Source organism: Diadema antillarum, unplaced genomic scaffold (genome assembly GCF_040938485.1).
Source record: "Diadema antillarum isolate AM-2024a unplaced genomic scaffold, OU_Dant_1.0 seq00000581_RagTag, whole genome shotgun sequence".
In the NCBI taxonomy this organism is placed as follows: domain Eukaryota; kingdom Metazoa; phylum Echinodermata; class Echinoidea; order Diadematoida; family Diadematidae; genus Diadema; species Diadema antillarum.
In genome coordinates this window covers 455,964-516,911 of record NW_027271515.1, presented here as the reverse complement: position 1 = coordinate 516,911, position 60,948 = coordinate 455,964, and the positions used below count along the sequence as shown (strand labels likewise).

The window sequence follows — 60,948 nt, the reverse complement described above, 5'->3', positions numbered from 1 at the left end:
AGAAGACAAACTTCTTCTCTCAAGAAGGCTAGGATGGACATATCATAAACACTAACAACACCTACAGTTATCTGTAGAATAAGCATAAACACATCAAATGATTTTAAAAAAATAGTTCAAGGCAGTACTGTTGTATCCATACATCTTGGAACAGTCCATTTGAGCAAGTCATATCTGTTTTTTTTTTCCCCTGAAGTAGACACCAGCACATATACAAACACAAAAAATAAATACCATGCCATGATGTTTTTTAAGGTTGTCCCTAATTTTGCAATGTAGCCTACAGTCAACTCCATATAAGTTATTATTATCCATACAGAGGATTTTTAGAGCCCAAATACAAGTGTTATTTTGTCGACGCACCTCATAACCTCCGACCCACTTAGAAGGTTTGTTGTACTCGACCAATAATTTTGGCCGAGGCGACCAATATTTAAAATATTGGAGGGCAAGAGGGGATTCCCCAAAGTTTTTTATAAACTGCACCGTGATTGGTTGAGATATATACGAGATGACCTGAAATATGAAGTAAAAACGTCTGTGATTGGTCAATCATGAATTAACTAGAATATCGTTTCTTCTAAAATTCTCTGTTTATACAAACAAATTTCCTATATCAATTAGTTGAAATTGTTTTTCACACAATTTTTCAAAATATCACTTTCATAACAGGAAGTTAAATTTAGGTTTGATGAAAACAAGTTGCATTTTTTTTTTTTTTTTTTTTTTTTTTTTTTTTGTGCATGCAGGCGCAAGGCGACGATTGATCTGCAGCTCTGCATGCTCAGCGCTACTGCTAGATAGCCCGCGCGCGATATAATGTAGCCGGCCGCCGCCGCTGCGCTTGCATTTGCATGCGCGATATGCATATTACAGTTACTGTACATTTACGTACGTGTGTACAAGTACGTTATATACAGCACAGTAGGACTAGTTGTGGTAGTAGTAGCCTAATTCGATCTTTCACGATCTACGGTAGATGTGACGTGAATTGTTTCTCAGATCTCGGATACAAATACATCTAATTCTGGTCTAAATTAGCTAGATATCGGTCTAACAGTAACATGACGGCTACCTTGGATAATAGATCACTGTTTTATCAGAGACTGAAGTGGATTAACTTGCACTGAAGAGTGTACATGTACCATACCCCACGTCAGGATCACTACACAGTAGGAACAGCACTCGGAGTCGGAGACAGAAAGGGTAGGCCTAAGTGAAAACTTCCTTTGCTAAAATCCTCTGTAGGATAATAATGATGATATTGAATGTCCTATTTTCGATTAATACAGGGGAAACTCGGTATAACGAACACTGCTATAACGAGATATCGGTTATAACGAGGACATTTTCTCGGTCCCAAATTTCCTTCCACACAAGTCTATGTAAAATGCTACTCTTATAGCGAGATCGGCTATAACGAAATAACTGCTATAACGAGATAAATTTTGTGACTTCCAAACAAAGAAAAACATAGTAAATCAAACCTGCTATAGCGAGGTAAAGCAAAATGCCTTCGGTAAAGCTTTACTTCGCCTGTGCTATCATCTTCCGAGATTGTAAAGCTTGATGCGCCAAAAATTGTCTTGTACACACATAATCATTTTCTTCAGTGCTCTCCAGCTAGCTCTGCATGTTGTACGTGTGAAGTGTGTGTGTGCACGCACATTGATACATGCAGAAAATGTGGTGGGACGGCCATATGTATACATGACATCATCATGACGTTTAGTAGGTGTGAGGCAATCTGATGCTGTGATTGGCCTTCTACTTAGGGAATTCCCCGTCTTCACACACACGCAGTCATAATGTACATACAGAATGTGTCACATACACACACAGCATTGTGCAGACCATATTCAAGCTTGCAATCCACACAACACACACCCATACGATAACCACATACCAATCCACAGACGATCTTGATACAATCGCAAGCTATATAAATTTACAAATTCAAACATCTACAATTAATAAGAAACACATTCTTGATATTGGATTTCCTTGGCGAAAAACATCTTCTTACCCATAAAGGTTAGTAATTCCCTCACACACAATATCAAGTTATCAGTATTGATTGAAATATAATGGGTAGTCCCACATGTGCAAATTAATGTCTTTATTTTATGCCTTCTTTTATGCCTACTGATATAACGAGATATCGGCTATAACGAGGAAAATGACTCGGTCCCGACCATCTCGTTATATCGAGTTTCCACTGTACAAGGAAATATTGGACTCGCTAAGCAAAATATTGGACTCGTCTTCGACTCGTCCAATATTTGTGCATAGCTCGTCCAATATTTCCTTGTATCAATCTCAAGGCCATCCAATATCATATAAATATTGACAGGATTGAGGAAAATGCATCCACATAGAGGTAAAATTCGATTTTTGCATGTACAGTGCAGAGGTATACACATGTAAGGCTATAAATGTACACGTACTAGTAAATTGGGACTTTTTATTTTCAACTTCATCAATTATTTGTCATATGTGCTGCAGAGTTCACAGTACAATGCTGTAACTAATAATGTATTTTTCAGCTGAGCGCACGTATACTATGTTTCAAGAATGAGTGCATACATACCAAGATAATGGTAATTTTTGTCGAATCCATGAATTTTCTTTCATCCAGTAAGACCATTGCAGTTTCAGTAATTCAATATGACAATTACTATTGTCTGATGTAAGCTAGCATGCATTGTCGTCAATTATAGTGCATGTCTCTGGATAATGGGAATTTGTTTTATTTACAGAAAAATTGACCAACAATCAGGTTTCATGTGTTTTGATAATTATTTATGTTAGTCATAGTCATATATACATCATACAATGGAGTTAAATACGAGCAAATTTAGCACATATAACAGCACAGTAGTTCCTTTCACAAATACCAGCACTCTATGTGTTCAATGCATGTTAAATGAAATCCTATTTGTCTCTGCTATAAATAAAATGATTGCCACTTACTATCACTTTCCATATCTCATCTGACCCAAAAAACAAACAAATATAAAAGAATGATTACTTGGCACATACACAGTTGAGTAAATCAAAATGCCACAGCCAAAGAATGCATCTAATTATAATCTAGTTGAGAGAAGTGGGGCAAGTTTCTTAGAAATTGTCATCAACAGAAAGCAAATGCCAGTACATTTATGACTCTGTCAACTGGCTACATAGAGAAAAAAAAAATTGTGAACATTATGAAAGACAATGCATGCTAGAAGACATCAAACTGGCTAATGTCAAACAAATATCATTGGATAACAAGCCAAACAGGATAATCATATGAGGAAAGAGGAAAAGCTTTTTTTCTTTTCTTTTTCTTTTCCTTTTCCTTGTGGAATAAGATTACTTTAAACAGGTTTGAATATATGAACAAATTAAGTGTAATCTTGAAAGCAAATGTTGCAAGTACAACTTCAATACAAACTATATACACATTATATTACAAAATCCTTGTAGTAGAAAATCCCTGAGTTAGTTTTGCTTATTAAATTCAAAGAATGAATATATGTTTGTGCACTTCTGAAAACAGACAAAGAGATAAAAAATATGCAGCACAAGAATTCCTAAAAAGAGAGTAAATTGATAAATATTTAGCACTGGTTCATCGCAGAGATGAGTGTCTATGTCAGTGTAATGAGTGAAACAGTCAAATGAGAATCACATTCAATACTCCTTTACTGTACCATCAAAGCTACCCAAGATGTCTACAAGTCTTCTAAAATATATGCTTGTGACAGAAAATCATAAACTTAGCTCAATCTAATATACATCTTATACTTCTTTATCAGAGTAGAGTAGTCCACTCTTACAGCATAACTAATAGCTGAAGTACATTAAACATATAAAAGAACATGCGGTATATATAGGTACTTTCTTAACATTGGCACCTCTGCAGTCATAACAGAAGTACAAAAAATATTGTCACTGAGCAAAGTACCAATTCCATTATCATCACAGATAAATGATCATACATGTATAACCAAAAATGTACTACATCCAACGCTGAAATATTTACAGATGAGTTGATCTTGTTGTTCTCTTTTCTTTCTTAACAGAATTATCACATGTCTCTTTTTATAACACTGAAAAAGAAGGTACTGCCACTACATACTTAGCCAACATAAAAAAAAAATCATCAACCAGTAGGACAGACAACATGACAGTATTAGTGAAGCATCAATAAACGAATTTGAAAATGACAATTTCAAATTCAGACTGAAATAGTATCGAACTGAAAACAAACTTTTAGATAGGCAAGCATTATAACAAAAAAAAAGTCAGGTTGCAATATACCAAGGTAATACAAAAGTTGCATGATGAGAAATCAAGCAAGCTAACATACTACATGCTTACACAAATTTGTAGTGGTATCAAAATCTTAATTGCTGTAGGAAAAGAGATGTTGTACAGGCAGTTCCTCCTTTATTTTAAACCACCTTGTACTGTATTGAATATCAAAAACATCAAGCACAGTGGAACCTCATTATAGAGAGGTTGGATATAACAACCCTCTTATAACAAGGTGATTTTGTAAGTCACAACTCTTTATATCTCTTTATTCTTTACCCTGATATAGTGAGAAACCTGACATATTTGTGTAATAAGGTAATTGTTTCCCCCGGCATGTATGCTGGAGGATACTTTGGATTCAGTAGCGTTACGCCCCCACCATCTCCGCCGCCACCACTGCCGCATCACATTCTTGTGTGCACTCTAGCGGCCACAAACCTTGACGCATTTCTTTGAAATTTTGTATGGAGGTTCATATTGGTATATGTAATATGTCCACACCTATAACTTTGGGTGATGCTGCCCCCAGTGTTACGTCTTTTATCGGGTAAAATGCCATATTTTTGTGCATAGTTTGTGTGCGCTATAGAGGTCACAAAGAGGCAGCAAACCACTTGATTAGCCTATTTTGGAGTTCTCCCATGCAGGCCTGAGACACCTGAAATATGGTTGCTATTTGCTTTTGCACAATACTGTATATACAACATAAAAAAAATAATCGAAATGTTCACTTGTTTGTGCAATTGCCCAACTCTTAAGCATTTGTGCTGACAAGATCATGTGTTTTTTATGCCACACTTTATGTTGTACTCACAGATTTGTAATGTTTCTTGCAGATATCACTATGCGGAAGAAGACATTGGTTCCATTTGATATCTTAGTCAAGTGTTTAATCAATTGCTTGCCCAAAGGTTGACATTTTGGATGCTTGTGGATATAGGGTGGAGAATGGAGCTTGGGGGATATTGCAACATCCTTGAATATCAAAAATACAATTGACAACAGAAAATGGCTTTACAGTCAATGGCGTTGTGACAGGCAGGCATTGCGCACTACAGTGATAGCACGGAGGAAGTCCAGAAAGAAGTCAAATGCCAAATTGTATTGTGTCTGTCAGCCACATGATGGACAACCTTATGTACAATGTGACTCTTGCCATGGCTGGTTTCACTTCGACTGTGTGGGCTACAATGAACAAGATGGAGACTCTCCTTACGCCTGCCTGACTTGCCTTCCCGAGTCAAATAGAACCAGCAGAACACATCAGCCACAGCAAAGCAAGAAAAAGCTGGAGAAAACATCCAATAACAACTCGAGTGACGAACGTAACAACTCTTATACTTGTGAGGGTGCAGACTTGAACAACATAGATGCTGGTTTTGACTCTGAAGAAGTAAATGATGTTCATCCTGAAAAACAATGCAAGTTACCTGCAGATCTGCCTTCCCACTCAAATCATACAGATGTGTATCCAGAAAACGAGAATCTACCAGATATGTCTCCAAATGTTAACAACATGCATCATGGGAAATTGATAAGTGACTCTTCTTATGTTGAAGATCTGTCAGCTGTGTCTGATTGTCATGATGATATGTACAAAGATCAAGGGCCCAATAACAATGGATATCTTTTTTCTGGTATCGATCAAGAAAGCATTCCATGCAAAACTGATAGAAACAAGCATGCAAACAAACCCTCTGAATCAAAAAATTCAAAACAAGTGACTTCCGAGAATGAAAATGGATCATCAAAGAAGCAACCTAAAAGAAACTTTCAGGACTTGAGTGGAGACTCGTCTGATCATGAAACTGAAGATCCATCGACTGCTTTACATGGAGAATCTGTTCCTGAGATATTCTGGGTAGAGTTATCGCATGAAGAGTGGGCAAATATCAAACCAAGGGAGAATAAGAACAAGCCAACAAATGAGTGGACTGTTGTATGTGTTCACTAGTAACGTTATAATAGTTACGCCATCTAGTGTTTGAAAACAACACATGAGCATAGATGTTCGATCATACACCGTCAGAACGGAACACGGGCAACAGTATCGCAGAAATCGAAAACATCTCCGCAAAACGAGTGAAGTCTTCAATCACAAAGTAGAGCTGTTTCCTGATATACGCATCAATCGCGATGGTGTGCAGAGTAGCAGGAGTTCTGGGATGCAGCTTCCGAGTAGAGATGCAAGAAACGCTATTAATAGCAAAACAGACGCAAATCGCGAACTGAGAGTTTTGGGAAACGTGAATCGCGAAGCAACTGCAAATCGCGAAGCGAGAGGCACAGATAATTGTGCGAGAGCACCTCCACAACCAATTTGACGTAGTTCGCGGCTTTGACGACCGCCATCGTACATGAAAGATTTTCTTATGTACAAGTGAAGACTCTTATGATATGCTTTTAGATGTCAAGGGATATATTTGCTGGTTCATGGTGTTCTCCATGGATATAACAATTAAAAACTGGTGAAAGCAAATGTGGTTTGAATGGTGATATTTACAGAACATCGAATCGGAACAAACTGTCCGTACTACCACCAACAGTGGTTACTGACTTTTAATGGACCCTCTTGCGGTCCGTTCTCATTGCTTTCAATTCTTAAGACTGGAAGGTATACCTGACCAGGGCATGGAAGATTGTGTCAGGGCACATGTCACCCAGTCAGCTCTGAAAGGTAACAAAGAAGAAGATAGAAGAAGAAGGGTTACACTTACCAACACACATGTGCAGCACATATGTTGAAGGATGTTTCAAGGAAAGTCGCTGCCCTGACATCCGACAAGGGAGGAAAGCAGTTTTTTCTCCACTGCTTCAGCGTGCTGCAAACTGCATCTTCCTTTGAAGATGCCAAGATGATCTTTTGCCACATGTGCATTGTGCTTAACTCCCAGAAGGAAACTGAACATGTGTGCGCATCACTTAAGGCCCTAGAAAGCCTTATCAAGACGAGAAATGTGAAAGAAGAAGTACATAACGTCGAAGATCTTGGCAGCTACCAATGTCTTTCACAATCTGGAGAAGACGATCACACTTTTGATCATTCAAAGACAATCTGGGATTCATCACCGTGGCATTCAGCACTTGCCAAAATTTCTGTTGAAGTGGAGGAAGCTGTCAACAGTGAAGGAACGAAAGCGGAAGACACCGAAGAGGAATCCCTACTACATCCATGGAACATGCTCCTTCAAAACTTCATGCATGTTTATCCGCTTTGGAGTGCTCTTATGCTTAGTGATTTACATCGCTATAGCAAAGATGGCCAGCGTTAACAGACCCAAGTACAAACTTCAAACCGATTAACAAATGATCACGTAGAAAATTGGTTCAAAGTGTGCAAAAGCTCCTTCCTTCATGGCACCTACCGAAGGCAACGCTTGCAAGCTGGGGAATTTGTGAGGAAATCGTATGTCAATCTGAAAGGCAGCATCGCAGAAACCAAACTGAAGCCTCACAATCCCCTCAAGACTGAGACAAATGACAAATGGAAAAGTGGGAAGTACTTTTCTAACCCTACCCAGATGCCAAAGCCTAAAGCCAAGCGTATGATGACACAGACCAAAGCAGTTGAAGATGATCCCAATCCACAAGAAGTATGGAAAAACATACAGGCACCCCCAAACAACAGCAACCCAAAATTACCAACCAATGTGTGGATTTGAGCACAGAGCAGCAGAGGAACAGACGTCAAAGGACAGACAAACTACCCAGTCTCCCAAAGTGGGGTGGCACTGCTATGTACAAAGGGAAAAAAAATCACCCTCACAAACACCTGCCCCATTGACAATCTGCTCTTGGTCTTGACAAGGATGAGAGAGGAATACCCCAAAGTGCCAAAACTTCCTTCATCGGAGAGGCGAGAAAGTTGTCAATGGATTGATCATGTATTAGATCTCTTCTCACAAGGACATTGGATGGAAGGAAAGGTTGTCTGAATGGCTCCACAAGATCTGCCGGTTTGAATTGCAGGACTCACATACTCAAACATGGGATGTGTTTGGGTCAGAGTGCTACATGTTTTTGTCCAGCTGTCTCCCATTCAGGAAAATGAAGAGACAAGGAAGTACTAGTATTCCAATACCAGCTGTCCAAATTCAAATCAACTTATCATCCGCAGTATTGACATACAACTCTATCTTTGGGGTATGTGTTTTTTAAACAGTTATGATGAAATAGATTGTCACCACTGTAGTTTCTGCATTGACCAACCGCAATTCCATTGTACTTATTTTTATCTGCCTTTTATATTCTTGGCAAGATTGCTTCTGTGAATGTTGTGTCAGGTAAGGTGTCTTGCAAGTTAATTCATGCTTAACTACAGCCAGTTGCACGATCCAGCAGTATAGACACTACACAATCTGTTATAGATTATTTCACCAATAATATCTGTATCATTGTTGCCATTTTTTTTTTTGCCACTTGTGAAATTTTACATACAAGGTTTAGTAATTTGTTGATCAAACATCATGCAGGTGCTGGCACTAGCCCTGCAACCCACACACTTAGGATCTACATCACAAAAATGCTTAAAGGAAACTAAAGCCCAAATTGTCTAAAGTTTGCTAGTTCAGTCATATGTTTTCATGTGAGTAATTTTTCACACTCTACTAAGATGAATTTCATGTGTTTCTGATTTCGCGCAATTTCAATTTTACAAAGTGGTAGGCCCTATATACATTGTATAGCGAAGCAAAAATATTTGTTTGCTTTTATTTTTGTGCTAGTTTCTGGTTATGCAAAATATACAAAATAATCCACACCGTGAAAATTTTCATTTTTACAGTAGTTATTTTTTCTTAAGAGTCTGTAAAATATGGCCTTTGCTCTATACCATCCTCCTTCATCTACAACAATTTTGATTTGTATTGTCACAAAAGTCGTATTTATTGTACGTCAGTTGACAGTCTTTCCCTCATCGTAATGTTGTATTCATTTTGTGTAATATGTGTACGTAGACGTCTTTTTGCAATTGAATTTTTGTTTGTTGAAAGTGATATGAATAAATTGAAATGAAACTACATATAGATGTGGGAAGGGTTCACATTGTGCCATGAAACAATGCCTATAGGGAAAAATCACTATGCCTACATGTTCACAGCTCATGATGCAATTTCATTTTTAAACATAGGAATAGATTGCTCTGAAATTTTGTATATCATTTTAAAACTCTCTAGGTGTTCCCTTAATCCAATCAATTTGGACTGATTAGAAAAACTGCCTCTAAACAGATTTTTTTTTTCTTTTTTGTATCAAAACTAGTGTTGTCCCTGTTGACCCTGACTTTGGGGTCAACACGGATAATGCCATTTTATTTAAAAAAAAAATGATTATCCCCCTAATATTTACTTTTTTCACAATACCAAATTAAAGGTATTTTAGGTGGACATAAAATCCCAACATAAGATTGAGTCTTTGGGCTGCATGAAAAAAAAAAACAGTCATGAGAACATTAAAATTGTCCCTATTCACCCCGTTTTACGGTAATCTTTATATATAAACATTCACAACTTCACAACATTCACCTTTATGTTTGAAGGGGAGGGGATCTTTGTTCCTCACTCAAATGTGAAGATGAAGGAAAAGCTGTTACTAGTGCCTGGGGATACAATCGCAATGGACATTTCTAGTTGTCATAGTTTTGAGGTCCTTGCTATGACAAGGTTCACTTGTACCATAATCATCTCATTGTGGACAATACTGCCACATAGTATCCCATTCAAATAATTAGTACTTGACTAAGGATTAAGACAACATATCACTCTATAATACAGTCAAGCTTGCTTAAGTTGACCTTGCATAAGTCAAATAATTGCCTAGGTCAAAGGTCTTTTCAAGTCCTCTTCTCTTTATATTCTATTGTTTTTAATCCCTCATAAGTCAAATTTTCTCTATTAAAGTTGAAGCTATTTATTCAGTTCAAATAGATTTGACAAAGGAAAGGTTGGCTGTATTTATGCAATGGGATACAGAAGGCAGTATCAATGTAACAACATATCGCTCAAAGTGTAGGAAGAATGATTCAGCACCAGTTACCATGGCGATATTCTGACCCAACCTGTCTTCTTATCGATGTAATTCTATAGCATCAAGGAGAGGACCACTCATTAGGCTCTGGCAATTCCTGTGGATTCATCTACGGGAGGAGGTTGCGCCTCGCCTCCTCCGGCTTCAGAGATGTGGTTGTAGAAGGGGAACTCGCAGCAGAAGAGGCACTTGATGGCAGATGGTAGGCCTTTGTAGAGGCGTGGCCAAATCAGGAAGAGGGGACTCACGGATTGTTTGTATACCTGGTAGGAATCTAGCCTGGAGTTGGAAGAGAGGAGTTTACGACAGGTTGTAGGAAACTGCATTTTAGTGAATCCTGCCAATTTCGCTTTGCAGAGTACTTGTAAAATCAGAAACCTGCACGACATGAAACTATCACCAATTTGAGCTAATGGCCCCTTTCGTAGCATGAATGCTTTGCAAATTGCCCCTGACATTCGATGCATTGTGTTGACAAAACCTTGAATGCACATTTGAATTTCTCAAATCTTGGCTCCTTGCAAAATTTGTGAATGTTTCATGAATGCAAAAATTTCTTACTTTACTGTAGTTTAGGATCACTGTATTTGTAGAGAAACCAGAAAGTGAAGGAGCCCCTTGATTGCAGTACTAGTAAGAGATACCCAAAATCACGACATGCCCCTACCCACCTCCGATTGATATGGAAATACATATAATGTATTCATCTCTATAATAGATAACTTACAAATCCTATTAAATATTTTTGAAGTGTGACACTCATGCAGAAATTCCTAAACTCTACTTCAATAAAAATGATGAAGCTTGCAATTCCTGACCATAGAAACAATGGTATCATACATCCACATATAAACAAGGATGGAGACAATCTAAAATCAACACTGTCCTGTTTACTATTGGGAGCAGTGATTTCAAAAAATGTTCAAGATATCACATTTGATGCACATGTGCAGGTCTGTTGTATCACAAAACATCCTACCATATAAAATGTTCACAATTTTGAAAGCCTAAAACATAAGGAGATATCAGTATTTTTCTCATTAAACCGTAACTGTAAACGGTTTAGTCTGGAAACATTTCTATCATAACTATTGTTCACATTTTGTGCATTAAACAATCAATTATACGGATTCAAATTTTTACAGTGGTTGTTTCTATCCCTAACTCACATTTTAGAACTATTTTAAAGCACTAAGGCTGGGTTTTTGTTTCTCCTGCAAATGGTAAATTATGCCTTTAATAAGGCATAGAAATGTAAGCCATGGTGAGTGACATATTTTACTTGTGTGCACATAGTTACATTATATATGAATATAAATATTAATAAATGATATACATCGTGTATATACATAAAAATATAATATTTGCATTTGAAATATTGGTGGCCCAAAAAGAAATATAGCGACCCAAAATAAAAGGAAATATAAAGATTCATTTTGAGTTTTAGCTGCCCAATTGGTCCACCAAAAGATAGCCATTTTGGAAATTTGGTGGCCTGACATAGAAGTTTGGTGGCCCTGGGCCACTGGGCCACCTCTAATGTTGAACCCTGTTTTGTATACTCACTCTCCATATTTCTTGTCAGAACTCTCTTCCAAGAGGGGGATACCACTGAGAAAGAGGAGGATAGTGGTGATGAAGAGTGGACTGACCACTGCTGCCCACTCTGGACCGGTCAGCACACTGCAGCTCATGATGAACATTCCCCACCAGAGCATGATCTCACCGAAGTAGTTGGGATGCCTGGACCAACTCCATAGCCCTGGTAGAGGGCGACAAACAATCAAAGTCATAAGAAACAGACAATAACAACAGTGAATGGTGATTAGTGAGTCAGATGTGTGTAGATCACAATTACACTAGACTTCATTGAAACTCTGCAGACCTTGCTGGTTAGATATTGTCAGGTTTACAAACAAAAGTTAGTGGTACTGTATACAATTGCTAAAAATGAGGATGTATCTGGTGAAAACATTACAAATAAATCCTCGTATTTAAGTCACATATTCATATCTTTAGCTAAAATATATATGTTGTATTCAATGGGAACTGTACCTTTTTGGGCAGTGTTAGGTGGAAAATAAAAGATAATTTGTACTGATATTGCTACACACAGATGTTCTGGATTTTATACGCATGCTTGTTTGTTGGATTTTCATCTACAGAAATCAAAGTTGTTATGATGCTCCTGAATAACGTGTTTATCAAGAAGGAAAGTGATGCAGAGCCAAATTAAAGTAGCCCCTATGAAAACATTTCTTGCTCACAGCAATTTTCAGAAAAACTTTTCAATAGTGATTTCATAAAATGTGTGGGTCTGTTTCAATTGGTGAATGGTTATGATTTGGTTTGAATTACTGTTCTATTTAGGAACTGTTTTTTGAAACCCAAACAAAATCATACATGATAAAACATGACATATATTTGATACATTTTCTAATACAAGGCACAAAACACAATATAATACACTGAGTGTCACTACAGCTATGCATAGTGAGGTACTAATAATGTCAAATGTTTCTCTAATGTTGCAAGCCATAAGACTAACTGAGAACTAGAAATGTCGCTATGGCGACTGGTATGCCTCCGCCATAATGCATGGTTCCCCGAATAGGTCTATAGCACAATGTCTTAACAATGTAAGATGACAGTTTCACATAACTGGCAAAATATTAAAATGACAGGTTTGTCACAAATGCATTGATTGAAACTTTCCTTGAACTAGGTTTATTTGGACGAATGGCTATACTGTCTGATAAGAGTGCAGGTATTTGGGGGTTTGTACCAAACTTTTGACCCTTTCATAAGTTTAAAGAAGAAGTGAAATTTAGCACTTTCCCTTGACCTTTTGGCCTTTGACCTTTTGACAAGAAACTTCCAAGAGAATCTGTATTGGGAAATAGATGCATACACCAAGTTTCAAGAAAAAAAAAATCCTGCAGGCATTGCACAGATAAGAGGGAAATAATAGCCGGGTTCACACGTACAAATTAGCGGGATGACGATCGCGATGCTCATCCCGAGTTTTTTTGCGAGCGTCCACACGTACCAAATTAGTGGGATAGCGATCGCGATCGGTATCCCGCTAATTTGGCGAGCGTCCACACGTACCAAATTATCCCGCTAATTGCCGATAGAGATAACAGCAAAGCCTGCAAACTGGGTCACACAGCGCCCTTCTCTATCACTGCCTGCGCGCACTTACCTTTGTCCATTGTCTTTTACGCGTCAGTTGTGTGGTTCGCACGCTGTTGTTATTGTTCTCCAAAGGGGTGAAGGACCTCTTCGCAGAGGCCTCGCTGTTGTGATGTGCGAATTGCATGATGGGATATAAAAACTCGAGATTCTAATCCCGACCGTTCACACGTACCAGCGCGGGGCCAATTATCCCGCTAATTGACGAACCAGCGCAAGATTTCTTGGTTTTTTCTGTCCACACGTGCAAAAAACTCGTGATGACGATCACGATGCAAATCTCGAGATTTGTATCCCGCTAATTGGTGTACGTGTGAACCCGGCTTAATGTCATTTTGATGAGTTGAACTCTACCTTTGACCCCTGACCTTTGACTCATGACCCCTTAATTCCCTACATGATAACTGCCAGTCAGTACATGCATATATACTAAGTTCCATGAAGATACCTTGAAATATTTGTGAGATATGGAGAAAAAAGTGATATTTTAACATTTTCACTTGACCTTTGACCCTTGACCTTTGACCTCATGACCCAAAACTCCCTCTGGGGAATCTTTATTTGGTAGTTCATGTATACACCAAGTTTCAAGAAAATACCTCCAGGCATTGCAGAGATATAGGGGAAATAGTGAAATTTTGAGCATTTGACCTTGACCTTTGACCTTGAGCATGTGCACCTAAAAGCTGATAGGCACAACTTCGCACACTCATACATATACATGCCAAGTTTCATCAGGATACCTCTAACGGTTTTTTAGATACGCTGTCCACAAAATTGATTACGGACGGAAGGACGGACGGACGGACAGACGGACAATCCGAAAACATAATGCCTCCGGCGCCACTTCGTGGCGGAGGCATAAAAACAGGTCTGAATTAGCCAGCCTAGGCAAACCCAAGGACCAGATACAAGACCCCTCCATCCCCAGCTATTATAAACATTCAACAATAACCCCAATGTGGTTGGTATTTGGGAAGGAGCCCTCTTTTTGTGCACATCTGTACAGAGAAAGGTAATGGAGCAGAGAATCACACTACAATAAACAAAGCTGTTAAAGGGATGGAATAGTTTTGGTTGTGGTCTTAATAAAAGGTGGGTCCCACCTTTTATTAGGACCACTTCATTTTGGATATCTCGGCTATTTCTAAACCAATTTTCATCAAATAAAATTTGAATTCCTCTTGATATTGTACCCTCTTTCATATTGTATAAGTGGTTTTCAATATCTGTTTTTGAAACGGCTGAGATATCCAAAAACAAGCGGTACTAAGGTGGATCCCACCTTTTCTTATGACCACAACCAAAACTATACCATCCCTTTAAATGCTCCACAATAATCCTCTCATTTCAACTTGGTGAAGAAGGTACTATGTAACAACTTGTATCATAAGTGGGTTTATACCAGGTTTCCCTGACTACCTGTAATGTAGGTGTTAGCATTTCAGTGGGATATAGCCTAGCACCTTCCATTCAACTCCAGTCACAACTTACCTACTTGACACCATTTCCCTCTATTCTCTGGATTGTTGCGGAAGTTGAATTTCTGCTGGTCTGCAACTGCCTCAATCAGCAGGCCCAGGGCAAAGAGAACCGTGCCCACGTAGTCCAGGGCCTCAAACTGTAAGTCTTCATCATTCTTTGGAGCATTGATGAATATGACAGGTAAGCTGACTGTGAAGACCCACACAGCCTGCAATATCAGTACAAAATTTGAGAAAGTTTACAGTTGGTATCCATATGCTATCGACAATTTCAATAAAAACATAGTACAGTATTCATCGCATAATCGGGACAGGTTGGGAGTAGCAAACACGGCCCCTTTAAGCAAGGTGCCCGATTTCGCGATGAGTACTCACCATACACTAACGGCATACGACATGTACATGTAGTGCACACACACACACACACACACACACATGCATACTGACGTACTGTACATGTACATGAATACACAACACGCTACCCCTCGGCGCGACCCTCCAGCTCTCCCTGCATTCTCGCAATGATGTAGAGTAATAGCAACCGGGTTAAATTCTTCTGTCAAACACGTGTGTACACGTAATCAATGTCAGCTCATAGTCTAGATTCATAAAACGTTACATATTCGCACATACATTGAACCCTTCTCATCTTTCACGCTCTCCCTCCCACTCTCTCCCCCATCTCACTGAATACGTAACTGTTCATAGCCCTCATTTCAATCACGTAACTTTTGCCCAGTCACAACTGAGGAAGATTGTGACGTACACACAGATCACAGTGTACAGCTGTATTGAAAGTTGAAACCAAAGACAGTAGATAACAAGATACGAAGGCGCGCGATAACAATGGACTTTGCCCTCAGAGTGTATGACTGAGATTAAACAACGCACACAGCCTAGGCTGTATGAGCGAGGCATGTTTTTTATTGGATGTGAGTCGAGTAGGAATTGCAAGCGAGCACATGGCTTTGCTTATGTAGGGGAGAAGAATGTTCGCGAAGGCATGTGCTTTGCAATGGCATGGATACTTATACACGGCGCTTTCGTGGCTATGCATGTACATGTACTGGATGGACGGAGGTCAAAACACACCAATCCGAAGCTTGCTTTGTAAGTTTGTTGTAAACGACAACTGATACGGAATCTTTGAAATATTGTTGTGGTATTTTGGTAGATTTTTTGTGTAAAATATTAACAAAATCAAAGATCGCTTGAAGAAAAATTGTCCCGTTTATCAGAGGTCCCCGCCCGATTATCCAGTGAAAATAACGTGCGTTGGAAATGTTTCTGGGAAGCGTATATCATTTAAGCGAGGATCCCGATTATCAGATGCCCGATTATGCGATGAATACTGTACTGTCAATTATGACTGAAGGAAACTCTCTCATGCATGATTGAAGCATAGACACAGGTGAGAGTTTATAATAATAGAGTTAAGGGTCATGGGAGAGAAGATCTTTAATTTGCATAATATATCATCTTATTCTTCCAACACAGCATTAAACTCTTGCATTACGTACAAGTTTGTCCACAGCACAAATGATTTCTAAAAATATATGTGGCTTTAACAGACTAAAAACCAAAAGGTCAGCAGTATGTGTGGGGGTGTCTTTATCACTGAATTCTGAAATACAGTTTGATTAAAATCTATGATACACTTTTAAAATCATGGTTTCAAAGTGAAATGCACATAACAGACAAGCTTCACACAATGCCCCATGAACAAAAAATATGGAGAGGTTTCAAATGTTGGGTTTACAGAATTCTGCTTAATCTGGGTAAAAACAGTGAAGACAAAAACCACTCATAACCCGACAATTGTAATGTTTATACGTACCTGAAAAATCCAAAATATGGCAAACCTGAGGCAGTTTTCCCTCCTTTCATCAAATCTTTTGTCCTCGCCAATTTTGATAATCCTGTAGAGAAGGTAGCCAGACAAACGAATGCCCCACAAAACCACCAAGACAGTGGCCACAATTTGTCGCACTCCATATGTCTGCAGGAAAGAGGGTACAGTATGTCAAAATATTGATGAAAGATAAAGTGTTTTTATTGAGGGAAAAATGGACTTGATATAGCATTTGCCCTTTTATCTTAATGAGACAAACTTTCAAGGCTTTCATTGTCTAAAACCTGGAGAGGTGAAAACAAGAATCAAGAAAGAAGCAGCACTCTCAAGTTAAAAGTTACCAATTTCAAGTTGTACTTGATTGAATCAAATAGAAGAGGAACAGTAGAATGGAGATCCAAGTTGGTCTGACAATAAGATGGCCTACTTGATGTTTCAAATGTTTTCAGAAAACAATATAACATCAGTCACAGCCATCAAATGAGATATGAACCATATCTGCCCACAATTCAATTGGTTTTTAAATATTGAAATATAGACATCAACATTCATATTCAAAGTCAATGAATGATTTTGACAGAATGCAGTTTAAATTACATCTAAAATGTATATCTCACAACAATCCTTTCAAAAGTCTCAACACACATTTGGGAAATCATCTTAGCTAATATGCTCAGAACACCTCGTGCAAAATGAAATCATACATACCCTTGCCAAAAAGAATGTCAGGACAGCAAGAACAACAAAGTTGGTGCCCCCTGCAAAGTCTGTGACCTTGTCAAATTTGCATGTTGCCGCGATGACGAAGAAAGAGAGTTGCATACCGATGGTGACAAATCCACATAGTGCGAGATTGTAGTCATCGATGATCAAAGTGCTGTTCACAACCATGTTGCTGGTTCCACCTCCTGACGATTAGCTCTGCCAAGATGAAATATAAAATCTAAGTCACGACAATACGTAATAATTTGGTAAACTGATAACATCAGCACAAACATCTGTTACAAAGGTACTATGGTCCATTTAAATACAGCAGTCAACCTTGCCTAGGTCGAATCCATTTGGACTGAAGAAATAGCTTCGACTTATATGAAGGATTAATCAATAGAATATAAAGAGAATATTGCATGAATTGGCATATTTACTGTATTTATTCAAGAAACATAAATCTTAACAAAATATATTACATTCAACTTTTCCCCTCCTTGTTATTCATCATTACATCATCACATATACCATACTCCAAAGAATGCGCCCTTGTATTGGGAAGGGAAGACCTAATCCCATGCATGGCCATACTTTGATGGTTTTGGTCGTGCATTTTTAATTTAATATAAATCATGTTCTGGGCCCCACCCAAATTTTCAGTAAAAAAATATTGTATGATTGTTTTATATACTGGTTGGGGTTACATCATAGGCCTACATTCAGTGTAAGACTGGATCATTCCTGTAGTATCATCAGTAGTACATGTATCACTGGCCATCACATCATGCATGCACGTGGCAGGGTGAAAAAAAAAAAAAACAACCCGGCATATGATAAAACTTTGATTATTAGTAAACAAGCCACGGCTGACAAACTTTGGGGCAGTGCATGGCCCCATGGGGAAAAAACATGTGTGGTGTGGTAGGACAAGGCTCAGAGCAGCAGCAATCTCTTATCGGATAGAAGAACAAAAACAAAGAAGAAAACAGAACACTATCTTTACCATAGTCTACATAGATTGCATTTTAACTGTAGCCTGCATACTGAATCAGTCGAATGATCACAGCACAGACTTTACCTCACCCTGCACGATCCGCTGCTCGCAGCAGAGCGGTCTAGCACAGATGATAGCATTTATAACGTTCGTTAGCATCATCATCAAGAAAGAGTAAACTTAGCAGACAGACGATGATATCAATTACACTATTTAACCTCAGACATGACGAGAGCGAGAGTACTCACCATGCACCACTCAAGACTATAGCGAGCAAAAGATGAATGAACTGATGAACTGCAACCACTTCGGAAATGTCTGCAATGATCTCCTCTCAAGCTGGTCACGGGTGTGGTTCGGTTCGGCGTTACGTTCGGCTTGCAAATTTCTCTTTGAACAGCCACACGTGTACCTACACTACTCAACAGGCGCAGTCGACAGTCGGTACCTCCAACTGCATTATTAGGGAGCTTTAGATTTTAGACGCGCGGACGTTTGAGCCGACGCTTGCGCTGGACGTTCTCCTCTCCCTGCGTCGTGTCGAAAAGTAGCTTTAGATTACGCTGGGACGCAACGTATAAAAAATAAAATCGCGCCCCCATATGATCAGTGCATGAAGAAGCTCTCTACGTCGCAAACTGTGCGGACGTGAAAATAGCCCAGTACGCGTAGTAAACAACTCAGGCGACGCAAGCTAAAAATAGATTGACTTTACGCGCGCTACTGCGCAAGCTCAGAACATGTTTTTTTCTTTTGAACGTCCGCGCGTCGAAAATCTAAAGCTCCCTATTATTGTGTCTGTGTGTGCTGTGTTCCGGTTCTGTAAACAGAAGTTGCATAAGCGATAATTTTGCAGGGTCACTTGCGATACGATGAATATTCAGCAGACTGACGTCAAGTACAGGTCAGCGGGAACTCTGGGCGGTACGATACTAAGAAAATGACTACAGGCCGGGTCAGTGAGGTACTGCATAGTCCCAAAAAATGATGTCAAAAATCAGAAGAGGCTCAGGTGTGAGAGATACTTGTAGTAAGAGATCGCGTGGTAGCCCGGCCGTGTGAGCTGAGAACAAGGGATTGCGTAACACTACACTGTACGTCTGTTGTTTATGCGCGCGTGCGTAGGTCACACAATGTACCGTGTTCTGTACCGTGATCGTAAACAGTCGAAGCCCTTCCCCCCCCCCCCCCCCCCCCCCCACACACACACACACACACAGACACAGGTACCGATTTAACGTGTTTCCCGGCCCGCTGTTTCCCCAGCATACAGAATGATAATCGCTCGCCGCTTAGCTTCATTCTGGACTAGGGACACTTACTCCAAAGTGATTCCATCGTGGAACCGCAGAAAGGCGCTGTTATCCCGATCTTTAGTTAGTAAAATAACTAGCAGCAGGGTAGGTTTTAGGGCATATTCAGTTTCTTCGATGGAGTCACCTGCGAATGCCAACAACTCCGGCAGCGGAGCGGGAGGAGGAGGCGTTGAAGAGGGGAAATCTGACGATGACTTACGCAGTGTGCTCGTGAGCACGGTTCTTGATCTGGAGGAGCTGGACCCCTACTTGTTTAGGTATAAAATGGCGGCCTTATCATGTTAATCGTAGAATGCATTATGTTTGTAAACTTCGAGATATGTTGATCCTTGATTTTAGCTGAACTGTGTGACGTGACTGGGCCGGACGAATGACCCTGCTTCTGCCCACATTTATTGCGCGGATGGTCATACCATTGGCCTTGTTGGAACGCACACGCGAAACCCCTGGGCCAAGCTCAATGTCATTCAATGACAACGACCATACCCCAACTCATTAATACGGTCTGCGTCCGCATGTCTGATCGACACTGATGTTACTTAAGTTAGTGTAAACTAGAAACCATAAAGACGTTTTGCGTAGAATTTCATTAGATAAAGTAGTAGACGTCTATGCCATCAGTATTGCATCAGAAAAGCTCGGATTCTATAGACTATAATGTATGCATGACCCCTGACCTGTTGGGCCAGATACCAACATTATTAAATTATAAATGCTGTGAAAACAAAAGTAAAACTAAGAAAGATTAAGAAACAAAATTGTCATTCTGATGCTCTTCACTCTTATAAAGTTACCCCTTTATATAGACCCTCTTCATTCAAATCTTGCATCTGTAGGTCAGTTTGTAGCTCATGTTTGATTTGTATGAATGACCTTTTTTTTCAGGTGGTTAGGTATACTTGTTTTTAAAGTACCGTAACATAGTCTCATTCTAAAAAGTTTGTCTGACTCTGATATTCAACAATTTATTGCATTCATTTTACAAAGAAAGAACGAACTTGCACAGACCAGGTGACTAGAATCGTCCATCAAAAACATGTAGAGAAGCATCCATTTCATTGTCCTGCATCAATTGTTTTCTATCAATATTGCCAAATACTGGGCTTTATAATTAATGATTTGTTCCTGTCAGGTGGATGTGCAGGCAAGCATCATGTATAACTTAAGGATATAATTATATAATGATTACATCACCAGGGGCGGATACAATAATTCTGTGAAGAGCACAAAATTGGGGGGGGGGGGGGGGGACGCATGCACCCCACCCCCATTTTTTTCTCTTTATTTCTTTTGTTTTAACAATGAATAAAGGGGGACGCGCGCCCGGTGCACCCCTGCCTGGATCTGCCAATTAATCACAGATGCTTATCTCTGTGAATGAATAAAACAACAGACTTAGGACAAAAAAAAACTATAAAGAATTGATTTACATTCATTTTTATTTTTCAGCTGTAAAGTAGCCAACTGGAAGAAACTTCTCTGTGAAAATGAATTGTATCCTCCATGTATGAATTATTTTTGAGTGCTGTTCGTTCTGAGCAGGTACTAGGTAGGGCAGATACGACCCAACTCTCATCAGGAAGTACAACGTATTCAATGAAAACAGATGTGGTACATACGACCACATACGTGCTGTTTTGCCAAACAGCACTTCACAATCCTTCTGTTTATACAATACCTCATCAGTTGTCATTAGTCTGCCATTGTATCTTCTGAGCTCCGGTTGTGGACAGTATTTTCTGTCTAATTTAAGTGCTATTTTAAGACTCTATGCAACAATGCAAGTTTGCTCAACCAAATTTCAAAATGTTTGCATCTAAGAAGGGCCAGCTAATTTAGTACAGCTGCATCTTGGTGGTGTTATGATGCACATACACCAATTTAAATGCCTTCACTAGCCTCTTGCATTTTTCTTCCACATTTTTAGACATGTATGCTTAATACCTATCAATGGCTATACCTGTATCTATGTGTGAATATGATGTTTTGACAAATAGATTCAAAGATGTTTTTAAAAATTTGTTGACAAACCCTACCAAGTACTTCAGCACTCCCATTTTTTTCTTCATTTTCTTCTTTTCCTGCTTTTCCTGTTTTGTTACCTCAGAGCTTCTCATATGTGGCACTCATGGCCAGGGACAAGCCGTCTCTTTGGAGGTCAGATCATTGGTCAGGCAATGGTGGCAGCAGGAAAGACCGTAGCCAAAGACCTCACCATTCACTCTCTCCATTCCTATTTTGTGAGAGCAGGTAAAGACTAAAAAAAAAAAGCTTTTCAAACCTTACAAAAGCTCATGTTCTCAAACCATCTGTTTGACATCTGAAGTGTTTTTAATTGTTCAAACATTATGCTGCATATGTTCATATGACATTATAAGATTGGCTTTCGAATGTCTGCAATCTGATTGGTCACTTGTCATGCATCGATTTGTACTGATCCACACTGAGCCATGCGTCCGGTAAAATCCGAACGCATGGCTCAAGTCTTGTGTAGTGTTGTAGGTGTACTGGATGCATGATGGGGAAAATGGTTGTATTTCATGAATTACAGGCCCATTTTATAGCACAATGATGCACAGGCCTATTTCATGGATTGGTGAGAATTGGATGCTCTCGTTTAACTTTGGGACAGTCTAAAATCCATTCGCTGCCCTCGCGTTTAAACAGTTCCAACGTTAAACTCGGGCATCCAATTCTCACGGATCCACTCAGTCCTGTGCATCATTTGTATACTACTCAACCTCAAACACTTTGCTACATGTCAGTGAAATGCATTTTGTAAGTAGTCATTGTCCTATGTCATTTTTTAAATATTTTTTTTTTAGAATATGAACATTTCCAAGTTCCTCTAAATGATAGTTCTGTGGGAAAAGAACTGTGAGCTTTTCTTCCGTCTGAACAGTGCAAGGGATTGGAGCAGGATTTCTAATATTTTTGTTTCTTGAAAGATCGATACATTACAAGTAAACTGAGTGTTATGGAATATAATGTTTAGAGCAAACTTAATGCTATTATGCTACTAGATGATTCAGCATCGGCCACACAAAAAAAGAAGAAAGAAAAAAAAAGAGGACACTTCTCTGTCCATGATGCACATTTTTACCATAGACTTTGTATCAAGGGAGCCATTTTATGAAGGGTTTTGTCAGATATGCATAGGCCCTATATATATTTTTTTTTTTCTGACAAACTTATAAGCTACTGAAATCCTTGCATGTGATTGGCTGAGAGCAAATTCATCCAACAAATTTGTCACACAAAACACTTCATGAAACATGAAATGGCCCCAGATGTTGAAAAGTCTAGAATTTAACTGATTATTGATTTCTCCTGGTTGAGCATTGTCACCTGTTGATAAAGGAGAAATTGATTTTGTTGTGGTCTACCAGTCATAATGTGGGAGTTTCTGTGTTTACTACCAGGGGATTCCAGCCTACCGGTCCTCTACCGTGTCCACAACCAACGTGATGGAGGTAGCTTCAGCACACGCACTGTGGAGGCAACCCAAAAAGGGCGTACCATCCTTACCATGATGGCATCATACCAGCGCTATGAGGAATCCCCGTTCCAGCATCAGTACAGCATGCCGTCCGTCCCAGATCCTGATACCATGATGACAGACATAGAAGAGCTCAAGAAATATGTAAAGTAGGTGCCTCGGGGCACATTTCCCTTTGCAAAATCCTTTTCTATGTTGCTTTCCTTACATGTTTGTATGCACTTTCAAAAGCTCAAATGATGCCTCATTTGGAAAGACTTTTCTGTTGCCATATGAAAGACCTATTGTTCATGTTAATTGAATTGACGTTATGATTCAAAGAAATTCTAAATATCCCTTTCTGTTATTTCAGATGTATATTGCAGCGCTCTTTTCCATCTTATGTCACATAGTTGCCAAACTCTCTACATTTGAAATAATGAAACAATCCTATAGTTGCAGATGCTAACATAAAACATATGATTTTGAGCATTGGATTGCAATTCTTCCTAAATACAGGAATCAGGATCTAGGCGATAGGGAATGAGGATGGGACTGCCTTTTGTGAGTGATACACTTCAGTGAATTAGAATCTGATTTGAAAGTGTTTGAATACAGCTTTTAAACTGTCTTTAAGAAAATTCCTTGTCAGAATGTGGCCTTATGATGTAAATGGACCAATATTAATTGAATTTTCTGTCCTTTAGAAATCCTGATCTCCCAGAAAAAGCAAGAAAATGGGCGCAGAAGCAGATAGCTCAGGAAATCCCATTTGAATCCAAGAGGATTGGCAGAGAGGAACTTCTGGATCTCTCAAGATGTGAACCTGCTGACCCTGTCCTCCTTACCTGGGTGAAGGTCAAAGGTCATATTGGAGAAAACTCGGGTTAGTCTTAAACCACTGTTCATTTGAAACTATTGTGTTCCTTTAGTATGCTGGTTCTTGTAGTTACTCAGGCATGCCAAGGACTTTAGCAGTATTGTATTTTATTGCTGAAGCAATTTGTGTGATCTTTCTCAAATAGCATGATTTCAAGCACCTGTAGACAATTTTTTTTTTTTCTGCAGCAGTCTACTTTTGGCAGAATATACTGTAAAACTGCAAACTTTTGCATGAATACTATTTCATGAGCCAATTTCATTGAACTTTGCTTGTCTTAGGTCAGTTTGTGGATGAGGGTAGTTTTGTATATAATATGAAGTGTCATTCTTTTCAGGATAATTCAGTAAATGGTAAGTCCACATCGTATGTTTCATATGTACTGAAGTGATTATGTAACAATAAAGCAGAGGCATTTAGGCTGACTGTGTAGTAGTTACTCGTACTTACAATGAACCTACTCCTGCTTCATACGTGCTTGTGCAGGGAAACTTGCTATGATATTCCATTCATAATTCAGTACATCTGAACAATCAGCTGGATTCAGGATATACTGTGAATATGATATCAGGACAATTAGGTATATTTTTAAAACATATTTCGTGATGTAGTATCTTCTCGTAAAAATAATAATAAAAAAATGTTTTCTTCTTTCAGTTTACAGTGTAGTGTGAGATCAAATGAATGGCAGTTATTTCAGTGAGATCTGCCCAAAGCTGTACTATATCTTATATAAGTATAGACTAATCTCATGGGTATTTTCTTTCTTTGTATCTTTCTTTCTTATGATGAAACATCATAAAACACACACACACACACACACACACAATACACACAAAAAAAAACAACAACATATAAACTTCACACTCCAGGTGAGAATGGAATAAATATGCAGCACTGCTGTGTAGCCTACATTTCAGACCTCTTCCTCGCCAGAATTCCCACCATGCCCAACAGGGACAAGGCCCTGGGTATGATCTGCTCTCTGGACCATTCCATGTGGTTTCATGCACCTTTCCGCGTTGATGAATGGATGCTGTACGAGTGTGAGAGTCCACAGTCAGGTAATTAAGACACTCTACAGCATTAATGCAAATCATAATTTGACAAAAACAAACAAAACACAATGTAATATTGTATGCCAGATACAGAGACTCCAACCCAAAGCACCTTCTGATCGGGAGATTCTCCCGCCTGAATTCCCAAGCAAACGGGAGACTCTAATTTGATGTGCGCAAAGCGCGAAGTTCCTTGCGGCCGGGGTCCTGGAAGCTTTAGGGTTCTAGATGCTCTCTTGTGCAATCTAAGGCTTATTTTTCAACATACAGTGATATTAAGTAAGAAATAATTTCAAGCGGGAGACACAGAGCCAGGGCGGGAGAAATTAAATCTCAAGCGGGAGAACGGGAGATTTTGAAAAAAGGGATTTCGGTGGGAGATCTCCCGTCGAAAACGGGAGAGTTGGAGTCTCTGCAGATATGCCACTGATTTGGAGATACATGTATGTATTTGCCTAAATCCAATTACAATGTATAAGTATCTTGGACTAATGTACTTTGGTCATACAATGCACTCCTGTTATAACGAACCCGGTTACAACAAAATTCTGGTTCCAATGAAATAGAAATTTAGGCCGCATCATTAATGACTCTGGGTTTTTTTTTATGCCTCCGCCACGAAGTGGTGCCGGAGGCATTATGTTTTCGGGTTGTCCGTCCGTCCGTACGTCCGTCCGCATTCGTTTACGCGATAACTTGAGTAATATTGACTGGAATTTTACCAAACTTGGTCCAAGTATAAAGTATGAAGGGGCAATTAGTTGATTAGATTTTGGGTGAAATCGACCAGAGGTCAAAGGTCAAAGGTCAAGGTCAAATCATGAAATTGTATCTGTTTACGCGATAACTCAAGACTGGATCATGCAAATTTCACCAAACTTTGTCCGAGGGTAATGTATGCTGGGACAATTACTTGATTGATTTTTGAGTGAAATCGGACAGAGGTCAAAGGTCAAAGATCCAGGTCAAATCCTAAAATTTATCTGTTTATGTGATAACTCAAAACTGGATGGAGCAGCTTTCCCCAAACTTGGTCCAAGGATGATGTATGATGGGGCAATTAGTTGAGTAAATTTAATTGACATTGGCAAGAGGTCAAAGGTCAAAAGGTCAAGGTCAAATGCTAAAAATGTTGCGATTTCCCCCATATCAATGCCATGCCCAAAGGTATTTTCTTGAAACTTAGTGTAGACATGTACTACTGCATAAAGATTCTGCAAAGAGAGTTTCATGTCATAAGGTCAAAGGTCAAAAGGTCAAAGGTTAGGAGAAAATGTTACAATTTCACTTTTCTCGCAAATGGTTTAATGTATCTTCATGGAACTTGGTACATACGCATGTACTGACTGGCAGAGATTATCTAGGGAATATAGGGGTCATGGGTCAATAGTCAGGGGGTCAAAGGTCAAGGTCAACTCCTCAATATTTTACGATTTCCCTACCAGATTTCCTACCAGAAGGTCAAAGGTCAAAGGTTAAGGATCAAGCAAAGTTTTAATGCAAAAAAAAACTATTTTGCACTGTTAAATTACACTCTTTTTTCATACCTTTAAAATTACTCAATGCATAAACTTATAAAAGGGTCAGTCAGAAGTTAAGTAAAAATCCTCAATTCCCCAAATACATGTACCTGAACTCTTTCATAGACAATTATAGCAAACCTAGTTCAAGGAAAGTGAACATTCAAGATATTTCTGACAAACCTGTCATTTCAATATTTTGCCAGCCATGTGAAACTGTCATCGCACATTTTGAAGACATCGTCCTATACACCTATTGGGGGAATCATGCATAATGGCGGAGGCATCAGTCGCCATAGCGACATTTCTAGTTTTGTCTTTTTTTATTATGACAAAATTTCAATAAAACGAAAGAAAACTGCTGGTCCAAAAATTTTGGAAGCATATCTCACAAATATGTACATGTGTATGAGATAAATTTCACAAGTGAGTGAATTTGTGACTTTTGAGAACATCTGTGGACTCCTCATTTTCACAAATAGAGACTCGGTCACTATGAAATACATGGAAAATACATAAGATAGTAATGGTTAATTACTCTTATTAGTCAGATCTCATCTTGAAAGACATCCAAGTCGTCAAAATATGGCTGGTCACCATTGCTTTGCATATTCATGTCTCTTACATATTAATGATGACCCTGGTGTTGTACTTGTGTTCGTGCAGTCTATTTGAGTAATTCCTCAGTCTGCAGCATATTAATCATACATGTACTATGTTTATCTCTTTCTTTTCACAGGTCATGGTCGTGGAATGTCGTTTGGACGATTCTGGAGGCGAGATGGCACTCTGGCTGTGACTGTAGCCCAGGAGTCACTTTTACGACCAAAACTGTGAGAGGAATACATGTATTTACAGTGGATTCTGCTTGTATCCATTTTAGATGAATTGTCTTTTTCTTTCTTTACGCCGAATGTTTAAATGTAGTATTATTGCATAGTTCCTGCTGTGGACGTTGGCCACATTTTGACAGACATTGATAGTTATGTGAAGGCAATTTGTGATCTTGATCCCATAACAGCTCACAGAGGTGCTACAGTTGTACATGAGTTCTTTTAGTGTTGATCAGATCTAGGTAGGAGAGATTCTTCATTACATATATGCCAATATGATGTGCGATTGCATATTCCTATCTCAGCAAAATATGAAGTAAAGTCTGATGTTGTGAACACTAAAAGAAAAAAAGGAGGGATTCTTGCAGTTTTATGCCTGGAATGTGATGCTGAAATATAATGCAAAATCATTGTCAAACCAAAATATTTTCTGTCAACAACAGCAACAACTTAGTCTACTACACTAAAGTTGCTGTGCTCATTCTTAAGATGTAGATTTATCCTAAAGACTTTCAAACTCAACTTCATTGACCCACATTTTTCAGGCCTTGGTACCACATTAGCTACCATGGTGAATGTGCTTTTCAGGCATGTTTAAAGAAAAAAAAACGTTACATGTATATTTATATTTGGGCGCTTATATTATTTGCCTTAAAGATGCAGCAAATATAAAGGAATATTGTAATGACCAGGATATTTCAGATGGTACATGTATACAGTATTTCCTCTCACTCTCTGCTTCCATTTCAAGAGTGCTGGATCCATATCGTTCATATCTTGTCTCTCTAGCTGTCCAGCGTGGTTGCAACTGTTTGTCATTATTTGTGAGGATTGTCTTCACATGTATGTGAAACTTTGAACTGCAGTATGTTGTGATTGACCAATTCATTGATTACAGTTCTAAGTGCATAGCAATTGTTTATGTTGGATGAAATCAAGTGCGCAGTTTTGGAAAACCTGGTTATGAATTCACAGAATTATTTTTTGCTACAAGTCATTTTTGCTTGTAGGAGTCAGAGCATCAGATCAAAAATTTAAATAATTTTTATCGCCCAACATTACCTTTGAAATGTTGGCTCTGTACTGCAACTGTCAGACTCTATTTGCAAAAATACCCTTTAATATAAGCTTATACAAAACAACACTTATCTTAAAAATTGTAGATTACCTTAGTAATCCAAGTCAGGCTTCGATATTGCTGTCCAAAAATCCATTAAGATGTGTAAACGTGTAGAAATTGGAAGAAGTAAAGCAGCATTTTACGAAGACCTAAACTGTATCCTCATACGTTTATTGACATATACTGTAATTGATACACCTCATCTGGTAATACGTAGACAGTCTTGTACATACAACATACTTCAATATACAGAGTGCATCAGGATCATCCTCCAAAATTAATTCTGGTTGCCCCCGGCTAATAAAGGCACATTTTTAATCCATCAAACTTTTACGCACAACCTGAGAACAAAAGTTTTCCTTGATAACAATAAAGCTTGTTCAATTTGTATCTGGCCAAAACGAATGATTGCAACATACATGTATGTCACATGACGTATGTCATGCTGAAAGATCCATAAGGGCCACAGGGCAGGTGAAAGAATCACAAAGTATTCAAAAAGAACAAATAGTGACAAGATTTACAATCAATGCAAGTTATGATTACATCTCTTACTTGAGCAAGAATGTGAATGCTCACAGATAATCAGTTCTTACTTTGCTGGTGTAAAGGAAAAGATTATTGTTTTTCTGGGGTCGTGAATGTATCATGCAATATTAAAATATATGATAATGACTCCAAAGCAACCATTAAGTAGGTCTCAAAAATTTGTTTGGTGTAGAATTTTAAACCATCAACTCTTCTGTTCTGTAAATACACAAAAGCATAAACCATTCCAGTTTCTTGCAGTATATCTGGCAATGAAATGAATGTGTTACCCCGTGTCTATCAAGCGTGGTGTATTCTTCAGATTCACTACCATGAGTATTAAATTAATACAGCTGTATGCAGTTTCTTACAAACTTTGCATGTTGCCTCGTTACATCCGCTCAAATATGTAGATCTGAAGAATACACATTAAATGGTGTCTTGTTTCATTCAAAAATATTGAACATGTAGATAGGTAATACTTAAGCATGAAGTTAAAAAAAGATGGAAAATGTTATTTTGAGTGTTAGTCTTACCATTCTATTATCTCTTGTCATAATATTGTAACAACACTGAAATATATCTCTTTCTTGTCATGTACACTGTATATGTGTTTTGTACATTTTTGAAGATAGATGCATAACTATATGATACACTGTACACATGTACATTGTACTGTATAGTTTTATTCAAAAGGGTATTAGACTATGAAAAATACCAGTAGGTAATATGAGCATAATGACCATGCTCAGTATAACAATAATTGACGGTTGTTTTTCTGACATTCAACTCATTTTAAGTGAAGGTGAGACCTGTATTAACCTTCATGTACTGAAAGGTTTTAATATGTCTTTTATTTCTCTGTCTAAGCCCATTGCTCACAAGGCAGTAATTTGCCCTGCAAGTGTTCATATTTTTGTGGGACATACCAACAATAAGAGAATGACACGGTTTGTAAATGGCAGCTGGATGACTTTGAACTGCACTGTACAATGAGATAAAATGCTGTAATTATGTAAAATACCAAAGAATCTATTGCGGCAGCTGATGAGATCACTGTCAGCTTGAATTTATAAATTGCCAGCTGCTTGGATTAGATAAACATGCTGAGAGTCTATGTAGTGGTGTGGCTGTTTAATTGATGTTTGATCTTGTTGCATGTGTGAATAGTGACATATTTTATTGAATAAAACATTTATGATTTACCTCTGCCCAAAAGTATCTTCAGCACGTTCTTGTCTTTTTACTTTACGGGGTGACTTCATTGACCTGAGTTTTATTCATGTGTCTGTCTTTGTGTGTGTGTTTTGTTTGCTTGTTTGTTTGTTTTAAGGGAAATGACGATTGTGCCGACCAGTTATGAATCATTAGCATTTCCATGTAAGGTATACATGTTTCTTACCTTTTTGCATGAATTTGATAAAGTAGCTCCAATGTGCAGATGGCATGCTAGGGCCATTTTCACATTATGCTGTACATGTAGTATGAATTTTATACATCAAACAAAATCTTTCTACAACAAGAGGAACAGAATAGATTCATTTAATTAAAACATTAGAGCGCATGGCATCGTTACAATTGTAGTATCTAGGGCATAAAAACTGAATTACAGTTCATTGTGACTTGGTTTACTCAGGTAGTACAACAGAGTCTTTCTTTGAGAAAGAGCCACATTATTTATGACTTCAAAATCCTGAATTAAGATTCAACTTTGAATTAGCAGCACTTCCAGCTCATCGAGTCGGCTGGTTGTGGGTAGTTGGGCCACTTGGCCCTTGTTGGGTAGAGCTCACAGGGGCAGGGCGCGCAACAGGCGGGAGAGGGTAGAGGTCCGCTGGCGGAGGTAGGGCCATGCCCTCTCCAGGCGAGTGAGAGACAGCCACCGGAGGAAGCGGCTGTTGCGGGTGGTGGCCATGGAAACCGGGGTATGTAGCACCAGACTTTCCGCCGTATTGATGCATCCCTGATTCTTCCTGGAAGGTAGGTTGGACGGCAGATGTCACTTGGGATGGGCCAACGAATATGACAGTAGGATCTGCGCCGGGTTGGGGGGAATGTCCAGTCATATGGGTGCCCACGGTCAGGCCATGTTGTGTATCCGCCTCTGCCTGCCTCTGACTGGCACCCGTTTGCTGGGAAGCTGCACGCCGGTTGTGGGCTCTCACTATAGTAACGACCGAAATGATGCAGATCACCACGAATAGAACCGGAAGCATGTATAGGATGATGTCTCTTTTGAAGCCTGTGATTCAGGAGACAAATATTAAAAAGACCTTCAATTTATCAGGGTATAATATGACATATCAAAATAACCAAATTTGTTAACGAAGCTCAAACTCCAAAGGATGCTTTCGCAATTGTGAGGGCTGACAGAACAAGCCTACATCTCAAATCTGACTGGTTGAACCTTATTGTCACATTGATGGCAGATCGGAGGAGTTCTATATCTGCTAGTACGTGTCATGGAACGCACTCACTGGTGAAGATAAGTGCATCGCATCATTGTTTAAGTGGTATAGAGACTCACGGTTGGAATTTGGGTCTGGTTGTTCCGATTTAGCATAGCACGAGACGTAAGCTATCTCTCCGCTCTGACAGCCAATGTCACGGTTTCCTAATCCCGAGTGGCGACAGTCCACCAGTACTGTTTCCCAGCCATCACATTCTATGTCGTTGACCATGATTCCCCAAAGGCTTGCATCCAGATCTACATTTTCCTGTCAATCCAAATACATTTAATGAACGTAGACGTTTGAATTACATTCCAATTCTAATCAAATCTTATTTTCAACTTTGCATTTTTCTGGTACGATTACGGTGCACTCCCGTTACAGTTTATAACCAAATTCCAGTTACAACGAAGAAAAAAAAATCAGGCCATAATATTAGGTCTATCCGCTCATTTGTTGTTGTTGTTCATTTGCTTGCTTATAACAAATTTCAATATTACGAAAGAAAAGAGCCGGTCTCGAGAACTTCGTTATAACGGGAGTCCACTGTACAAAAAAAAAAAAAAGAAGAAGCAACAATGTGTTTCAAAAATTTATAAGTTATAATAAATTATATTCATTTCTGGTTAGTTTGTCTATTTTCGTTTGTTACATACTCAAAAAGCTGTATCACTTCGGTGATCCCTCGCATTTATCCCTAAGTTGAATTATCCTTCGGGTTTATGCCAGGTTCAAGTGTGTACGTGTGAGTCACACACAAACACATTGCTATAGCTTCTGACCATTCGAGCATTGACAATTTAGGGTTTCTGGGACGAACACTGAAATAGGGCTTTCTATAGCTCAGTCGGTAGAGCACCGGGCTAGCATCCGTTGGTCTCGGGTTCGAATCCCGATGGAGTCCCATTTTCTTTGCTCAATTTTCCACTAATAAATTATATTCATTTCTGGTCAGTTTTTCTACTTTCGTTTGCTAAAAATTTATAAACGTACAAGTATGAAACTATTTGTTCAGAGTCACTGTATTATTGTAAAGAGAGGCGCACTCAACAGACAGAACAATTCGTTTTGAAAGGCAGCTTATAAACATATCATTAAGTATGTATAAACAGATTCAGAACGTATGTTGTACGATCTTTGTAAATCAACCATTTTCCCAAAGGTTTTAAAGCCGCACGCTAGCTTCAGAGGTGCCTAGAGACGAGAAGAACTCGTGTGCTATCGCGTACCAAGCAATAGTTTGTGCACTGCGCCGCCAAAGATTTGAAGGGTCAATTATGATGTAGATCGATAGTTTGCAAGGATATTTAACTTTCGCTGAGACTTTGTGATTTATTGTCAAATTGCTACTAGCTAACCTGAACTACATGTACTTCGATGAGTGCAGAGCCATCTATATGTAGGTATGTATCCACTAGGCGGGTGTTGGTTGCGAGAAGCGCCCTCTCAACCCCGACCACGCGACAACTTTAATGTCCATTATTGTGAAGACATACAAGAATTTTGTTTTTGACGTATGATCACTGAGCATACCGCCATGAGTTGGCGTCTTCAGCTCCCCCCTCCCCCCCCCCCCCCCCCCCTAGTTGAGAGAAGGTTTTCGCACGTCCTTATGACCAGTTTCCCGAACATCAGAAGAACTCAAGAAATGACATTGATGAAGCGCTTGAAGCCGTTGTCAGTGATTTCCTTGCGTCCGGCCTATTCGACCAAATGGAAGAAGTATAAAAATGCAGAACTTGTATTTTTTTTTTTCATAATGAGATACGCATCTCATTTTATGAAATGAGGTAAGAACCTGCAGTGCTGTCATGTTGCAACGAGTAGGTCCTATTTATGTTTAAATGTTTGCCAATTACTAAGGATGTTCAAAAGTCTGTACGTAGTTTAACTCTGTCAGTACATAATGATCAAAGGCGTATTACATTTGATGCGTAATTGTTTATTCATAGGCATAGTCACTAAACTTTTACTAGTATTTCAACCCTAAGTTCTGCCCAATGCGGGCATTGCAATAGCCTCGAACTGAAAGAGCAGACTATTCCTTAAAGGCATAATTTACCATTTGAAGATGAAACAAAAACCCGGTATTAGTGCTTCAAAATGGTTCTAAAATGTGAGTTAGGAATAAAAACAACCAATGCAAAAATTTGAATCAGTGTAATCGATGTTAAATATTGTTAAATGTACAAAATGTGAACACAATAGTTATGATAAAAATGTGTCCAGACTAAACCGTCTATAGTTATGATTTATGAAGAAAAATAGTGACATCTCCTTATATTTTAGGCTTTGTTGCTAAATATATATATATATATATATATATATATATATATATTTATATATATGATAGGAAGTTTTGTGATACAACTGAACTACACGTCATATGCATCAAATGTGATAACTTGAACATTTTTTTCAAATTACTGCTCCCAAAAGTTAACAAGACCTTTAAAATTAAGAAAGAAACAAAAACACAACTCCCTCATCGTACCGCGTGATCGGCATTTGCGCCACCAAAGTCAAGCTGTCTGCAGGCAACATCGGCGTTTGCCATGGACCATCTATCAGCGCACACCGCTCCCCAAATCTCGGCATATTGCATCAAGATAACGCCATCCTGAGGCTGATCGTACAGAGAACTTCGCCAAAAATACTCCGGCGTTTCCAATCGGATTTCTCCGTCGCCTTCCCGAAGATCTGAGAGTGAAGGTAAGGAAACAAAACAGGAATCGACAACTAATCAGAAAATCAAAAGCAGGTCAATTTTGCTGAATATGTGATGGTTGTGCTAAACATGCTACATTTCACAAAATACGATGGCAGATCTATCATATTCTAATAGGTATTTAAATTATGGTACATATTTGAAATCATTTCAACTCACGAGTGGAACATATCAAAGCGAAAGGCTATCATGAAACATGAAGCAATATTATTCGCCTACCCTCGGTACGTCCCCTGATGAGTTCGTCATGACATGCTACTGTGGCCAACTCGTTGCTGTGGCAGGTGATATCATTTCCGTCTGGAGACCACGTGTGCTGGCATTCTAGGAGTCTGGGCTCCCATCCTTCGCACTGGACATCGCTGACAGTGATCGTCCACATGCTAGCGTCGGATTCGATATCGTCCTGGCAGTGTCGCGAAGAAAAAATAATCACCTACGTTAACTTGGATTAACACGTCAGAATCCAGCTTCAAATAGCATCTAATAAAAGGTACAAAATTACGTTCACCACGGTCAACATGTGGTACAGTACATTGGTTAACTCGTTAAACTAAGATGAAGACCAGATTACACGAAACTATTACTAACTGGACCCAGAAGGGTTTCCCCCCAGTAAAAACATCTACTAAGGAGAAAAAAACGTCTCTTGGAATCAACTTTGGCTAATGGTATTTATAGGGTGAATATTATGAGGGTAGTTGTCTAAAACGCAGGGTAGTTTGTTGTCGTGCATTGTTGACATACGGGAATGAACCCAGAATCAGAGGCGCCATGGAATCCCAGCTCCCTGCAGACGACATCTGAATTCTCCTGCGACCAGGTATCAGAGCAAACCCCGCCCCAAGACGGACCCAAGAATGCAAAGACAGCTCCGGCGTATGGACGCACCCACTCATATTGCCGGACGGAAGGTAGCAACAATATGTAGCCAATATCTATATTGCTGTTGGTGACAGTACCTGTTGTGGCTTGAGGGTAAAAAAGAAAGAAAAAGAAACACATGTTTAGGCGTAAGGGACACGCAATAATACTGATTTATTATCTAGATGGTTATAACCGTATGTCAATAATATCTGTGCATTAAGGTTGACTGTATCTCGAAACATACTTTGAAGAGATTTCTACTTCACCCTAACTGCGAGAGATGTTCTGCAGCAAAAAGGGAGAAAAAAAGATACACACGTCACTTATAGCAACATATATAAGCAATCATGTTAAGAATAAATAGATGTCGTCTTTGGCGTTTCCATGAGTCTGTACACTGTTGAACTTGAGGTATAAATCGATGGCTTTGGTTGACATACCTTCTCGTAAACACACGACCCCAGCATCCTCGGTGTGCGAGCAGTCATGGACGAATATTCCGTTGTGGTGGCAATCAAATATGTCTTCATTCGCCTCCACGCAGTATACGTTATCCAAAAGAATCTGGCCCGAGCCGGAACCGAATCGTGCCCAACCCGGTGCTTCCTCCGCACCGGGAAATCCCAGCATGCGGCACACCACGCCGGCATCGACGAGGTCCCATCCGTCATCGCAGATCGTGTTCCACGTGCCGTCATAGTAGAGTTCGACCGTGCCCTGATAATCTGAAGAATCACCGCTCAGCCGAACTAAATATAAATGAAAAGATAATATACCTCTTTCATTGTCGTGTTTGTTTTTTTGTTTTTTTAATGAATGGAAAGATGTCAATCTAGAGGTGCTTTCATTTATCAAACCCACGCTAATTGAAAATTATTTTTCCAGCGAATATAGCATGCTACATATAGGAATAAGAGGAGAATGCTAACTAGCTAATTACGTTTCGATGACAACGTAAGCTTTGGTTTGGAATTTAAAGGACAAGTTCACCTTCATAGACATGTGGGTTGAGTGAATGCAGCAATATTAGTAGAACACATCAGTGAGAGTTTGGGGAAAATCGGACAATCCGTTCAAAAGTTATGAATTTTTGAAGTTTCTGCTCACTCAAGGCTGGATGAGAAGACTACTATAGCTTGTGATGTCACATGAGTACAACGATATAATAAAGAAAGAATAAAGAAAATTCAACATATTTTCACTTTTCTCGCATAACAAAAGAACCCTTGACTTCTCTCTTTCAGAAGGCAGGGGAAATAGTATTACCCTTAACATATGTCAGTAACAAGTTGAAGAAATATGCACTTTATTCAAAAAATAAAGTTTTGTGAAATTCTCTTTTTATTTTCTTTATATGGTTGTACGCATATGATATCATACACTGTAGTAGTCTTCTCATCCAGCAGTGACTACGCAGATACTTTAAAAATGCATAACTTTTGAACGGATTGTCCAATTTTCCCCAAACTTTCACTGATGTGTTCTACTAATATTGCTGCATTCACGCAATCCACATGTCTGTGAAGGTGGACTTGTCGTTTAAGATTGCTTTGATTAGAAAAGATGCCGATCAAACTTGACGTGTCTTATTACCTAGCAATACTTACGAAATAATGAACAAGACTGAACTAGTACTGGTCTGGTATCTGTCGACAGTGAAGAAAACTGTCATCGCGGCAGCGCCCCCCCCCCCCCTTTCATTTGGTAAGGATATCTTGACAAGATATAATGTATTGTATTCTAGGAGAGCAAAAGTATAGACTGACTTTGTTGCACAGTTACACCCAGTAACTCTCAGGGTTGAGCGAAAGTGTTCTAGAGCTACCAAACCACCAGTCATTAACTTCAATCGTTCTCATTTTGAAACCAGCGAGGTACCAGTAAGAGAGTATATAGAACTTACCTTTCCTCTCACACACGACTGACGCGTCCTCTGAGTGCTGACAGTCATGTTGGTAAAGTCCTGCATGCCAACAGGACAAAAGGGTCGCTTCGGTACCGTAACAATTGATGTCATCAAGTAATATGTTTCCGGATCCGGGTCCAAAGTGTGCGCCTGAGAGCGCCATCTCTGCCCCAGGAAAGCCCAACATCCGGCATACAACGTCGGCGTCGATGTCGTCCCAGCTATCGTCACACACAGTGCTCCACGTGCCGTTGTAGAGGATCTCGACTCGACCTTCGCGGTCACTGCCTCCAGCTGCAAGCCGTACCTCTGGTTCGAGTGCAGGTGGCGTTGTTCCTGGTAAGGTTATTTAGCATAGAAGACTAGAAGAGACTGGTCATTATCAACAGTGTTGCAACATACTAGGGTTTCAGGTTTATTGGCATTTATCAAATTTGGCTGGAAAAAGACAAATGAAAAAGTGGCGTATTGTAATGATCTATGATCGGAAAGATTGAGACAAGGTTCATTACGAGGATACTTTTTTTTTCACATAGAAGTTTTATTCACTTTCCAAGATTCAAGTACAAATAAATGTCACATCGTATGATACATAAAACAGTTACAGTCTAGATAATATGAATACGATTTCAGTTGATATTGAATACAAAACCCTTAGTTTTTTCAGACATATATTCAGCTAATTTCTTCACTTGCTTTAAAAATTGACAAAAATTGGCAAAAAAAAATGATTTCTTTTCATTTCTGGTAGAAAATATAGAATACTTTGCATACAAATAAACAAGATTGTAACACTTTGGCCCGTATTCACGAAGGTGGTACAAATGAAACCATGGTTTAAACCGTGGACAAAAACCATGGAGCGCCAAGTGTCGGATGGAATATATCGTTACGAAATCAGTCATTTCGTCGATGAAATGATTATTTTGTAACGAAATGACAACATCTTGTAATTAAATGAACATTTTGTCCACAAAATGATAATTTCGTTGACGAAACGGTCATTTTGTCGACGAAATGACCAATTTCGTAACGAAATATTCCGTGCGACGCTTGGCGCTCCATGGTTTTTGTCCATGAAACCATGGTTTCATTTGTACCACCTTCGTGAATTCGGGCCATTAGGTTTTCTGTAGAAGCAGGTATAAAAGTACTTCTGGAAATTTGAGTTTAATTCTGATTACGAGGATACCTGACAATGTACACACGACACCAGCATCTTCGCTGTGTACACAGTTATGGCTGTAAAACCCGCTATGGTAGCAGTCAAAGATATCCTCATCGTCCGGTTGACAGTCCACGTTATCGAGGAGAATCTGACCCGAGCCGTGACCAAATCGTGCCAGTCCCGGTGCTTCATCGGCACCGGAAAATCCCAGCATGCGACACACCACGCCGGCATCGACGAGGTCCCAGGAGTCATCGCAGATTGAATTCCACGTGCCGTTGTAGTAGACTTCGACCGTACCCTGATAGTATGAACCACCACCACTCAGCCGCACTAAGAAGCAGATACAAGAGACAAAACAACACGTGCAACTTAAATGGTTTATGGAAATTATGAAGCTATAGTGTACGAAATTCTTAGCATTTTACAAGATTCGCAGGGCTCTGGAAAGCAAGGGTACAAGTACAATTGTAGTAAGAGAATTTGATAGCTTGTGAAATTTCATAACAAATTCAGAAAGCACTCTAGCCCGGTTTATTGGAAAAATCAACAGCATGAGCAAATTTGACCATGATTCAACCAGTACCTGAGACATTTGAATCGTGACCGTTTTGCAGCAACTTCTACACTCTTTCACTTCAGTGCACTACCGTTACAACGAACGCAGTTTGAACGAAATTTTGTTATAACAAAGTAAAAATTCAGGTCCCGAAATCATCATCATTAAAGTTCATGGCGCAAACTTTGCTGATTATACAATGAACACGATTACAGCAAATTTCTCCTTTTAACGAAGTCAATTCTAATCGGCATTGATAAAAGGAAAAACGATAAGAAATGTGATCCGTCATAATGAATTGCGGATCACTTAAGAAATCACTTAGACAATCACTTACAGAACCTCTCTTCATGAGCGAACGATTTTCAATTTCAGATTGTTTGAATAGAAATCGCCATTTTCGAACAATTATTGGTTCATATGAAGTATGGGTGGCGAGCGATAAGGAAATACTAGGAATCCAAGGGTGGTGTTCGTTATTCCGATAGTTCGATAATCCGAAAATGAAATAGGGTTCGTTTTTCCGAAGGCTCGTTCTTCCGAAACACAGAAATTTTGTGATAGATGTCCATTAATCTTAAAATGAAATAGGTTCGTTATTAGAAACATCTGTGGTGTTATTCCAAAGGTTCGTTAATCGCATATTGAAATAAGATTCAATATTCAGGGGACCATTTCATAAAAGATGTTAGGATAGCAACTCTTGCTGGAATGGCAACTTCCCATAGCAACAGCCAATCAGGAAGCTGCATTCTTGTCGTTACTATGACAATTGCCATTCCAGCAAGAGTTGTTATCATATCAACTTTGTATAGTGAGATGGAAAGATGATATAAAGCTCTGTATGTGAGAAATACTATCTATGCTGGTTTCCGTAATTAGGTATGCATTTACGGGACGTTGTGCAAATAGGATAATGCAGTGTGGAAATAATTGTGCATCTTGGCTGATAAATTATAAAGGCTCTTTTGAGAGTAGATAACATTTTTGGAATCGGTTTAATTTGTTGATGGCACGCAGGCTAGGGTCATCTGTCGAGCCGTCTACCTCAGTCTCGCACCCATGGAACTGACCGCACTCCGAATACCAACGACGTGTAGGAGCACGGCAAAGAGCCTTCGTGGTCGCGAGGAACGCGAGGAACAATCTCCAATGCGATGATGAATTGCCACTGATGTGCCGCTTTGAACCATGTTGACATTTGAAAGCACAGGATATAAAGCTGAGGATGCTGTAGAGCCTCGTTGAATGGAAATGTTAGAGTGAATGTGTGCAATGAACAAGTAGATATATTGCAATGGAAGATGCTCGGAGTAGAGAAGTCGAATGTTAGGTGGCAAGCCACGACTCATTATGGTACAGAGCAGTGGTGTCTGTAGACTAAGGGAAGGTCAGCGACACAGTTGTCAGGGTAAGCGGCAGAACGAGCCGATCCTTGGGTTGTTGGTCACGTCAGGACCAAAACCTATGATATGGCGTGGTATGCCAGGCTGTTGGGATGAACATGGACCTCCATGGGATGAAGGAAGAATAACGCTATACGCTACACAGACTTAGCGTCTTTGTATATTGTTTCAATTCATTTCCTGGGATCATCATATAAGTTGTGTGGAATTGATAACGATTGTATATTTACAGTTACAAGTAGTGACTGATAGTTTCGGTAAATGAAACTTTTATGTTGATAAATGGCATTGGTATTATTGCAGTATTATTGAAGTAGACCCGTGTGACAGAATACAAAAAACATGCACAGGACTGAGTGGATCGGTGAGAATTTGATGCGCGAGTTTAACTTTGGAACTGTTTAAACCCACGAGCGCAGCGAGTTGGTTTTAGACTGTTCCAAATTAAACGAGACTTAAAGGAACTTTTGTAAAAACAGAGTACAAAAGTCGCGTTTATAGGGCATGTAAAAACAAATTTCTAGGGAATTAACATATTGAAAAAAAAATCAGTTGAAAGGACTATGATCATATTAAACATACGTTGGTACATTATGTGACGGTGTGAGGGTGTGGGGTACCCCCCTCCCACGGCAGGGACTCTTTGTAAAAACAGAGTATACAAGTTGCGTTTATAAAGCATTTAAAAGTAAATTCCTGGGGAATTAAACATAGGGAAAAAATTCAGTGCGAAGGACTATGATTATTTTTTTTTCTTTTTTTTTTCATTATACTTTTTTCTAATTCAGTATTTAAATGTATTAGCAAAAAATAAATGACATTTACAGCAAAGAATAAAAAGTCAAGTAAATTGCAGAATCACATAATAAAGGAAACTAGATATATCGCGACGGCTACTGATATGCCTCCGCCATAATGCATGGTTCTCCTAATAGGTCTATAGTACAATGTCTTGACAATGTGTGATGACAGTTTCACACAATTGGCAAAATATTAAAATGACAGGTTTGACACAAATGTGCTGAATGTTCACTTTCCTAGAACTAGGTTCAATTGGATGAATGATTAAAATGTCAGAAAGCAGGTATTTGGGGAACTGATGATTTTTACTTGACTTTTGACCCTTTTATAAGTTTATGCATTGAGTAATTTTCAAGGTATTGAGAAAAAGTATAATTTCAGTATCAAATGGGAAAATAGCATTATCTAAACCTGGCCTTTGACCTTTGACCTCACAGTTCCAAAGAGAATCACTGTTAGGTTGAACATGCATAAATATGTAAGTTTCATGATGATACCTTGAGTTACTTTCGAGATATGGAGGAAAAAGTGCAATTTAGCACTTTCGCTTGACCTTTTACCTTTTGACCTTTGACCTTTTGGCAAGAAACTTCCCCAAAAATATATATTGGGTAATACATGCCATACATCAAGTTTAAAAAAAAAAAACCCTTCAGGCATATTGCATTTTAAGGAAAGTAGTGATATTTTGAGGAGTTGACCTTGACCTTTGACCCCTCTGACCTTTGACCCATGACCCCCAACTTCCCTAGATAATCACTGCCCATCGATACAAGCATATATACTAAGTTCCATGAAGATACCTTGAACCATTTGCGAGATATGGAGAAAAAGATGAAATTTCAATTTTTTTCACAAAATAACCTGTGACCTTTGACCTTTGACCCTGTGACCCTAAAATCCACACAAAGTATTATCCCCCAAGGATATACCCTCATACCAAGTTTGATGTAAAACCACCACACGGTTCTTGAGATATCGACAAAAACAAAACGGGACGGACGGACGGACGGACGGACGGACGGACGGACGGACGGACGAACGACCCGAAAACATAATGCCTCCGGCCACTTCGTTGCGGAGGCATAAAAATGCAGCATAACAAAATGGATACATAAAACATTACATATCAAATTTGACAAGAATACCTTGTAGGAAAAGTACAAACATATGGGCGTACATTATGTGACGGTGCGAGATCCTTTATTAGCAGCGAGGGAGTGAAGCGACCGAGCAGGGGAGGGTGTGGGACGAAACCCTCCTCCCACGGCAGGGACTTTTTGTAAAAACAGAGTATACAAGTCGCGCGTTTATAGAGCATTTTAAATTAAATGTCTAGTGAATCTAACATAGGCCTAGTAAAAAATCACTGCGAAGGACTAAATGATCATAACTTATGAAAACTATTCATTTTACTATAATCTAAGTACGGGCAGAGCGAGCGAACCACTTTCACTTTGCCATTCGTCTGAAATGTATTCATTAAAAGCTTAAACGTGATCGCATTGTTCGAGCAATAAGAAATATTCTTATACTGCTAGAAAGCAGAGAAGAAAAGGAAAAATGTAAAGTTTACTTAAGGTATGTTTCAGCGGGCACACTCGAGGACGCGAGGCTACCATGTATACATTAAATAAATTCACTCTGTAGTTGCCGTAATATTAGTGTAGGCCTATAGATATGATAATGTATATTGTTAGTGTATTATAATTTTCAGATATGAAATTGAAAACTTTTAGACAAGAAAAATGCCTTTATTGTTCATTTTGGTCTTTAAATAATTGATCAATTATTTGTTACAGGTAGCACTGGGGGGGGGGGGGGGGCAAAAACTCGTTTTGCCCCCCCCCCCCCCCAACAGTTTGATTTTTATCGGGGGGGGGGGGGGGGGGGCAAGTGCCCAAGTTGATTTGAACCAAATCGGTCATCGGAAGATGTCGACTTTCATGTCGTCACTCAAAACAAAATCACTCTAAGCTTCGCGGGCGATCGCGACGTACACTGTATTATTAACATTGTTAGTACATAGTAGATATTTAATTTCTACACGCTCCCTGCACAATCCGAAACTGAAGTTAGCCGTCTAATTAAACTGAGTAATATTATGCGAACGGACTTTACCAGGGAGTTAAATATATCAACGTGCAATGGTTGTGGCAAGTTGGAGAAGTCGGTTATTGAGAAAATACATGAGTATGTGTGTGTGTGTGTCTGTCTGTCTGTCTGTCGCTGTCTGTTTGTCTGTCAATGTAAATTGCATAAATGAATACACTTAAATAGATTATTCATCCGACCTCATTCAACTTGCCGTATCATTTTGTAAATTGATTTTCTTTCTTGATCCCGGCTACCAGTACTCGAAAGAGTACTACTACAGTACTTTAGATGGTAGATCTGTGGTTTAGTAGTCGCATAAAAACAATATGACCTTGTTTAACAAGCTGTGCTTTCTCAAGGTCCCCCACGCAACATTCCATGCAAATATCAACCTTGTTCAATTTTTTGTAATTATACTAAGCAATGTACTTGTCCCCACAAGGGGTTTGTGACACATGAGAATGGTGTGTGAAATAAATTGAATTGAATTGAATTGAATATTACTAGACGACTAACTTCAGTTTCAGATTCATGCAGACAGCGCTACGCCGCGATCGCTCGCCAAGAGCGAGTTGCGGGTAGACCTCTACAGTAGAATCAGTAAGGATCTGTAGATCTAACGAGAGTATTACACTTATAATGTTACTAACATTGTTAGTGTCTCTATGTCCCAGAATATAGATAGGCCCTAACGGTTCCATAGCAGTCTACTCAATCGGCATAGACTATGCCATGGCCTACACCTCTATAAACTCGTTATGCCTATGGCTTTGGACGGAAAAGTGCACTAACGTTTGCGCTTCCATTATTAATATCAATAGATTATTAATAACTATTATATCAGATTTTATTGTCTACTACTCACCAGTTGTCGACTTTGACAACTTACAGGCGACGAGGAGGAGAAGCAAACGCCAAGGGAAGCAAAGGATAGTATTACCCATGTTTGTTAACTACGTTTTGAGAAGGTGGGAAAACAGTTAACTTCAGTACACTTGTAGATTGTAGCCGGCCTATATTAGGCCCCTTACTGCACTGTAAAGAGTCTAAGTACTGATCCAAAGAGTATAAAGTTAGAATCAGAAGCTTCTACACTCTTTGGTCTGATCTTGTGTGGCTGATCGATGACGTACTGGACGTAGGCCTACGCTACGTGGTACGCACGTGCACTAGCGCTAGCTGTGTAAAAATGTACGCATCGGGTACGGCGCGCGCGGCGCGGAGGGCGGGTCAACCACATAAGTTCAACGTATGACGACCCACGGTGCTCGTTTGCACGTACATGCCCGTACGTAGCCGTGTATGCAATATTTTGTGCTGGTGTGCGTGCCACACCATACGATCTTTGGTGCCATCCACAGAAATATACAATTTATAGTTCTGTGGTGCCATCTCATCACCTGCATATTTTATACAAAATGATACATTACCCCAAGTTCAATTTTTGTGTAATTATTGTATGTAGGCCTATGGTTACAAAATGTGATACAGGAATTGGATCTTCTGTTTTTGTTGTTGTTGTTGTTGTGTCCATTAATGTTAGTTGTCAAACCCTACTGTGGGGGTACCAAGTGTATAGTTATGTTCAAAGTATTTAATTCCCAGAAATGCCGACGTGATAAATGATATTAGATGAATGCAAGCACACTTTCATGAGTTGCTTCAATCACGATAACTCTTCATTTGGCCAACATAAAATTGATATTAAAGATTACTGTATGAAAATTGCTGTACCCACGTGATGCTTCGCGTCATCCTGTAACAAACAGCATCACAATGTGTATGCTGGCTAATCCTTTCAGTTTAACTTATGATGCATTGTTTAGAAATAAAGTAGCTATAAATGAAATCTGCCCTCAGCCATTAACAAATGTGCCAAAGATGGAAATTAACGCAAGTTTCATGGCTTCATAATCGCAGAAGGTAACCAAGCAGCTACTATTTGGGTTTTCGTGTCCACATCACGTAGGTAGGATCCTACACAGAAATTACACTGAATTCCACAAAACTGACCGACTATTGACCGATTCGGGTTCGTTGAGGGCAGCAGACATTTTACGGCACAAGGCGCAGCCATAGTGGGTGTATCAGCGACCCCCCCCCCCCCTGCTCTCCCCCACCCCGGGGCAACATGTTTATCACGCACTTGTGACAAAGGTTCGCGCACTAAGCAAGCATTCGCGCACTCAGTACGAGACGCCTATTGGCGAAAGCAGTTTTTCACTCTGCGCGCGTGCTAATGTAGGGAGAGGGGTGGGGGAGTGCGGAGGGGGGGGGGGGGGGGGTCGGCTGATACACCCACTATGGCTGCGCCTATGCTAAAAATACACATAGCGCGTCACAGAATCGGTCAATAGCAGGGCTGCCAACACTGGAAACTAGTTGAGAGTGAGACTCCCATAGGCCAATGCTATAATTTAGGAGTCAAAATGAGTGAGATCAATAGAAATGCATGCAAATTGAATAAAGTTTTAGAGTGAGAAAGGACCAAAATGAGTGAGTCTCACGCTCAATGCGTGAGAGTTGGCAGCCCTGCAATAGCTACCCCTCAAATTTAGATATCGTGGATATGAGGTTGATTTTATGACTAACGTTAAGGTAGATTCCATGAATGCGTTATTTGGGACGAGGCAAACTTGGAAAGTTTCGTGTCCGCTTCACATAGATATTCTGTCAATACATAGGCCTATAGGCCTATTGCCTGCACCAGTTGCCTAATTTCATCTTCAATTTTAGAATATTAATTTGTTCTTAACGTTTGGTAGTAGGAAAGACTGATTTGATACAAAATTCTGCTCATAATTTTTTTTCTCTCTCAATTTGAATACCTATGGGATGCGGACAGCGTGTCCTTGATTTCTGCATCACATACGGTAGGTACATTCTATTTCTTTACATACCTGCAGGTGCATCTTAAGTTGCATACAAAAAAAAAAGTATGGAAAAATTACAGAATCTGAGTAGGGTCTAATTATTTTTTAGTCATTTCGTAAAGATTGAAAGTATCAAAGAATGTTATTTTGTTAGAATGTTAGAATGTTATTTGAAGTATATGCAAGAATTGAAACAACAGTTTTGAGAACCCAGAATTAGGAACGAGTATAGAACGGGTTTATAAACTGAATGAATAAGACCATTAATATAATAAATGTTTCTCCATATCTCAAATGTCGAGACACTGCAAGAAGGATGGAGCTGCCTGCTGATACTGGTATAGTATTAAATTCAAAAGCAGTACAAGGGAAATGTCAACAGTTACTGAGCATAAGCAATGCTTCGGTCCATGAGGTGAAAGAGACAACAGTTGCCTCAAATTTATTTCAAAGCAAACATTGATTATCACATAAAATAGAACATATTTCCTTCATTCACAAATTAATTACTGTACTTCATTGGTAGAAACATAGCTTTTCTCACCTGTATTCAATGTGGTATTTGATCCTTTTTGATGAAGAGGAGAAATCCAGTTTGTATTACATTTTCTAGGTCTTCTCATCGGTTTTTTTTTTTTTTTTTTTTTTTTTATGTCACACACATAGATGTGAGTACTCAGTATACGAACGTGACCAGCTTTTAGAATGATGGTCCAAAAGAAGGCATCTATCAAGTTGTGCGTCATGCACGGAATCAGTGTAATGATATGATGGCAGGATAAATGGCACTTTAGTGTTATTGCTCTCTCTCTCTCTCTCTTTTCTACTTGCTTAGTTCCAGTTTCGGATGTGTATATATTCTTTGTTCATTAGTTTCACGGGTTTCAAAAGTTGCATTGATATCGTATTTCATGACTTTTGCGGGGGTTGGGGAAGAGGTATCATGGCACTCGTTCATGGTTGTTGTCCACGACGCGTTATATAAATACATGAATTACGAAACCATGAATATTTGATATGTATATATGCCAATGCAATCCAAACACAAATGCTTTTAATATACTTTACAGGGGCGGCGCTATATTTTTCAAGGTGAGGAGCCGACTTTATTGGAGCAGGGACTTCGATTCGTTTTTGATGATGGGGAGGGGGGCATTTTGCTGCCACTTGCCTACCAAAATGGGCTGACAAGCAAAAAAAAAAAGGGGGGGGGGGCTCAACATTTTTTGGTGCCATTTCCGGGGTACATCGACTGACAAGCAAGAAAGAAAGAATAAAAGGTCGTTACACTTTTGGGTGACACTTCTTTACTGACATCGCCTGACAAACAGCAAAGCAAAGGGGGGAGGGGGGGGGGGGAGCAAAAAAAAAAAGTGGTATATCTTCTTCAGAAAAAAACAAATGGGGGTGCCCCATCCCCGGTTTTGCCAGCCATGCTCTACTTTAAACTACAACATCCCGACACTTCTAATCTTAGATGTTTACATAGTCATAGATTTATAACAGAAATATGTAAAAACTAGAAATTGGCGACTAGCATGCCTCCGCCATGATGCATGGTTCTCCTGATAGGTCTATAGTACAATGTCTTGACAATGTGTGATGACAGTTTCACATAAGTGGCAAAAGGTTTGTCACAAATGTGTTGAATGTTCACTTTCCTTGAACTAGGTTTGCTATATTGTCTAAGAGTGCAGGTACATGTATTTGGGGATTTGAGGATTTTTACTTGACTTTTGACCCTTTCATAAGTTTATGCATTGAGTAATTTTCAAGGTATGAAGAAAAAGTGTAATGTCAGTATTAAATAGAAAACAATTTTGCATTTTAGCCTGGCCTTTGACCCTTGACCTTTGACCAGATGACCCTAAAATTCCCAAGAGAATCACTGTCAGGTAGAACATGCATGAATATGTACTTGTACTAAGTTTCATGATACCTTGAGTCACTTTCAAGACATGGAGGAAAAAGTGAAATATAGCACTTTCATTTGAGCTTTGACCTTTGACCTTTTGTCAGGAAATTTCCAAGGGAATCTCCATTAGGTAATACATGTATACATTAAGTTTCGAGAAAAATCCAGCAAGCATTGCATAAATATGAGGGAAATAGTGACATTTTGAGGAGTTGACCTTGACGCCTAAATTCTCTATAAGATCCCTGCCAGTCAGTACATGCATATGTACGAAGTTCCATGAAGATATCATGAACCATTTGCGAGATATGGAGAAAAAAGTAACATTTTAACATTTTCACCTGACCTTTGACCTCAAGACCTGAAACTTTCTCTGCAGAATACAATTTTATTATTTGACCTTGACCTTTGACCTCTGGCCGATTTCAAACAAAATATAATCAAGTAGTTGCCCCATCATACTTTATACTTGGCCCAAGTATGGTAAAGTTAATTCCACTCAATATTACTCAAGTTATCGCGTAAACAAATGGAGACGGACGGACGTATGGAGTATGGACGTACGGACGGACGGACGGACAACCCGAAAACATAATGCCTCCGGCACCCTTCGGGCGGAGGCATAAAAAAGTTAACACATGTACATCATTGTATATACACCAAATGTTGTGCAAAGCTTGATGAAATATTCCCCAGAGCAGTTTACTGCAGTGAACAATGATAGCAAGTTTAAAACCGTAGCAGCGGCATTAAACATTATAACCAGTCAGACTTAAACCTACACCGTAGTTAGTATAATTACTGTCACTCAAAACTCGCAAATATCGTTCCTACACAAGTCTGAGTAAACGATTTTTTCTCCCTTGACTCGTTTCATTCGTTGACTATTGATTGTAATAGAAGCCACGGGGCCAGACTACCATTGTGTAGTAATAATGAACGTAATCCTTGCACCTTAATTTTTATTTTATTTTTTTTACAAGGTGTAACGCTTTTTGAAACGTATGATAATCTTATGTATTTAGTGTGCAAGTGACTGTCATATAGTCTTGATTAATATCAATACCACTGAATAAAAACTCCAGACAAATTTATACACAAGTAAATGTAAAGACTGACATCATGAGTGCTCAGCCGTAAATTCTGACAGTGCAATTATGCCATGACGTACTGATGGCAACTCAAATTGTGGCATCATATATTTCGAATTCAATAGTCATGAATATGACACATATCATCTGAAATCTTCAATCGGGAACATATACCACAGTTCCAGGGAACAATTTTCCACCTCGAAATTAAATAGCAATTATTGTTGATGGACATACATTTTCAACAAAATGGTACACATGTCTATGTAATAAAACTGCTATGCAAATGACATTTTGTATAGCAGTCATAACAAAATGCATAGCAAATTGCTATGCAATACCAGGAAAATTATTCCCTGCAGTTCAGATTGCAGTGGTTGGAAGCTTCAACAGCAATTGCGTCGTAACTTCATAACTTTTCTCCTTTTTCGGGGAAAAAATGTCTCAGAGTTCCAAAAATGGTTCATGATTCGACCGTCGTCGTTTGCTCTGAGTTTGCGTCATTGCGATCTCATGTGGTAGCTAGAACTGCCCCCGGTAGACCTGTTCCTGGTTGTGTGTCCACCCATCCCAAGCTTGGGGAAGCCACAGGATCGGATACCTCGACAGATGTTGGAGGGCCGGTACAGATCTACTGGAGGATGGTGGGCTACGTTCGTTTTAGCCGAGAAACAGGTACCGGAGGACCGGAGGACTGCTGCGAATGGTCACCGCAAAAACCGTAACCACGGAATACTGGACACAAAGTTTAAATTTACCCGGTAGCTCCAGATTGTTCACTAGTGTAAGACCGTACTTCTAGTGCTTCTTCGGACACGAGTGACAAGGATGACGGAAGTTGACGTGGAGCTACAGTTATGACTTTGGGTTCTGGCGTAGGCTGGTGTGAATGTTGAGATATTGACGAGCTGACAGTGAGATCGTGTTGCATGTCCGGGCCATGTTCTCGACTGCTGGTACCTGTTTGCTGGGAAGCCGCGTAACGACCGTGGACTCTCACAATTTTATAGACTGACAAAATGAAGATCCCCACGAATATGACTGGGAGTGTGTAGAGGAGGATGTCTTTGTACAAGCCTGGAATTTAGGTAATCAACACAAAACAGGATATGCTTGTGATTGAAGGATTATCTAGGGATTATAGTATACGTGGTATATGCTGTTTTAGCCTTCAGTGTTGTACTCGGTTTGATTAACATAACAATACTGTTTAGATTGGAAGCTCAAACTTCACATTTATCAGCACTGGTTCAAGATGGCACAGCAAAACTTCACCATCTCTGAGTAGGGCCCTATTTCTAATTGACAATGTAATCTGAGGGATTTTTATCGAGAGAATAACGTACACTTAGCTGCTGATAATCATGACTGAATCGTATCATTGCTTAAATTATGACAAAAATACTCACGATTTAGATCCTTTTGGCCTGGGACGTAACACGAGACGACAGCTATCTCTTCGCTCTGACAGTGATTGTCGGGGTTTCCCAGCCCGGAGTGGCGGCAGTCGACCAGTGTCGTTTCCCAACCATCGCATTCGATATTGTTTAGCATGATCCTCCGTGAACCAATGTCTAAATCTATATTACCCTGCCAATCCAAATACATTAGATGAAAGTTGAGTTTCAAGAGTAAATGTAAAGCTTTCATAACTACTGAATACAACGGCACAAAATGACAAAAAAAAAATGTAGCTGAAATCTGATGAAGCTGGAGAATTCTTGCTCTAAACCGATCTTTGTCATGTTTGTTGCTTATTGGGAACCCTACCGTATATCTCATCTTATCTATTGTAATCTAGGCTATTTTCTTTTTTATTTGAAGTGATTTGTTTTTGTGTGTTTAATCTGTACTTTACCTACTTCCATGCTTCTATATTTGTTGTAATCAACTTAGTCAGTTAGTGCTTGAAACGTGTTTGTAGTAAGGGCCATATAAATTTCATATTATGTGAATACCTTTTGCTATCATTGCATCACATTAAGAGCGCATAAAATCAATGGAAAACAGATTCACCCAAACACTTTTTCTTCATCTATTTATGTGCAGATGAATGTCACTACTCAAGACTCTACATGATTTCTAAACAGGTAGATGTTGCACTTTGATTCTGAATGATAGTCAGAAGAGAAAAGGAGATCATGTAAACATAACTTCACATTTTTTTTTTTTCCAACAATGGAAAGACATCCGAGATACGAGAAAAAGTCAAAACGTTTGAAGTTAAATCCGTTGGTGATGTATTCGTTTGTTTATTCGCAAGGGTGATGTATTAACCTCACGCTTCCTGTGTAGATTACTATAAATACAACACAATTCTATCGTACCGCAGGATATGCGTTTGCCCCACCGAAGTCCAGCTGTCTGCAGGCGACGTCGGCGTTTGCCTTGGACCAGCTATCAGCGCACACCGCTCCCCAACTCTCGGCATATTGCACCAAGAGCGCGCCTTCGTAAGATGCACCATCCGACAAGCAGTTTGGAATTTCCATTTGCATTTCCCCGTCGCCTTCCCAGTGCTCTGAGGATTAGGAGGGAAATGCAGGTGAAACACTTATTTTACCAGTGGGCAAATGATAGTTTCAGAATGACTTAAAACTATAAGTGCAAAACACGTCTAATATCTCGACAAGATGATGATGTGTATGTTCATTATATACGTACATGTAAACGTATCGTTGCTCATACTTAAAGGACAAGTTCACCTTCATAAACATAAGGATTGAGAAAATGTAGCAATATTAGTAGAACACATCATTGAAAGTTTGAGGAAATTGGACAATCCGTTCAAAAGTTATGAATTTTTGAAGTTTTTGTTCAGTAACCGCTGGATGAGAAGACTACTGCAGTGTGTGAATAACTTAGATGTCACATGCGTACAACAATATAACGAAAATATAAAGAGAATTTCACAAAATTTCATCTTTTGCAAAAAGTACACATTCCCTCGACTCGTTACCGACAAATGTTATGGGTAATATTATTCCCCCTGCCTTTAGAAAGAGTCAAGTCAAGTGCTCTTTTATTATGCGAAAAAAGTGAAAATATGTTGAATTTTCTTTACATTTTCTTTATACTGTTGTACGCATATGACTCACAAGCTGTAGTAGTCTCCTCATCCAGCGGTTCCAACACAAAAATTTTAAAAATTCATAACTTTTGCATCGATTGTCCAATTTTCCTCAAACTTTCACTGATGTGTTCTACTAATATTGTTGCATTCTCTCAATCCTTATGTTTATGAAGGTGAACTTGTCCTTTAAGGAGGAAAAAGGAGACACGCAAGAGAAACTTACGTTGTATCTCAAATATCAGCTTATCACATAGCGGATGTCAAACCTAAAATTATAGTTTCATTATTTTATGATGCTAGTTTTTCTAAACAATCAGTACAAAATTGTTAAGACTTCAAGTCGGTATGCCAGATCGAATGTGACAAGCAAATATTGCAGCCGTATGGACAGATTCCATCTATAAACATTTGAAAGGCTGTCATATAAATGCAAGATTTTCAATTACATGTGTATTTTGCGAAATCATGTGTGCGCATTATCTTGTTTCAAATTATTGTGTTTAATATAAATTATGACAAAATTGTTGTAAGTTTGATAGGCATAGTATCAAGTAGTCGAAAAAACTAGGAAAGAAATCAGTGATTATGACATTTTGTCGGAACGCAATAACGAGAGATCACTAACCTTCGGGAAGTCCCCTGATGAGTTCGTCATGACATGCTATCTTGGCCAACTCGTTGCTGTGGCACGTGATATTGTTTCCGTCTTGAGACCACGTGTGTCGGCACTCTCTGAGACTGGATTCCCAGCCTCCGCACTGGACATCGCTAATATAGCTCGTCCACAGGCTAGCATCGGAATCGATGTCGTCCTGATATGTCAGAAAATAACACTCGACTAAACAATCGGAGGTAAATAATTTGCATTGAGACAAAACGTTGAACACCATTTTAAGTTCAAGCTATATCGATTACAATTGAATTTCCATGTTACCAGTTGGGGTTTCCGGTACACAATAGCCAGTCGCCGCAAGTGATTCGGTTGTTTTTATTTATGTTAACCCTACAAAGCCCAAGGGGGGGGGGGGGGCACATTGTGCCCCCTACCAGATTTTCATTTGCCACTCCTTTGCCCTTCATCCAATTTCAAGCAAATTTTGTGACTTTTCCTAAGATCTTATTGCAAACATTTTGATATATAATTTAGCTTTATTTGATATTGCTGGTTGCCATGGCAACCATAAACTAACAACCATGTCAGTCAGATTTTGCGTCTTTTCTTTCTGTTCCAGTTTCAATAACAGTAGTAACAATATTACAATGACTGTATGAAATGGGCGTTTCTTGGCTGAAATTTGCTGAAGAAGCAAAATGTGAAGTAATTATGGTCTTGAAATGTTTTTCTTATTATTTCCTGTTTTTATGTGACAAAGGCATAAGACAATAGATGTAATATGGATAACTGAAAACAACAGTATTTTCCAAAGATTACCCTTCTATTTTGTGTCATTTTGATTCCTTCACCCAGGTTATCCCTGTAATATCATTAGTTTATCATATTATCAATCTGCAAACTCAAAATTCCAATATTATGCAAATATGAAATGTAATAACAAAACATGTACCTATCCAAAAACATTTCATCACAGGTCTCATAATGTATTTCTTTATGTTGTGAATAGCGCCCCCATGTGGTGACCTTGAGAAATTTCAACCATAGCAAATAATAAGATTACACCTGCTTATCATTTGTGGCAAATATGAAAATGATTGGTCTATAATAAGACATATTTACTGAGGATAAAGAAATTTACAGAAAAATCATGTTTTTAGGATATTTCCTATGTATTTCTCTATATTTTTGTGAATAGCACCCTCCATGGGTGACCTTGAGAAAATTCAAATGTACGGTCATGTAGAGTATGAGCTGCTCTACCCATGTGTCAAATATGACGATGATACATGCAATAATAGAAAAGTTACATGGGCGGCACGTGCCCCCCTTGGGCCTTGGGTCAAACTAGATTGGGCTTAATAGGGTTATCCAAGGTAATCACTGTAACGCACAAGATTTGAAACCTACTCATGTTACGGGCTCTGTACATAGATTAGATATACATCAATAACATGTGGCATCAAAATCGATGAAGCTTGGCAACATACAGGTGAGGTCCCTTCGGAGGCGCCGTGGAATCCAAGCTGCTTGCAGGCGACATCTGAATTCTCCTGCGACCAGGTATCGGCGCAGAACCTGCCCCACGACGACGATGAACCCGAGAATACAAGGACCACGCCTGCGTATGGCCGCGTCCACTGGGACTGGCGGAGGGAGGGAAGCAATTGTAGATCGCCGTCTACGAAATGATCTATGGTGGTTTGAGTGAAGATCAAGAAATTATGAAGCATTAATTCGAACGCAGAGGATTGACTCAAGCGATTCCAGACCGAAGCCGCGGTAGTAATCACTTCTATAATGTCAAAAAGGTGAAATCGACCGCACAGCACATCTGACGGTTTGAATAACTTATGCATGACGTTAGTTTCGTTGTCATGACATTTTCTGACACTTCATAAAGAAAGCACATAATTTTGTATGCGCCAGGATGAATACTGGGAAAGTGATTGTAGGAGAAATTATTCTTGTCAATCTTCTAGCTGAAGGAGTCTTTACAGCTTTTAAATTTAGCAGGTAAAATAGAATTATTTTCTTAGTAGTGACATTTACGTCGGCTTCTCGCGAATTCTCGGAGGAAGACTGGTATCTATAAAGCTGGAAGGTTATTTTTTCACCAAGGATCGTATCATGGAAACCTTATATTATTTCGCCAGAAGACAGCGATGTTACTTTTTTTTTTTTTTTGTCGGCAAAACTCGTACGTCTAACAATTGTACCGGCTTTTTGATTTAGGAAGCACATGTAACTCTACCGGTCCGTATAACGGACTGACTATACCGGTATGTAAATTATATAGTTTTGACAGGCATACCTTCTTGTGAACAAACCACACCAGCATCCTCGCTGTGCGTGCAGTCATGGATAAACATTCCATTGTGGACGCACTCAAAGATGTCTTCATTCCCCTCCACACATTGAACCTCATCTAAAAGAATCTGGCCCGAACCGTTACCAAATTGTGCCAAGTCCGGTGCTTCCTCTACACCAGGAAATCCCAGCATGCGACACACCACGCCGGCATCGACGAGGTCCCATCCGTCATCGCATACTGAATTCCACTCGCCGTCGTAGTAGAGTTCGACCGTACCCTGATAATCCGAAGTACTTCCAACCAGCCGCACTGAATAGAAATAAAACAATGTTTCCTCGTGTTTTGAGTGTGTGAGTGAAATGAAGAATGTCGAACTAAATGTATTTTCATTAATATAAACTCACATCAAGTGAAAAGGAGGCCTAATGTTCCAAATTAATGTTCTATACGGATTGCCATGACATAAACTATCAGCGATTCTGTGACAACCTATATCATAAAATAAGCTTTGGAATCTCTGCAACCTGATTGGTCAATTTTTATGCACTGATTTTTACTGATCCACACTGAGCCATGCGTCCGGTAAAATCCGAAAGCAAGGCTCAAGTCTTGTATAGTGTAGTGGGTGTACCGGACGCATGATGGGGAAAATTGTTGTACCATTTCATGAATTTACGGGCCCACTTTATTCTTGCGGTCGGCTACACGTCACTTCCGGTTGACTGGAGTGAAAACAAACAGCTTGCAAGCGCTAAGCCTGCATAATGCGCGCATACTGACTGCATGCTGTGCATGTGCGACGTGTATAATTTATGTGCAACTCTACGCAGCTCGATCAGACATGGGGACTGTTTTTCATTATTCATTTTGTCATTTGTGCCATCATTCATGAGATACATGCATCATGTCTTGCCAGCAATATTCTAAAAATCTGGATCCTGTCGATCGATCGGTCCCGGTATTTTGCCAAGTTTAAGGCGGCCGGACTGGACCTGTGCCCGTATGAAATCGCGGCAGGACTCTGGATCAACGACCCGACAAAATGGCCAGATGTGCAGTAGAACCTCTTTGAGTAGGCCCTACCCCGATATCTACGCTTACTTAGTGCCTCATAGAAACTTCAGGTAGGTCTAACGTTAGTACTGTAGTACTTAGGGTAGGGCCTAATTTAGAGTAGGCCTAGGGCCTAATCCTGCCACCCGCACAGCTACAGTACCAGCTTGCGCTAGCGCTATGCTCGCGGGGCGCCCCGGCAGAAAACACGTACAGCGTTCACTCCAGGCTCACGCGAGTGGTTTGTTTTCACTCCAACGCTATCCATGACCCCGTGACACGCAAAATACCCGGATGTCCGACCATGAGAATAGCACAAATGATGCACAGGCCTATTTCGTGGATCAGTGAGAAATGGATGTTCTCGTTTAACTTTGGAACAGTCTATAAAACCCACTCGCTGCGCTCGTTGGTTTAAAACAGTTCCAAAGTTTAACTCGCGCATCCAATTCTCACCGATCCACTCTGTCCTGTGCATCATTTGTATACTACCAGTCCATTTACTCTGATGATCACGTATTCCATTTTTTCCTTTAAATGGTGTCTTTGAAAATCATGATTGCGACAAAGGGGAAAATTCCCTAACTGTGACTTCGGCAGCTAGAATGTAGTACTCAAAATGATTAAGTATCAACATTCTTGGAGCCAAACGTTACGTAAATTAATGTAGCAATGAGGATGTGTTGAGCTTACCCCTCCTCGCACAGATGACTGACGCGTCCTCTGAATGGTCACAATCGTTTTGGTAGAGTCCTGAATTCCAGCAGATTAGCAGGTTAGCCTCGTCACCGTAACAACTAACATCATCAAGTAGGATGGTACCGGATCCGGGACCAAAGTGTGCGCCCGAGAGAGCCATCGCTGCGTCCGGGAATCCCAACATCCGACATACAACGCTAGCGGCCCTGTAATCCCAGCCGTCGTCACACACCGTGCTCCACGTGCCGTTGTAGTTGATCTCCACTCGACCTTCCCGGTCACTGCTTCCGTCGGCTAGTCGTACGTCTAGCTCGATCTCAGCTATACCAATTCCTGTTAGATTAATTATACATGCAATGTGCCAGCAGATAGTGTGTCATTCATTTTTGCAGTACGTTAAGCATGTGGACATTCGACAAACATCGCAATGGTTCGAGGTAGTCTACATGCCAGGATTTCTAAACTGGTCTAAATGAGAAGATGCTGAAAAGTACATGAAGGTTTAGAGAAGGAAGAACAGTACTTTCATGGGCGATCTGATTGCATGACTGGGGAGGAGAAGATCTCTTTCAGTAGAATAAGGAGGCTAAATTCCATCTGGAAACAAGAATACTACAGACTTGGATGATTTGTTACTTGCTTTCTTTCACCAAAGAAAAGCAGTGAGAGCTATAGCCCCCCTCATCGAGGTCAATCTCATCTTGAAGTACATGTCTCACTATGAGTTTGAAAAGGTTTCATATGAGGTGCGTATGTTGTAAGACAGAGAAGAAGCCACTACATCGTCGTCATGGTATAACAATTCGTATTGTACATAAAGAGACAGAGTAAAACTGCATGTTTAATTCTAGGCTATGATGTCTACATGGACTTTAGCAATAGTACGTGTACTACGGTCAAACTGATAAGTTGCAACATGGGTTCCATGACATTTGCCCCTGCGACAAATGCTCCCACGAAGTACCTGCACGTTAAGCCAAACATAAAACCTACCCACAAATATAACTCTTACCATAATCCTAATCCTAACATCAAACTAAATCTACAACCCTATCACAACCTTAACCCCTAACCCTAAATCCTTGGAGAAAATAAGACAGGAGCAATTGTCGCAGGAGCGAATGTCGTGTCACCTGCAACATGATCTATAAAATTCAAACACGGTTAATACTTGATGAATGCATCCGGGATATGTCTCTAACTTCCTGCGAGCACACAACACCAGCAATCTTGCGGCGCGCACAGTTATGGCCGAACAACCCGCTATGGGAGCAGTCAAGGATGTCCTCGTCCTCTGGGTCACATTGTATGTGGTCGAGGAGAATCCTGCCTAAGGTGCCCTCCAATCGCTCTAGGCTGATTGCTTCCTCCGCGCCGAGAAAGCCCAACATGCGACACACCACGCCGGCATCGATGATGTCCCAGTCGTCATCGCAGATCGAATTCCACGTGCCGTCGAAGTAGATTTCGACCACTCCCTGGTAGTAAGAATTAACCCTGCTCAGCCGCACTAGGATGGGAGAAAAGGGAGGAAGTGGTCAAAACGAAAGTAGAGGGACCAGAGTATCTACAGGTAGCACAAGTGCTTGTGTTCTCTCAAAGCAGATTCACGAAAATATCACTCTTTTCAAGCAATAAATGTCTGCTACTTTATGCACGGGGAAAGAGATTCAGCTCTTGATTGGACGGAGGCGAGCAAATGAATGGTTCCCTCTTCAATAAGAAACTAAGTGGACGATATCGAATTCCCTCAAATAATGGGAGAGAAAGAGGGTTAGAGACAGAGATCTTGATCTCAAATAATTAACACATTGCTTCGTACAATGTAGTGTGTATTCAGATACGACGATATCAAAGTCGTCTGAGAGGGTTGACTCATTCTTGCATCTAAACTATGAAGGATTGTACTGTAGCATCATTGTGATAATTTAGTCGTCTAATTTTTTTGTTCTGTTATTTCATCAAGGTGACCTACATGTTCAAGTAATGTCTAGAAAGGTACGTTATACCTTTCCTCGCACAGACAACTGATGCGTCCTCGGAATGATCACAGTCATGTTGGTAGGTTCCCCGATGCCAACAGGACAGCAGGTTAGCCTCACCACCGTAACAACTGACGTCATCAAGTAGGATGGTCCCGAATCCGGGACCAAAGTGTGCGCCCGAGAGAGCCATCGCTGCGTCCGGGAATCCCAACATCCGACATACAACGCGAGCGTCTCTGTAGTCCCAGCCGTCGTCACACACCGTGCACCATGTGCCGTTGTAGTTGACCTCGACCCGACCTTCGCGACCACTTCTTCCGTCTGCAAGTCGTACCTCTACCTCAATCTCAGCTACATCAGTTCCTGTTGGATTTGTGTGATCACAGCGAAGATACATGTCATGTTAAACTTCCAAGAATCCCAGCACTAATGGGAAGGTACATTTATTTCCCTCCTCTGGACAAGACATCAGTTTGATTTATATTCCCTAGACTGCACATCATACAATCACTAATATCCACCTTTGAAAGGGAAGCTAACTGAGCTTTACTTGTCATTATTGTTATCATGATTCCAAAAATTGTGAAAGAAATCAAATAAAATTCACTATCGCAACATACTGTTCAGACAGAGACAGAGTACTTTACTGAAAACGAAGACTTACCCGAACACGTCACACCGGCGTCTTCATTGTGATAACAGTCATGTGTCAAAAAGCCGTTGTGTAAGCAGTCTTCGAGACTTTCCTCGTTGCCCAAACAGTACACATTGTCCATGATGATGGGACCCTCTCCCTCACCAAACTCGGCCCGATCATGGGCCTCCTCTGCCCCTGAATACCCCAACATCCGACACGCAACCTCAGCCTCGGCTAGGCTCCACCTATCGTCACAGACTGTTCCCCATGTTCCGTTGTAGTAAAGTTCGACACGTCCTTCTCTGACATTGGACCCTCCAACAAGCCGGATTCGGAAAACACTAGGCTGCCTTGTGGACGGAACATCTATAAAGGGTATTTGATTTTGAGTTATTAGTTCTAATGGAAATTCATTACTAGTGTGGTAATTCAACAGGGATGTTAACCTCCTAAACAGCATTGCAGTATTTTCAGGGTCGAAAGAATGCGGCATATTTTCGAGGAAAAGCAGTATGTGAGCTCTCCTTGAATAGGCATGTGTAGTAATATAATATGGTGGAAATAGTATTTTTCATGAAATCTGCAGCATGTTTGGCAAACACACATACACACAAACAGTTCAATTACTGCAACAACAAAAAAAAAAAGAAAAAGAAATAATAATTATCTGTGAGTATGGTTGGCATCTCTGTGTTAACCATTAAACTTCAGTGCTTTCCGCTCTACCCACGACAAAGGGACATTGCATGACGCATTAGAGCTCGAAATGCAGGCAGCATTTTATAAGATACTTATAGTAGTGGCTCTATAGTAATCATCCTCCGAAGATAATAATTATTTGTGCTACGAATTCCATCGAAATGGAATATATTCCAATAGGATTCCAAACAGCTGCCATTATAACTGAGGTGATATCAACACGGCATAACGTCTTCACTTGTTCTGTCGAGATTGTCGATGAGATTCTAATATTTCAGTTGCGAAGATATTTGGAGTTGTGTTTCTAAAATTGTCAGAGAATATCGGGTATCAGATGCTAAGTAAGTTGGTCCTATAGTATAATGAACAAAGAACTTCAACGAAAAACACTATCACCGGGTGATGTTTGTTGCGTTTTTTGTAGTTCTGGTGGCTCAGATGATGTCCTATTGGCTATATTGAAACATAATAATGCTGTACGTAGATGCCCTTTGATGTGCTGCATATTAGGCGAATCCAATTATAATTAGTCCTCGGGACAGGCATATTTTTTTTTTTCGCTACATCGAAATTTTGTTATAGCCCAACGTATAAAGTGTACACATGCAGTAATGATGTTTAATTGACTATAAACTTTGGAACTTAAACTTTGACTTCCTTGTATTAAAACGAAATATGTAACAAAAATATATAAAACGAAAAATATGAAACGAACAGCT

At 39.6% G+C, this 60,948-nt stretch overlaps 3 protein-coding genes across 3 annotated transcripts in view; 1 reads left to right on the top strand and 2 right to left on the bottom strand.

Moving 5' to 3' along the window:
* Window positions 1–10,409: 10,409 nt before the first annotated feature.
* Window positions 10,410–17,930, bottom strand: LOC139735470 (uncharacterized). The gene is made up of 5 exons (XM_071646225.1): window positions 17,569–17,930; window positions 16,846–17,007; window positions 15,019–15,217; window positions 11,896–12,091; window positions 10,410–10,608 (listed from the first exon to the last, which is right to left on the bottom strand). Exons 1-5 carry the CDS (start codon window positions 17,749–17,751, stop codon window positions 10,410–10,412), a joined length of 939 nt encoding a protein of 312 aa, XP_071502326.1. The 5' UTR covers window positions 17,752–17,930.
* Window positions 17,931–19,992: 2,062 nt separating this feature from the next.
* On the top strand, window positions 19,993–28,241 carry LOC139735468 (acyl-coenzyme A thioesterase 8-like). The gene is made up of 6 exons (XM_071646224.1): window positions 19,993–20,135; window positions 21,986–22,128; window positions 23,301–23,526; window positions 24,064–24,242; window positions 25,109–25,300; window positions 27,554–28,241. Exons 1-6 carry the CDS (start codon window positions 19,993–19,995, stop codon window positions 27,649–27,651), a joined length of 981 nt encoding a protein of 326 aa, XP_071502325.1. The 3' UTR covers window positions 27,652–28,241.
* A 21,669-nt stretch (window positions 28,242–49,910) lies between these two features.
* LOC139735467 (scavenger receptor cysteine-rich domain-containing protein DMBT1-like) overlaps window positions 49,911–60,948 on the bottom strand; it is a 12,285-nt gene continuing 1,247 nt past the window's right edge. The window contains exons 2-11 of the mRNA XM_071646223.1: window positions 59,558–59,896; window positions 58,918–59,256; window positions 58,080–58,418; window positions 56,903–57,241; window positions 55,157–55,465; window positions 54,333–54,535; window positions 52,855–53,041; window positions 51,484–51,677; window positions 50,566–50,746; window positions 49,911–50,233 (exon numbers count right to left, since the gene is read on the bottom strand). Of these exons, the coding sequence (XP_071502324.1) occupies window positions 49,911–50,233; window positions 50,566–50,746; window positions 51,484–51,677; window positions 52,855–53,041; window positions 54,333–54,535; window positions 55,157–55,465; window positions 56,903–57,241; window positions 58,080–58,418; window positions 58,918–59,256; window positions 59,558–59,896 (2,753 nt within the window). The remainder of the gene's footprint in view (window positions 50,234–50,565; window positions 50,747–51,483; window positions 51,678–52,854; window positions 53,042–54,332; window positions 54,536–55,156; window positions 55,466–56,902; window positions 57,242–58,079; window positions 58,419–58,917; window positions 59,257–59,557; window positions 59,897–60,948) is intronic.

Coding starts and splice junctions, on each gene's coding strand:
- LOC139735470 (XM_071646225.1), bottom strand. CDS start 17,751: ATGGTTGTGAACAGCACTTTGATCATCGATGACTACAATCTCGCACTA. Junction 15,218..16,845: donor CCATATTTTGGATTTTTCAG/GTACGTATAAAC, acceptor CTGATATTGCAG/GCTGTGTGGGTCTTCACAGT. Junction 10,609..11,895: donor TCTGACAAGAAATATGGAGA/GTGAGTATACAA, acceptor TTCCAACTCCAG/GCTAGATTCCTACCAGGTAT.
- LOC139735468 (XM_071646224.1), top strand. CDS start 19,993: ATGGAGTCACCTGCGAATGCCAACAACTCCGGCAGCGGAGCGGGAGGA. Junction 23,527..24,063: donor GAGCTCAAGAAATATGTAAA/GTAGGTGCCTCG, acceptor TCTGTCCTTTAG/AAATCCTGATCTCCCAGAAA. Junction 24,243..25,108: donor TCATATTGGAGAAAACTCGG/GTTAGTCTTAAA, acceptor TTCACACTCCAG/GTGAGAATGGAATAAATATG.